General features: G+C 39.2%; 1 protein-coding gene across 1 annotated transcript; it reads right to left on the reverse strand.

Annotated features, from left to right (window-relative positions):
* Positions 1-2,136: 2,136 nt before the first annotated feature.
* On the reverse strand, positions 2,137-42,973 carry gria3b (glutamate receptor, ionotropic, AMPA 3b). The gene is made up of 3 exons (XM_036134976.1): positions 42,555-42,973; positions 41,950-42,108; positions 2,137-2,441 (listed from the first exon to the last, which is right to left on the reverse strand). The coding sequence occupies exons 1-3, from the start codon at positions 42,631-42,633 to the stop codon at positions 2,137-2,139; spliced, it is 543 nt and encodes a 180-aa protein (XP_035990869.1). The 5' UTR covers positions 42,634-42,973.
* Positions 42,974-72,089: the final 29,116 nt, after the last annotated feature.

A 72,089-nucleotide genomic window follows, 5' to 3' on the forward strand; every position in this document is an offset into this window, starting at 1 on the left:
AAACGCACATCTCAATCACTTTGGTGTGTAATAATGTTATCTTAAAAGAAATCTGACTAATACAGAAACAGACTTGAGACACTGGTGTTGAATGATCTGACAGTTTCCCTCTTCCTCTTCCTCTGGAGCCTAAAGGAAAATATGCACCCTTGAAGCCGTTTTCCCCGCTGTCCTACTCCTCTTCTTTGGCCAGCCGTCAGTGTCCACGATGCCAGGGGAGACTGCACTACCTGATAAGTGGAGGTAGAGGCTCTCTGACACATCTGTCTGCTTGATGAGCCAAGTGTCAAAGCCCCCCAAAGTGCTGGATGAAGTGCATCAATAAACGACTTTAATCCCCTCCTGGGGCCAATGTCCTCCCACTAATAAGGGATCGTTTACACCGCTGGCTGTAAGCAGAGAGGTAAAAGTGGCTTGGCATGCGCCTCAGCACGCGGATGTGCTCTACGCTGGGAATTGTCTGTACACAGGTAACAGGCTGTAAATCACAGGCGCCTGCTGTTGCCTTAATTGCCGGACTGAATTGGCGTTTGTTCCTGTTCTTTTTTGTTTTACCGCTTTTCGTTGCCCCCTCTTGCCCTTTTGCTTTTCAAAAGAGCATGATCATTCGTCATCGCTAGCCCGCCATATTTCCAATACTTCCTCCAATTTTGAATTTAGCCATTGTCCTCTGATATGACAGCAACTCTGTCCCAGACAGCTTTGGATGCTACATAAAGTAAAATAAAATAAAAAAACAGGAGCACAGGGGCCGAGCGGTATCGGTTGTTCTGAAGGACATGTGGGTTGCTAGCATCCGCAGGGGAGATCCAATGAGTGTCCTAGTCAGAGTGACCCTAATTAACCACGTATTATCTACAGGCTGTGCAGAGGATTAAGGCCCTCAGCTGTGGACCGTACAGGCCTGGAGACCCAGAGAAAGAGGACTCTGCATGGAAACCCACTTCATATTCTGCCTCAAACCTGAATTTGGATAGCGGTGGGGACGTGAGACTGAACCTTAAGAGATCCCAGCAAGAAGGCAGAATGCAGACGAGAAAGGTGACTGCAGCTATATAGTGCTTTAAAAAAATATTTTCCCCCTCCTTTTGCTGTATTTGCTTTTTGTCGCACCTAAATATTTCAAATCATTAAACATCTTTTCATATAAACTGAGGATAACACAAGGAAATACAAAAATGGGTTTAAAACTGTATTCATTTGAATAAAATCAGCAATCCCAAACCAACCCTATGTAAAAAAAGTGATCCCTCCTCATCATTTTTTACAAACCTTATTTTTGGAAAGCTAAGTTCAGGTTGTATTGGAGGTTATTTTATTGTGATATTAAAAGTTGTTTAAGGATCTGAAACATTTGGGACAAAACAAGCGTATAAAGAAGAAATCTGCAGGGGATAAATACTTTTCCACAGCCCTGAATCTGCAGGTCAGGGCTTTTCAATGCCAACCGAATAAAGCCGCCACAATTTACAATGCACAGTCCGTGAGGAAAACACAGCTTCCGGCATGCCTACAAAGAGGAGAACATATCGTGACTTTGTCTGTCATCTCCTGGAAATTTCCCTCTCCCCCAGACAAGGTGAACAAATTGAAGTTACTGCAGGAGGAGGGGATTGTTTTTCTACTGAGAGATAATGAGCTCATTTTCCCGTCTGACGTTAGAAATCCAAGGAATTAACACTTTGCTGTGTTGACAGGTTGTCGTATACACGGCATCCACAATGCGAGGCAGTCTGGAGACTACACAGAGCCCCTAGTCGCAGCGACACGACGAGCGGCTCCCGCGGAGAGTCTGATTTCGGCTGGAAACACTTTAGTAGCAGCTGGGACATACCTCATTTCAGATGAGAGACGAGCCAATATCAACAACACGATTAAACAGGAGATTAACTGGCATCAACCAGTCAACTGTTGGATGGATTCAGAGGTTATTGCTCATAAAAGTGCTATTGCTTTTAGAGGGGTGGAGTATTACAAGTGCGATGCTGTGCAAGTGAATGTATTTCATATTTTCATAACAGCAAAATATTCTATTAGGGAGTTATAACAGTTCAAGCATTTACAAGGCTGTCATGGGGTATTAAAGGGCAAATTTAAACCTCCAATATCCTGCTGTGTATCTACTTTACTGAGTTACTACAACATGGTTCCCCGCTGTAATTCACTCCATGGAAGCCCCGGCTCCAGACTCATCGACTTACCTCGATCAGTGTCATAGAGGTAAACAAACTTCTGCCACTTGTAGTGGGAGAGCAGGCTGAGCACGGCGCCCCGGAGGGCCGGCCGCATCTGGATGACAAACTGCACCTCGTTATCGGTGGGGTAACTGGGCGTGACAAAGGAGGTGTGCAGAGCGCCGCAGAACGAGGTCAAGGTGTTCATGGACTTCTTGTCGTAGAATCCGAAGATGGCGTACACCCCACGGGAGAACTGGGAGCAAACTGCAGGGACAGCAGAGTGCAAGAGGACACGAGTCAGCATGTTTTCACTTTTAATACCTTTGGCCTCATCACCTCAGGCTGTAATAGTTCTTTATGAGATGAACACATACCAAACGAAGAAAAGGTTCATATACATGTAAATGGCCCTTTGTGTGCTTTATGACTCATAGACAACATATGAGAGGAATCTAATACACACACTATATAGAAACTATAGATACTGACAACCTTATGCACTGGTAGTTTTCTAATCCCTCTCAAAATAGATGTTTGTGTAAGAATAGACAGTGCCTTGCAAAAGTATCTACACCTCTTGATTTTTTCCACTATTTGTTTTATTCTTGGCACAAACTTTAATGTATTTTATTAAAATTTTATGTGAAAAAGTACAACTTAATTGTGAAGCGGCAGGAAAATTATGCATTTGTATTCAGCCTTCTTTACTCTGAAACCCTGCAGAAAATCCACCATTTAGTAAACAGAGTCCATTTGCATGTAGTTTAATCCCAGTGGTAATAAAGCTGTTTTGCCTCAGAGTATGTTAAAGTAGAGGCTCCCAAAGTTCTCAGCCTGTAACCCCCAAAATAACAGCACCAGAGACCGGTGACTCCTTTTGGACTTTGAGATATTATACGACAATATAGTCCTAAAATCATAAGGTTATGCTTTGGTATCGGTTTCACAATTAAGGTTGCAAATCCGCATCAATTATTATTAGTGTTAAACGATTATGCAAACAGTTGTATAACTTTATTCTCATAATATATTGTGGCTATATTCTCGTTTATGACTGTATTCTCCTAATGTTCTTTATTTTTAATAAAAAAAAAAAAATCTATTACGGTCATTCTAGTTTAAAGAAAATAAATTAATGGCCACTGAGAAATTAATTTCGACAAAAACCTTTTGAGATGAATTTCACATATTTGTTTTCCGATGTCGAAAAGTACTTTTCTATGATTAAAGGAATGAATTTGTTATATTAAAACAAGCATATCTCTGATATTGTCAAGTCAGACATTTTGGATCATCATTTGAATCATCTTACAACCCCCACATAGTGTCTCGTGACTCCCCGGGGAGTACCGACCCCCACTTTGGGAACCCCTTGTGTTAAAGAATATTGGAGTGCAAACAGCATTACGATGACTAAAAAAACACACAGGTCAGGGTTAAGGTTGTGGAGGAAGTTAAAATGGGGTCAGGTTATAAAAAAAGATCTCAACATCTCATGGAGCACTGTTTAATCTGTTTTCTAAAAGTGGTAAAAAAAAATTTAGGGCTCAAATCCTAACACCAAGGCATGACCCCCTAAACCAAATAAGGGAGAACATCAATCAGAGAAGGGGCCAAGAGGCCTTATACAAACCTTGGAGGAGCTGCAGAGATTCACAGTTAGGGTGAGAGAATTTGTCAATGGAATAAAACTATGGGTCATCCTCTTCATTAATAAATGCATACATGAAATGTTAAAGATGGTGCTCTGGTTAGATAAAACCAAGATCTAACATTTGGCCCTCAATGCAAAAATAGTGGCAAAAAGCTAAAGCTTCACATCACTCTAAACATGCTCTTCCCAGTCTGAAATGGAGCTTAAGCGGGATTTCAGTCTGAAGAAACTCTATTGCCTGCCTCCCATCCAATCAGAGACTCATCCACCTTCATCGAAAGCTTATCAGCTTTGAACTGCTCCTCCTCAAAGCCAATCAGCATCCTGGGTTCCTCTTAAAAGAACTCCACATCCTTGTCTCGGCCTTCTGCTCAGCGAGTAAGCGGTGGCTACGCCGTGTCTGGTTTGGACTCTGATGACTGGATTCAACCCACCTCGTCCCCCTTCTCCACCATCGTAGCAAGCTCCGCCTGGCTTTCCTATCCCTATCAGAGTGTAATTCCTCCCGGACTCTTATGGAATTCCCAGTCACTCCTTAAAACGGTCCGGCAGAAGACCGCCATGTTGAGCCTGGTTCTGCCAGAAGTTTATTCCCAAAGGGGAGTTTTTCTTCTCCACAGTCGCTTCATGCTTGCTCATCATGGACAGTTCAGGCAAACCTGTGTTTATCAAGTTGGACGTTTAGCTCAAACAGATCATCATATGGACTAAACAAACTTTGTTTATCTCCACTCCACCACCAGTTTCAGGCCTGTGGGGGAACATCCCTATTCTCATACGCCTGCTTATGCATATTGAAGTATAATTCAGCGTGAATGTTTCCTGCCGAGGTCTGAGCGCCAAAGTCTTAAAATATTGTATCAATAAAATTCTTCTAATTGCCTTTTCTATCCGTGTGAGTTTTTCAGATTGAAATGCTATGATGCACGAAAGCTTTGTGTCGCTGGAACTAAAATAAGGGCATTTTTTTTTATTTCACATTTATGAACTACTTAGTGCTGCTCTATCACGTAAAATGCCGATAACATAAAATGTGTGGCTATAGCAAAATGTGAAAAGGTTTGAGAGTTTTAGTTTGCAAGCATTTTAAAGGTCAGAGTGTCGAAAATAATTTTAGTGATTAGACAAAATTCAGTGTTACAGATGATGTCAAACTGAGTAATATCTGATGGACCATTTCATGACACTTTATGTAGAAAATCCTTCAACATTAGATCACAAGGGCTTAAAGAATGTTGGCTGAAAAGTCCAAAAACTCTAGACAACTGTTTGATGAATAAAACATTTTAGAAAACAGCCTGGAAAGACCGAGCCGTCACTCTAAGAGGAAACATTAAAGCTTGGAAGATTAATATCAGTAAGTAAACCCTGCAAACATAAAAAAAGCATAAAACTTATTGACTCACTTGTAAAAAACAAAATAAAATAGGACAATTTCTTAAAACGCCATGTTTAGCTCTGCAATTTAGTCATAATATGAATGAAGCCCTGGTTTGCTCCAATTAAAATGATAAAAAAGTGAGGTCAACAAACAAGTCTCGCCTGAGGACGTGTCAACTCTTGTTTATCTGTATATGTGTGCAGTCGGATTCAGCGCACCACGTCCACAAAGACAGACCGCAGGATCCCACGGGATCTGTTGATAAGGCTGTAGCTTGTGTGTTGGGAAAGTGGCAGGCAGAGGATAGAAACGTCACAACATTTGGTGAAAGCTTCCAGCTCGAAGCTCCCAGCAGTTATCTCGCTGCTCCCTCATCCAAAGTGAACAAGTCACTGCGGTATTCACAGCAGCTGTGAGCGCTGCTGCTTCCTGTCCTTGCTTCAGTTGGCTCCCTCCAAAAGAGCTGCGAACGAAAACCCTTTTCACCTCCAGTAAAAAAAAAGAAAGAAAAAAGAAAAAGAATCGAACTTTCACTTTCACTATCTTGCAAATAGTGGTTTCAGGCAGCGCCAAGGTAGTCGATATTGCTTCATGTGACAAGTGACATCAAATCCAAAATAGCTTATTACTATACACATGCTAAAAGAGTTTGAAAAAAAGATAACCCTGGATATTTAAAAAAAGACAGCTTGGTTGGTTATTTTAATTTCATAGGCCGAGACAGAAAAAAATCAAATTCAGTTAAATAAATACTTTTTTACTTTGGCAATTGTCTGGGAAAAACTATAACAAACAATCATGGAATTGAACAGCTCAGAAAATGAGCAGCTTCCTTATCAGTAAGAGCCTCTGGCATTTCTTCAGAGACCAAAAAAAAAAAACAACAACAAAAAAAACTGGTTTGTGCATTCATCTTGCACTCTGGTGAGACAGCATAAGCTGTTAGGCTTGAACGGCTTCCATTAAGTCAGAAGCCATTAATGTGTAAACTAATATTAAGAGCTACAGGTGTGTTTTGGTTGCCCGCTCCATCATAAACATATTCTGATTGACTCTCCAGTTTTCCCGCTGGGTAATCAAGCATTCTCGACACTCTTAAACACTTTGAATATTGCAATACAGCAGTTCGGTTGACGGGGGGGATGGCTTTATCCAATCCTATTTGATGGCTGTTTCAAATATTTGTTTCTGATTCCCTGATGGATATTCACTTAGGTTACAGAGTGAATATTTCGTCGACTCTTGTGCCTTAAATACCGGGTGTTAGTAACAGTCACTGATGTGACAATTCTTCCTTCATGCCCTATAATCAGGTAGATGATGTTTTTTGATTCTCTTCCCGTAGGATTTTACTGCCTTTGTGACTGCATGTGGAAGGCCCCTCTGATGTGTAAAGAACAACATGATGGTGCTCAGATATTTGGCTCCTGAGCACAGTTGCTGCGTGAATGAGAGACTCATTCTGGGATTTGTCTCATTTGCTTTAACTCTATGCCATCACTATCTATACTCAGACGGGGACCTCTTCCAAGTTATAGACATCCATTCGCAGTCTCGCTGTCTCTCTCAAACACACAGACACACACAACAAAGCTTCTTGATAAGTGAATCAACAGATGGACAGCAGCATTGTGGGTAAGTGCTGCAGGGTGAGTGAGGCAATCTGCCAAAGTGAATGGGAGCCAATGAGAGTTGCAGCCCTTGTCAAGGCCCAGCTTCCCCTACACTTCCTCTTAATTTAGGCAAGCAGTGACACAGGACCTATCCTAGGGGGCTGGATCCAGCAGCTCCTTTATCTGAGCTAAGCTGTCCTCTGCTTTTAGGGTTAACCTTTGTGCAAACCCAGACGTCGATTCCAAACAGGGCCATGCCGTCCCCTGTTGCAACCCTCTGGTAGTTTTCTGTTGCAGAACCCTTTTGATGCCCATCGTCTTATTCCAGTGGACATAATTTGGTGTCCCAATGGTTCTAGAACTATGCCATCTTGAATAATCTGAGCTCGATAAAGATGGTCTTAAGGAGGTGACATTTCCAGAAGTGGCCTGCTTTTGTTTTGCAGGCACATTCCGGTTATGTTCTCTCCAAATGGCCCGCCTGTACCCTGCAACTCTCCCTTTTTTAACTCTACCCCATACATAACTAACACTAGAAGTAGTAAACAATCCTGTCTTTAGAATCAGCTGCTGCACCTCCACCTTCAGAGTCAACCTTAATGAACATCAATTGTGTCTGCTTATATAGCACCAGGGGGCTTGTTGTTGCAGCAATGTGTATACATTGCGCTATAGGCCCCGTCGGTTATTCTACCACTACATACAATTAATGGGAGTAGTGCTATTGATTTTTAGACGAGTACCTTAAGCATGGTGCAGAAACGTCTTACTCTCTTTCTCTCAATCACAACTGACCAATTTACAGTTAGAAATAAACAAAAGTGCTATCTTTAGGGCTTTGCTGTTTTCTTTAACAAAATAACAAATGTGCAGGGATTGAAATAAAAATGAAAATGTTAACTTCATGAGTTTGTGGCAGCTTTTGATATGGATAATGGCTTTCAGCCCAGGGCAGCATTGCTTGGTTGAGTGCCATGATGCAAAAAAAAGTTATCTGTAATTTTGCCCAGAACTTTTCATATGGTTATTTGCATGTCCAATAAATATGAATGGCCCACCCTCATTTAATTGCACAGCCTCAGGTCTGCAAACAATAATTGCTGTTAACTGCAGGTGGCTGATGACCTTGAAGTTGGTGTCTGAGTGATTTGTCGCTATGTTAGTAGATTGTTTTAGTGTGTGTGCGTGTGTGTGTGTGTGTGTGTGTGTGGGGGGGGGGGGGGGTATATTACGGGACTCTGGAATGTATCTGACAATACCTCTCTTTAACTTTTTCATTATTGAATAAATGTGTTTACTCTGGATATAACTTGAGCATAATTTGAGATTCATGAATCTTATTTACAAAAGAAAAAAAGAGAGCATTTTCAATTCAGGCTGCATAATTTATTGAACATTTGTCAAAATCTCTGTATGCATAGCGCAATACCTGCCTGGACTGCAATAAATGTTAGCTTAATATTAAAGTATCATATATTTAGGCTTCCTGTGCCTCTAATATATTTGGTGACACTTGTTGTTTAATACAGCATAACAAGTTTTTACAGGGTGAAGTACCAGTAAGGTACTTAATAAACTTAATTAATTAATAAACTACAGCTAATTCGTGCCATAACAGCTTTCTTTAGCCATAAGAATCTCTTTCTCCAAAACGTTGTTGTTGATTTTGAAATATTTTACTTTATTTTTTCAGTAGCTGGATATAATACTCATGATCTAGTGTTAATGTTTAATGTGAGCCCAAAGCGGGAAGGCATAAAAACTTAAATTATGTGTGTATTTAACGCAAGTAATTTTATCGCAACCTTGTTTACATTATATTATATTATATTATATTATATTATATTATATTATATTATATTATATTATATTATATTATATTATATTATCACATACCAATAGTGAATATATCAACTAGTAAAATCTTTCAGGAAAAAGAAGGGATTTTTTTTAACTCAAAACTATTGTTATCCATCCATCCATCCATCTATCTATCCATCCATCCAGTTGAGCATGGATAAAACTTAAAAGTATGTTGTGTTGTAAATTCCTCCAAAGAATTAAGCAAAGTAGTCCATCTTTGTCATGTTTAAGGACCTATAAAGTAAAACTGAGAGTTATTTGATTTTTCAGGAGAGATAGTACTGTTTGCTACAGCTCTCTCCTTCTTTCTGCACTAAAGCCTTTGGGCAGGGTTTATGTTGACACCCCAGAGTGAAAAGCATACATGCCTGCAGAACAACAACAATCTGATCTCATTTGTAGTGATGTGAATCCTTTCTTGTTTTTTAAGAATGTAACTTGTGTGGAGCAAATCACAAACAGCATTGCTAAGTTTGGTTTATCTGATTTACAGCGTTCTTCTGTGACTAATTTCTTAACAAGACTTTTCTGCACCTTGTGTTTAGGAGCTGCTACCTGGTTTCTGATAAAGTCCAGTAGCTAGACCACACAAAAACCTGCAAGACCTTAGATTTTTAAATGGCTCTGGTTTCCCATGAAAAAGAAATTCAAGATTTATCTGTTGTACATCTCTCATGAAACTGATAGTAAATTGTTTATGCTTAATATGGGAGTTAACCTCATGGGTTTGTATCTTTAGCACTATAATTCCCCCAAGCTTGAATCATTAGCTAACTCAGCCAACAGACTGAGATAATGTATTGCTTAATTTATCTTAGCCCTGACAGAAGGTGTGTCGGTCATGATCTATGCTGCTTAACATTATATAAGTCTATGGACACTTGCAGTGGAGGTTAAGTGCTATTTTTTCCACGTAGATCTTTCAGCAATAAAAAGAAGATAGTTGCTGTTTATTAATTTGCCTGTTGTCTCACTGCAAAACAAATCCACCTCTAAAAGTTGATGATGTTATAAGCCCACTAATTACATATGCACACTATATATATATATATATATATATATATATATATATATATATATATATATATATATATATATATATATATATATATATATATATATATAGTGTGCATATGTATTTAGTGGTCTTATAACATCATCCAGTGTTGGTCCTTGGGAAAGACCATTACGGTTAACTGCCTACCTAATATGATGAGAGTGCATAAACAGAGAACCATAACAGGTCAGATTCAAGAACAGTGGACTCGAGAAGACAATTATTGGAATGCTAGTACTCCAGTAATCCTAGTCAACGAGGCTACATGAAAAGACTATGGTAAACATAGACTAACAGCAAAACAGCTTGCAAATGGCAGCTGCTTTCAGAACTAGAGATCCAATAGATAGTTTTACAACTAGAGCAAGGGAGAATTAAGACACACAGTCAGATAGGGGAAGTTAACATTGCCCCCCCCTCCCCCACCCCCCTCAAGATTGGGTACCAATCCCCAATGATGCAAGAACAACTGAATGCTAGAACATCTGCCCTAAGAGATAAGATAATGGCTAAATTAAGAGCCTGTCAACCCTTACATCGACTTGTGAAGCTAAGTGAAGTGCCTCCACAGGATCTCCTAACTGAGGTGAATACAGCACTAAGCACAATCCCTACTGTGACCATCACAGACCAGTGAGCTGATATATAGTACAGCACTAGTGGTCCTTGAGATGCTTGGCAAAGGTAACATTAAGAGCAGCCATAATGGACAATGCCCACCATGGAAGCGAAGGTTGGAAACCAAAATCAAGGCAACGTGGAAAGGCAAGGCAATTTTTTTTATATAGCTCTTTTCAGTTACAAGACGATTCAAAGTAAGCCAATTGTCAGAACTTCATAAGAGTGCATCCAGAAAGGGAATCCCCCAGAAATGCAAACAGATGCCCATACCTGAGGACCTAGAAACTGCCAAACAAAGACTCCAAGCCTTGGCTGCCAGGCTGAAGAGATACACAAAGGAGATAGAAGCCAGAAGAATAAACAGGATGTTCTCCATGGAGCCAGCTAAAGTGTACTCCTAATGGCAGGGTAATAACACACAAGCCAACTCACCAAGGAAAAAACAATACTGGAAAGGGAGGTGGGAGAAAGAAGCATCACATAACAACGATGCACTGTGGCTAATAAATCTAGGAGCAGACAACACTAATCTCCCTGAACAAAGTCCAGTGAACATCACAGTGGCTGAAGATCTCAGGTATGAAGAACTGGACAGCACCAGGCCTGGATATGCATGCCTACTGGTTGAAGAAGCTGACTTCTCTCCATGAATGCTTAGCAGCACTAATGAACCAACTGCTGACAAATGGGACCCACCCTGAATGGCTGACTAAGGGTAGAACAGTCCTGATAATGAAAGACCCACAGAAGGGACGTCCCCTACCAACTATCGGCCAATAACCTGTCTCTCACAACATAAAAGCTCCTCTCAGGCATTATAGCGGCTAAGATAACTAGGCACATGGATTAACGCATGATAGAGGCCCAGAAAGCCATAGGTAAAAACACCAGAAGAGTGAAACATCAGCTGCTGGTTGACAGAACAGTCACCCCAGACTGCTAAAGCAGACAAACAAACCTGTGCACTGCATGGATTGATTACAAGAAAGTCTATGATTCAATGCAACACACATAGATCCCGGAATGCCTGAAGCTGTACAAGGTCAACAGCACTCTGAAAGCCTGCACGGCAAACTCCATGAGGCTGTGGAAAACCACCCTTGAGGTCAACTTCAAGCCAATTGCACAAATCTCCATCAAATTTGGAATATACCAAGGACATGCTCTGTCCCCTTTGCTGTTCTGCATAGGCCTGAACTCCCTCAGCCAAGAAATCAGCAAGTCTGGCTAAGGATACCAACTCAGAAATGGGGCCACTATGAGTCACCTCCTGTACATGGATGACATCAAGCTTTACGCTAAGAGTGAGCGAGCCATTGACTCGCTGATCCACACCACCAGGATCTACAGCAGGGACATCAGAATGTCATTCGGGCTGGAGATATGTGGCCAGATAGTGACAACAAGAGGGAAGGTAATCCACACAGAGGGGATTGCACTCCCAGAAGGGAGAATAGCAGATGTTGAAGAGAGCTATATGTACCTTGGAATACCACAAGCAACTGGCAACCACAAAGAGGCCACAAGGAAAGCAGCAACAGCCAAATACCTGCAGCGAGTAAAGCAAGTTCTGAGAAGTCAGCTCAATGGCAAGAACAAGGTCTGGGCAATCAACAGCTATGCCTAGCCATCAATCAGATTCCCATCAATCAGATTCCATGCAGGGATAAGAAGTTGGCCAAAGGAGGAATTCCAGACCACTGATGTTGGGATACGAAAGCTACTCACCATGCATGGTGGATTCCACCCCAAATTCAATATCTACCGGCTATAAACGGAGCACAAAGAAGGAGGCGGAGGCCTAGTGAGCATCAGAGTGACCATTGAAGATGAAACATCCAAGCTCTAACAATGTATCAGTGAATGTCTCAGACAAGGGAAGCTGGAAGACAAGGAACTGAAGGAACCATTGTGGAAGGAAAAACCCCTGCATGGGATGTACCACCGACAGATAGCTGAAGTGGCTCATATGACCCCAATCCTACCAATGGTTAGACAAGGCTGAACTGAAGGACAGCACTGAAGCACTGATCATGGCAGCACAGGAGCAGGCCTTGAGCACCAGGGCAAAAGAGGCCCAGATCTAAAATACTAGGCAAGACTCCTGGTGCAGGCTATGCAAGATGCCCCAGAAACCATCCAGCATCTCACAGCAGTGTGTAAGATACTAGCAGGGAAGGAATACATGGAACGCCATAATCTAGTGGCTGGTATAATGTACAGAAACATCTGTTCAGAATACCAACTAGGTCAAATGGAAGTCACTTCCTAAGGTGGTGGAGAATGACAGAGCTAAGATCCTGTGAGACTTCCAGATATAGACAGACAAAATGGTAGTGGCCAACCAACCGGACATTGTGATCATTTATAAGCTGTAGAAGGCAGCCGTTGTGATTGATGTGGCCATCCCAAGTGATGGAAGCATCAGGAGAAAAGAGCACGAGATACTGGAGAAATACCAAGGGCTCAGGGAAGAACTAGAGAGAGCCTGAAGATGAAGACAACAGTGGTGCCCGTGGTCATCGGAGCACTTGGGGCAGTAACCCCATTGTGGAGAACTGGCTCCAACAGATGCATCAGACGTCTCAGTCCAGAAGAGCACAATCTTAGGAATGGCTAAGATCCTAAGAAGATCCCTCAAGCTCCCAGGGCTCTGGTAGAGGACCTGAGCTTGAGAAATGGAGAGCCACCCACCTTACTCTGTATGAGGGGTTCAGGTTTTTTATACTCTAGTTGTAACGTTATAAATAGTGGATCGTTTTGAAGGATATGGACACTCTTGCAACATAATTTCAATCTTGACACTTTCTCTTTAAGATATCAGAGATACAAGGGGCTTGTACTGTACTGTATATATGTGCTTCTCATGGAATTCTTAAAAATGTTTAAATAATCTATTGTAATTGAAAATCTATATTTTTTGATAAAGTAATGCAGCCACTTGTAGCAATTCCACAGGTCACCATCTTTTTTAAAACAAAGACAATCCAGTAACTATTATTGGAAAAGCAATGTTAAATACAGTAATGGCATTTTAATCAAAATTCTTAACATTTTTAAATCTTGAAAATAAAATACACCCTTCATGGGCACATTGTGGTAGAACACACACAATATGATTGAATGTATATACAGATACATTTACTGTGTAATTTTGCAGTATTACTTTTACCAGCAACAGTGATACTAATCTCGATTAAATACTGAAAAATGTGATCTAATCAGCGATTAATCTTATTTAAGCTGGTGGGCTTAATTAAAAAAAAACAGCTGCAAGGAAATAATGATGACCAATTTGCTTTTACTCAGTGCTAGTGGAAAAAGATAGATAGATAAAGTGCTGGCTATTAAATCACTGAATACATGTTAAAAAAAGGTCACTTTTCATTAGGTGGAAAATTGTGCTTGTGTTATCATTGTACCTGTTGTGTTGTTGCAGTCATTTGCTACATCACTTATTTGCTATTTATATGAATTTATGTGAAGACAATGAAAAGTATGACTGGAATAGTTCAGAAACTGATTTCACTGATATAAAAACAAGCTGCTTTGGGTAACCCATAATCATATTTTAGGCAAATAAAGCCATGGAAATATTAGGGATCCCCCTAATGCAGCTACAATGTTCAAAGACAAATGTACACCGTTTGTCTTTTTTTTTTTACAGAGTTGTCCTCCTATGCTGCACTGACCCTCCTTCTTCCATCACTTCAGTGTTTCTCTCCTCTCCTGTCTTCTAGCCTGGCCTCCCAATATGACCTCTTATTTTTTCTCTCCTGTCTTTTTGCCATCTGGTCATCCCCCAAAGCACACATCCTCTTCAGGCATGGCAGTCCTCTCCACCTGAGTGCCCCTCGCTTCCCTCCCTCTCTCAGATTGTTTCCCTCATAATATCTCTCAGCTCCATCAGTGGAGCGCAGAGTCAAGCCGGACCTAGGCAGAAACAAAAGAGCGAGAGGCGCAGTGTGGTGGTGCAGAGGTGCTGTACAGAAATGCCCCGGCCACAGTTTCATTTCTTAGCAATTAAATAGAAATGAAATAAATGTTACGCTCCAGCTGGAAATAAAGGCAGCTGAGCTGCTCTCCAACTCTGAAGAAGTTAGGCATCAGCTAATATGATTCAGGGAGCCTCACCTGGAATTTCAATAAGGCTAATTTTATTTAGGTCGGACAACCATGTGCATGCAGACAAAGTCATTACAGAGGCTTGTATTTGACTGAGTTGTAAATAACACACAACGCATCTCTCTCATCTGCTCCTTTTTTCCTTTCCCCTTAATCCCATTTTTTTTCTTTCTTTCTCTGCAGCTAAGTGTGGCTCTCTCCCCTCCTCCTCCTGCTGCAGGGAACCATGCATCCCATCTCCAGTTCACTGGTCAAACACACAGTGTGCCGCCCTCATTCCCTTCTATAATCAGGACACTCGGCAGCGTTCGGGGATATTACATTTCCAATGCATCACTTGAGATGGCTGGCCTGGTATGCTAGTTCAGAGGGAAATGTGCTGTCTTCTAGCCACCCTGAACTTGTTTATAAAACAGATAATACATGAAAATGATATTGATTCTAAAAATATATATATGTATAACTTGTAGAATCATGGTATACAGACCACGGTGCTCTTTCTGGGCACAGGAAAGGCTTTGGGATTGCAGCCAGGAATGCTAAACTTCAATGATGATTGGATCACTTTAGTTGTTTTTCTCACCTCTGTCACAAAATCTTCATCCTCACTTTCCCGCTTTGGCTCAGCGGCTTCCTTTCTCACTTTTCCTCCCTTTTCTGCCTATGTCTCAGTTTCTTTCTCCCTCTGGTCCCCCTCGCTGCTCTTGCGGGTTTCTCCCACTCCCCCCCACTACTCCCATCTAACTCGCCTACATCAGGGCCCGCCATTCCTGCTCAGAACTGAAGAAGGAACGCTGTCACAAGGAGATATCTTGTAAGTGCCCAAGGGAATTGCATCAGCTCTTGTCATACAGAGACGTGAAGTGCTTCAAACTGTTAACTCAAATGGCAGACCCAGATTCAAGAAGTACTCAACAGCAATGGGGCCGTGAGACGATAAAGGCAAGCTGTTCCTAGTCCCGCTAAATCGACTTATCTTATCTACTAAAACATTGAATTATCTGCATGGTCAAATCACACTAGCACAAAGGCAAAAACTCGAATGTTCACACTAAGTAATAGCTTAGTTTTTGTTACCATAACAATTTGTTATTATGCTGACATTTACACACATATCACTATATGAGTCCATAAAAATGCCTTTGGAAAAATTTGAATGTCACACAACAGTATAATTTAATAACTACTATCAATATTGAGTTCTATGTTTGATATTAATATTCATCTATTTTACCTACAAAGTAAAATATTTCAAGCAGATAGTATTAGAGGGGAGAAAACAAACTGCCTGGCCTAAAATATAGATTCATACCCAACTATAACTGGGTGGTTCTGGTGGTTCCAGCATCATGCTGTGGGGATTTGTTTCTTCAGGATGGATAGGAATACGAGTTGGAATTGATGGAAAGATGGATGGTGCTAAATATAGGAAATTAAAACATGTTTATGATGTCATGCACTAAATCTGGGTGACCAGGACCTTTGAAAGAGCTCTTTTAACTGTTGGCATATTATGCTTATTAATACATATTCATTCCTTGTTTTACACCTGACACACCTGGAGTATTTGTTGAAACTACTGTTTTAGTCCATGCTGCTTGCCTGACCAAGGACCACGGGGCAATTAGAGCTCCACAAACCTAACAAGTTTAGGTTGCAAATGAACTATCGTAACCCAGCTCATAGTATTGCCACTTCAGGTGATAGTGACTAATAATTACATCTTATAGATGTTTTATAAACATATCTGAGGCAATTTTTTCTTACAGTATGGCACCATTTTTACTTGTCAATCAACTTTATTGATTTAAATAAAATTAATAATAAATCTCAACTCCCAATAGTTATTTAATAAACATTGAGAATTTTTAGATTTCTCCCTCAAAGATGGCACCGTAGCTTACTGCTATCCTTTCAAGGTTAAGTAGTGCATTACAAAGTTCAGAGTAATTTTTTTATAATATAATATATAGTGATTTTCTACTCACACTAACTACACAGAGGACTTTTACGGGATAGACACATTCACAACATGTGTACACATGGTACACTTACTGGTAGGACACTTCGGGTTAAGTGGTGGAGTTAAGATCAGGAAGGAGGCTGGAATTGAACACATTCTACATTTTATCTCAAATCCAAAGAACTGTGTTTAGGTCATTTGTGTTGTCTTTCCTCCTTTACACACTGACAATTAATTGCTAGAAAACAGTGTCCTATGGATTTTTTTTGCCAGTAAACATAAAATCAAAGCAAGCAGCTGTTCTGCCGGTGATCACATCTAAAATTCACTTTGTTTTCCACGGAAGCTCTGACTCCGTAAAAGCAAACTCTGGATTTGACATCTGCCCCATGTTCAAGCTGCCAGGTTGTGAATTCCCAGTGTGCCTTGGTGCCTCATCTGCTGTTTGGGTTTGGAAAACAAGTACAAGCAAGTCACAGGTGTATCCACATCTGTGTCTGCATCTTTATGCATATATGCGAGTTCTTACCTGGTGACTGTATATTGGACAATAGAGCCTGGCCGGGTAATGCTTTCTTGCTGAGGTTTGTTTAGCCAGAATACAACAGGGACTAGTTACTATCATCGTAATCGAAAGGAGCTTCCAATTTACTTAAAGCAACCTTTACATAATTTTATGTCAGTTGTTGCAAAATTATTTTCTCATCAAAGACATATTAAATAGATCTTTATATAAAAAAACATAACCCTTCAGTTTAACAATGAAGGCTAAATCAATGTGTGAACTAATTAGTTGTAAACACCCAACACAATCTCCTCTTTGCATAACCTATTAATGGAAATAGTAAAAAGCTGACAGCCAGAGGAGTTTTGAGACTGGCTTCTGTTATGTTTATTTTTAAAGAAATCTGCAAATCCATTTTTCACTTGAGGTCTGGATGAATGAAGAAAACAAGATATGTCTAATTACCATCTACAAGTAGGATGAGAATAAAATGTAACTTGAGGAACAGAATTAATTATATAAAAATAAAACCCGTTCAGTTTTTAACATTCTTTGGGTTTACATTAAATTAAATTAAATTAAATTAAATTAAAACAGCAAAGATCATTGTAAAGATTATTATTCAATATTTCACACAAATTGTTCTCTTATAAATATTAATATTATAAGTATCAAAAATAATTTTGAATAAGAATTCACTAACAAGATTCTAATGGTCTCTCGGGCCAAAGTTTCACTTGTTTTCTATCTTTCTTTCACCACATAAAAAATAAAACATAAAGCATAACTCACAATCTCATACAAGAGTCCAGGATGCTTTTATGATTGAACTTAACAAAACTATCATCTGCTGTTCCACCAATTTCCAAAATAAATTATGTGGAATAAATGCTGCATTTATTTAAATTATTGTGGTCCAATAAGCAATCCACTCAGTAAATGGTTAATGCTTGAATAAATAATAAAAAAAAAACATACACTTCTACTATCTTTTGATGTGTATAATTAAATTATAGATGCCCAACAAATCCAAAGTTTTGCCCACTTTGTGCAAAGAAAGAAAAATAAATCTGTTCCATGAATGTGAAATACACATTTGGGACTAAGATTGAAAGGCCAAAAGTTTGGACTCACCTTCTCATTCAATGCTTTGTCTTTTTTTTTTTTTCATTACAACCTCTGGGAGCTCCTTCATGACATTTCAGGTGACTAAACTTATGAAGCTCACCGAGAAAAGGCCAAGAGTGGCCAAGACATGTTGAGGTATTTCACAAATTGTGTTTGATCCATACTTCTATATACCTTTGAGTTATCAGTTTGATGTCTCTGCAAAGTAGAAAGTCATAAAAATAAGGAAAAGCCACTGCATGACAAAGGTGAGTCTAAACTCTCTACTGGTAGAGTATATCTCAACCATAATATTTCATTTCCTAATATCTTTCCTGCTGTGTGTCTCATAGTCCTTCAGCCATCAGCTTCCTCGCCTCTCCCTCTGCCATATTGCTGATCCAGTCAGGTTCTTGTTGCTGCTGAGCAATCCTCAAGGGACTCGGTGACTCAAGCCCATCTCTGTCAGAAAGGTGTTATTACCTTCATGGTCTTACAGTAACAGCCAGCAAACACTGCATGACACACAGACATATACACAGAATAAAGCAAGGAAGATGTTTGAACAAGGGTGTAGCTCAAACATTGAGAACACTAGCCCCTCCTGAAGGGATGCAGCAGTCAGACTGGTTGATCTGCAGAATGAGCCGTTTGATAAGACCCCACTGATACATTCTGCATGCCCCTATTCTCTGCATGCCATCTCCTTGACACATGCAATTAAGGACTATCTGTGTGAGCAGATAACAGACCTAACCCCTTTGGCCCTCGCTTCACCTCCGCCATGACACACAGCGAGATCCCATCCTATTACACAGTGCAAATAACAAGCTCTTCTTGAGCGGGCTCATGCAGTCCACCGTTTGCTGCAATGCAGGGGAAAAGACGAGCGCTCCACACAACTTGTCTCATCCTTTCAAAGTTGTTCACTCTGGTCACCTTGTCATCAACATTTACACTGAGAACAGGGGCTAAACACTGACCTTTCCGGTTTTAGCACTGTGCATTTTTAAGGAGGATTCAGCAGAGTATGAAACATGTAAGGCTTATGATAGTCTGTAATTGGATTTCCCGGAAAGCTGGTGACAAAGTCCCTCACACACCACTAATCCTCCCAATCACCACTGCAGGCATAGAGCGTGCTCTTCTTTTTAGATGAATGTGGAAGAAGTGTAGAGAATGGTCCATGAAGGGAGGGAGAGTGCAGGGATCTGCGGACGAGGACGCGGGGGATATGGATTGCAGCACGACTGCTTAAGGGCAGAAAGTCCTGGGTGTCACAGGAGTCAGTCTAATCACCTCCTATGAGGTGAGAGAGAGATGATCAGAGGAAGCAGAGCGCCGAGGTCCACGAGAAAAGGGTAGAAGAGAGGCAGAGTTCAGCGTGTCACCCTAAAACAGCAAACATTCAAACTGTTGCTGTCAGAAGTGATGCTGGCCTCTGCCATCACAGCAAGCGGGGCAGATAAGCTGTGCTGAATCATAAGAGACAGTTCACCTTAAGGCGGCCTTTGAGAAAAAGGAGATGCAAGGGGAAGCAAATCTCAGCCCCATCATAGAGATTAAAGCAACAGTTTAACAAGATGACACCGAATTATTTGATTCGACTATAAGACTGTTGATCACGTCTGAGCAAGGTTCATGCTGATATATTTTCGGTGTAATGTTCTGCCCTCACCAGACTTGTTTTGAATCCAGTTCATTCAACAACAAGAATAGCTGGCAGTTAAAAACATCAGCTGTCGCTGCTCCAAATTTAAATGATAAGGAAAAAAAAATCCCACAACAGTAAACTTTGGGAGAATGTACAGCAATTGAAATGCTACGTTCAATTTCTTCCACTACTTAATATGTGTGTGCTAATTGCATATTTTGCCCCAGTTAAAACTCCTGTTTTTTATCTATTTTTTACAGCTGCAGGACAAATCAATGCATTCAGTCTAAATTTAATTCAACCTTAGACTTTTTATATTATAAAACTGATTTCAGATTTCTACATCTACACTATCACATGACAGAAATACATTTTGCCCATTACGACTGCACTGTTTGAGTTAACCATTCGAGTAAAGCTATGTAGGGATTTTATAATGGAAGTTATACACACAGCTTTTTACATCCAGGCCCTTATTTGGCTACTTGTGTCACTGTGACAGGTTTCACGTCGGCTTCTTATGCGGTGAGCTTTTTTTCTGGGTTCACATCTCCTATAGACGGTATTGATGTCCCCAACATATAAAGTTTCAGGGTTACAGTTAAACTCAAAATGATTCATACCACAGCAGATTTGGGTTCAAAGTAATATTTTAATTTTATAACCATGAACTGAAGAGGGAGCTACAGACTAACCCAGGGCTCACACCGACTACGGTGCGGGTTGCGGTCCTGATCCAGTTCCGGTTTGCCGCAAACCCCCACTCACACTGCTCCTAGGGAAACTGCGGCCAGCTGCGGCTCCGGTTGGGGAAAGGCCGCTTGTGAGAACAGAAGTTCACTCGGTCCTTTCTGATGCTGTCCCTCATAACAGATTGAAAACAGCTATGGTTTTTGTTTTCTAGGGTAAAACTTGTTATCCAAGTGCATAAATATCCTATTTCATCCTCTACAATTCCTTCTGTTTCCCCATGTTTGTGGGTTGCCATTTTGTTTGCACTAGTCAAATTAGTGTAAGTTGGTGCAGTGATTATATTCTGAAATTGACTGGAACTTTATCCTGCCTAGCGCCCAATGTTTCCTGTTTGGCTCGTGAAATCCAGGAGCTTGAACCAGGGACCACACCGGCGTCCGGTTAAACTTCCTTTTTGAACGATGTTTTGCAGCACCTGCTGGTCAGCTGTTAATAAGGGTCTAACTGTGGTAATGCCAAGATTTCAGCTGATTATTGAGAAGGGCATAAATATTCTTTGAAATGCATTTTTTTTCATTTAAATGTAAATAAAAGCTGATCTTTTTATTTTCAGAATTGATACTCCTCTAACATTGTTTTGTCTCACTAGATATGTATGCCTCATTTAATATCAGAAATAAATGTCTTGGTTGAATTAAAGTCATTTAAATCCTGCCAGTAGTCATGAATCATTTTGGGAGCCCTGTACTCTCTATTGATAGACTGTGTGCCACACTGCTGCGAATAAATCTCAATTTCTAGTGGTCCACATTTCAGGACAACACGTGATCCTGAGTCAAATGCTCATTCAACATATTTTTCCACTCAGTAATGGATGTAACTTAAAATGTTAAATAAAACTAAGTATTCTCACCTTTATAATAAACAGATTTTAAAAAATTACTTTAAAAAGTACTAATAGGACAAATTCATACTCAATTACAGCAATATAAATACATCAATTATTTTACACTTTTGATTAAAAGGAATGTTGACCAACACGTTTTTAAATGATCCGTATCAGAGTCCCTTAGCTGGTGTACAGTCTGTTTTTTTTTTCTGCTGCATCAGTAATAGTTGTTTTGCCAAATGTTTGTGTAGCCACATTTTTTACATCTTTCTTTTTTAACATTTATGGCTTGCTTTCATGTGCACAACTTGCAAGACTGGCAGGCATTGCTTTTTTTGATCTGATGAACATGGGTGTGTCCTTACTAATGAGTCTGTCCTTACTTACTACTAAGAGACTCTATTGGCTGCTGCAGCTTTCTGTCTGTTATTTCACCTACACCACCAAGACAACTTTTAAGTCCATCACAAAATGTGCCATCTGAAAACTTGCACAAGACTTAAGCACGTCATATTTTGTAACCTCAACATTAAAAATAGTAACGACCGCAGGACTTTGTCAGACGGCGAGCGTTGTGGTTTGTTGCTCAAGCACAAAGGTGTGCCAGACTTATTATTTTAATCTCACGCTCAAAAGCTGGAGAGGGTGATTAGGGAAAGGAGACGTGTGGAAGTGCTTATCACTCGGTAAATAATCAGAGGGCTGTCATAGCAGCAGTTGCTGTTCCAAAAGTATTTCAGACATTACTCGATGATGGTCATAGGCTGCCCTTGGTCTTGATGGTGCTATTATGCATTAAACCAGGGGTCTGCAACTCCAGACTGCAAGTGTCACTGCTATAAGTCTTGGATACCTCCATGCTTGAACAAACCTGAAACAAAAAAATCTGAATTAAATCCTTGGCATGTAAACAAGTCTTGTAAAACCCTGGCCATTAACCATTCATGTAATTGAAGGACAGTGGCACTCGAGGATTGGAGTTGCAGAACCCCCCTATTTAAAGAAATCAGCTCATCAGTTAATGGGTAACTAACCCTTTTAACTGTTTTGTTGCTACTATGAAGTATGCCTTAACTTCCCAACAAATGCAATGAATCATCTGCACAGTGACATCACAGCAGGAATATGTATGTACCGATCCTGCCACAAAGAACATCCATAGATAGAAAGAAAAGACACAAGGTATGTCACTGAGCAATTTTCAGCCTAAATCCTGGTGACAGGGTTGCATTTTAAAACAGCAACCTTACAGGACCATTGTCTCCAAGCCATTTGTCTTTCCGTGATGAATAACAGAAAAAGTCAAAGAGGATGGTAGATGGGATCACATGTTTAACCTTGAAGGTATCACTTAAACATTTCCCTTTTTTTCTGTCTCAGCCTCAGTGCAGGCATAGTTAAGTATGTAGAGTCCGACATCACTTTCAATCTTATTAGAGCCCTCGCTCACATGGTATGCTGTCCCTGAATGATAATGCTGGAGATGGGAGGAGAGAGATTGAAATGGAAAACAGAGGACTTACAGTACATGGCCCTCTGACAAAGTGACTGAAATATAATCTCTTCATATTTCGCCTCCTCCGATAGCAAACTCTTAAAATAGATCTTTAATTCTGCTTGTTAGGGCTTCTTAAATAAATGACTCATAGTACAATCAATGTTAATGTCTTTTGCTTTCAACTATCTTTATAAAGTAAGACATATAACGCAATAAGATATGATAGTATTTTGCTTGATTAAAAATGGAAATAACTAATTATAAGTTACTAATGTCTGATTAATCTTAATGCTAATCACCAACTCTGTCAAGCCCCAAGATGTAGCCTAAGAGGATTATTTTTTTTCTTTCTTTTTTAACTTCCACTAACTTTAAATGAAACCATTGCTTTATCAGAACCTTCTTTTTCAAACTAAAATTACTGCATGGTTCGGTAGAAGTACAGTACCTGGATTTTAGTTGAACTGAGCAGCTCATAGAAATGCTAACAAGAAACAAAGACATGATTAGGAGTTTATGGTACAGACATTTTTGAGTTGTGGAATATGTTACTTTAATTGGTTTTATCAATTTGTTTAACAATTTTAATGGTACGGCATTAAGTGCGGTTTTATTCTAAAGCCCTGATAGAGTTTTAAGTTACTACCAAAGGATTTAATTTCTTGTCAGAAGTCTCACTCTACCTTGTAGGGGGATACAAACATGAAGAAATTAAGCACAATTTGTTAAACATCAGATCCTGTCACTTACAGTTGAAACATATAGTAATTTACAGTGCATTAAATTGTACAACCCTTTTTATTCCACTGTCTGAAATTAAATTAAACTAACATTTTCAAGGTTTAGGTCACAAATAGAATTGGGAAAATTATTAATAGTCTCATTTAATTCCAGGAAGTGAGAAAAAAAGTAATGCGTATTTCAATACTGTGTAAATATTTCATTTCAACTGATTAAAATTATTCTAAAATATTTATTAGAATGTATTAGTTATTGGAAAGACACATGTTTTATTACTGAAACAAACTGAATTGAACTACTGTTAGGTTCCTCTATATAATCTGTCAGCTAAACTGATATATTTAAAGGTTATTTACTGTGATTTTTACATTTGTCACTTCGCCTCGTAACAAATTTAGTCACCAACTTGAATTTTACAAAAACTTCTAGACATATGTTTCTTTAATGTTCATGAAATCACTTAACTTTGTGGGTGTTTATTACAGATACAATTATTTTATTATTAAGTAATGCATATTTAATTTATACTTGCATAATAAAACTGTGTCATTATAGATGTTTCGTTTAGGTTTTGTTTGTATTTCCAGCTATTGCTTTGAAAAGATTACAGATTATTTTGATAGTTCAGAAGGGATAAGTCAGTAGGTATAGGATACACAAAGAGACAAATTTGAAGGTTCAAATCACTTTAAAAGAAATTGTGGTTTTACTCAAAATAAATAATGTGTTTTGTCATTTTTGCAGTCGCCTTGGTTTTATCCTATACATGTGCTTGTCTAACCCAAGGCCTTTTGTCAACATGCACATGGACTGACTAGGTTTGCTGAACTATTGAGTCTATTTTTAGAAATGCAGCTGTGCACTTACAGACTGCTGAGACGTGTTAGGATACCAATATAACTGATGACTTAAAGAGACAACTGAACACCCTTTCCAGGGGCATTTGTAGTACGTAACTTTAAGGAAGGTGGAAAATCACTTGCTTTCAGAGCTCATTATAGACTTTGGATGTAAAAACACACTGGCTGCTAAACAACTGCTTAAGTCATCTCATGGAACAAGAGTGTTCATATGTTGTAAATATTTAATTCAGCTACAGGGAGTCCCAAGGCTAAAAAGCATTACTTAGACACAAAGCCCTGACATTGGAAGTGAAATGTTCACTGACTTTTTATAAACTTTGGCCACTAGAGAGTGATCTTCAATCTAAGTTTATAAAAGACACAAAGCCAGATTAGATGTTTGAGCAATGCACAAGACTCTTCTTGAGTCGTCCACCATTTATTCATACTTTCCTTCTCAGCGATCAAATGTTCTTGTTAGATGATTTTGATCAATAGTTCTTTGGGCTTTCAGATGCCTCATCACACTACTGGGTATCTGCCTTGTGTTCCAGTCCTGTTTCATCACCAGTAATACCGTGTTGCCACAGATTTTTTTGGCATGTTAAAACACTCTGTGACGTGAGCATCACAGCTTTGAAAAGTCATAAATCCCCTCTCTAACAGTTGTTATAAAATCACCTCAAATTGTTTCCCTTCCGGACCAAGCCGAGCTGCCTGAGAGGAAACGACATCCATTTGTGACTTCAAAGTATTAAGCTGTGTTTGAAATACTATAAAGATGGAGCAGAATTGATTGTATAGACCCTCCCATAATAATTCAATTTCAACTTAATATTCCATTAAATGAGTTTCATTTCTTTATGTTTAGACCCATATAAAAGCAGTTAGAAGACAAACAAGGAGGCAGCTGCTTAAATTTGCTTCTAAGTTTTTGTTTTTAATTTGGCTTTAAATAAATGTAATAAAGTAATAATATATTACAGTCACTTAACTCTGCTTTACGAAACGTTTAGGGTTTAATAAGCTTCGAGCTGTGTATTCTTTTAAATGGGATATTAAGCACTTGTTAATTGTTACAACGATACAACTTGTTCTTATTTGGCAAAAATTGAAAAAGGTTTCTTACTTTTGTATCCTCTGAAGGTTGATACATTTTTAAGATCCTTGGTAAGGTCTTTGCATGATTTATTTGATATTTTTTACAAAGGTTTTTGAGATACTGACCATCTGTTGTACAGAGCTTTTTTATGCCTTAAATGGCAATGAATGAACATAAAACAAAATAAAAAAGTTGATTGTGGAAGCGGAACACAAAAAACAGGAGGGGTTTAAAACGTTTGTACATCCATCTAGGCATTTTTCTTTCTTTCTCTTAATGACTGTTCTCACCACAATGAGTGAGACAGCAGTCCTTATCAGTCATCACACACGAGGGCACGCGCTTTTATATATTTTTTTAAAAACAGAAAGAACAAGAAAGTAATTATGGTTCTCATTTAAGCAGACTTTGAGTTTTGCAGTGATTAAGATTATTGTGAGGGGGTTAGTATGTACATATCATTTCAGTGCTTACTTTCCTGTCACATGATTTGTTTTGATGCTATTCAAAATTTGGATCAACCACTGAAACATATTGTGCACTACTTGGAGACTGAGAAATTCAAAGTGATACTTTTGGTTTCTTTATGTTAGACCACTACAATGTGTTTCTACAGAAAGTATGCACCAAATTTGCTGAGGTGTTTCACCTTATTTCTGGCAGTGTTGCTTAAAGCTATAGTTGGTAATCCTGTTCAGAAACACTTGTCGTTGTACTGGATAAAATGGTCCTTCTGTCCTGACAGTAGTCAAAACATCATATATTCAGAAAAAGGAGGTTAAACAATTGATCTCTGTGAGAGCTGTAGGCCTGTAAAACCAATCCCTGCCATTCAGACTAAAGGGCGGGTATTTGTCAAGTTTTGGTCCTGCTCTCACCCCCATTGTCCCTCGAGTTCCAGGGGTAACACTTTATCTATTGATGGTCCCACATGCCAATCATTCTGATGTGCACGTAATGCCAGTGTGCACATCACAATGATGTACGTTCCTTGTTAGTTTCTGCTTGCTGGCTGTGCATGTGCATTTCTAGTGTTTATACATGCGGTTAGCTTAGCAGTTAGGTTACTGGTTAGCTTCAGTGTTAGCCATTCATCGTAGATCCTTTACTCTCTCTGTATACTTTGAACATGGCTGACAGTCGCAAGAAGCAAACCTCGTACATGTTTATGAGAAGAAGAAAAAGAAGAAGAACAAGAACAAGAACAAAAAGAACAAGAAGAAGAACAAGAAGAAGAAGAAGGCTTCAGTAGAAAGAAATAAGACCAGATTAGATTTGGGAGACTATGCCTTTATAGAAAGACACCTAGTGGTGAAAATCAGAAAAACACAAACACAATGCCTTTCATGGAGACCCGCCATTTACCCAGCGGTCCTGCAGCTGTGCAAATCTACTGAATTTTTCTTACACAGGATATATGATGTTGTATTCTGTTTTATTTCTGGTCCGCTTATCTTACTGGCTTCGATGTTTGCAGGATGCAGCACCTTTTTGCCAAGATAAAATACCAAATGCTGCGCTCTGTTTTGGGAACCCTGGGAACTTTCATATGATTGGCTTGGGTACCAGGAAGTAAACACGGGATTACACACTGCACTGAAGTAGTTCCAGACTGTACCTCTAGATTTGACAGGAGAAAACCTTGACTAAGACATTGTTGATGGAGAGGACTGATTGTTCATAGGGAATGTTACTTCCATCCCAGGTGACAAATGAGAATGATTTAGGTTCATTTTACAGTAAACATCCTACTTATAGCTCCTTTAAGGGTTGACTATGTTACCAAATTCTGGTAAGATAACAATCATTGTAGTAAAGAAGTCTGTTTTGGTAGCTAACTAAGTGGTGTATTTTCGAAGTAGCTGGGATGCAATTTATCTATTATAAATGTATTTTTTGTGGGTGTCTATAATTACCACACATGAGGCTTTGGCTGCAACTGACCAGAAAATAAACACTTAATAAACGCTTAATAAAAAGAAGATTAACAGCACTGCCGAGTGCTGATCAGGTTTGATTTTAGATTTGAGAAGTTAATATTGTAGTTTTATTTTATTATTCGGAATAATTCATCAGCGTATGCCATCACCCGCTTTCAATACCTGACCGTATTCTCAAAATACAACTGAAAGTTGAAACTTAAGAATTGTCAAATGCACTACTTGCAATGAATTGCTCCTCAAGGGATTAATAATGTTTTTGTCTCATTCTGATTTACTAAAGGCCAATTTAAAATTGTAGAAAATAAATGAATTGCATTGTCTTATTAGCTTCTTCATCTGTAGCAGTTGAATTGATAAAGCTACTTAATAAGTTTGTGTAATCAGCTGTAATTTATTTGCGTTATCCTCCCAATCTTTGAAAGATGAAGGTGCAGCTAGGATTATATTATCCCATTTAAAGTGAAAAAGTTGATATTCATATTGAAACAAGCAGCCTTTAATTTTGAATATATTTACTCAGTGAGGAACAAATGTCCCAGGTTAAGAAAGAATTGTTTTTATCAAAATAACAAGTGGCACAATTGCTGTTTGTACTTTGTACGACACCCTTTTACCGTTAGGACAAAAGGGAGATGTCAAAATTGAGCTTCAGAATCAAAAGCTACTTTTTGTGTTTCAGATCCCTAATACAGGCCACTTAATCCCTTTATCTTGCCGACATGCCTCTCTCCATCACCATTCCACTCCTTTGTAAACATAACTAAGCTACTGAACTCGTTTGTGCTGCTTTTCATTATTTTCTAGCGCTGTTAGGGTTGCAAAGGCCACTAACATGTTAGAAAAGCTTTCTATGAAGGCCTTTGGAATGGATTCGCTCCAAGTGGCTTTTTATTTCTCCACTGACTGCAGCTCTGTCGTGAGTCCAGATGAGGTTCTCCTCTCCATTCTGCACAACATGTCAAAGAATCTAAAGCCATAATCGGACAAAGACTTAAAAAATAAAACTAAAGGATTAAATGGTTGAATATGAGCATGATAGACCACTTCAATATTTCATCGCAACAGTCATGCATGGACACGCAAACATGAACATTGGCCTGAGAGCCTCCACCCACAGGTTTTACGTAGCCATGTGTGAAATGACAAGAGTCACACAACTGCAATCTTTCTGTATTAAATTTCAGAGGGGGAAACGGAGTTGTGTAATGGTTCAAAAAGCACATCGTGTTCACTTAATTTTTTCCTGATGGGGGCAATGAGCACTAAAGACAGGATCACAGCAGTGAGACGTGTTGAAAGAAAGGCTGCGCACATTTTACGTCATCTCAATAAAGCTGATGGGCAGGGATGACAAGATTCTTCTCGGTGAGCAAGCACCAAGACAAGTCGAAACAAAAATGGAGCTTTACAGTCCCCTGCAACAGATTCTAAGCATATTACTCATGGCTGTTTGGATACCGTCCTACTCTTTACAGCATTCATGCAGAATTGATTAAATCCATGCATCTTTTGTGAATCACTGAGCAATCTGAAATGAATTAACCCAACTATACTGATTTCGAAGGCTCGAGTTCTCCTCCCTCTCACCGTAGAATATCATAGTCTCTCTATCATTAGCAGTTTACAACAACAGAACCCCCTTTGACAACACCGAAGCCTATATTTTTTCAGCTGCAGCCTCAGTTGCAGTAATCACATGAATTTAGCCTCATTGCTTTGGATTATGCCTTTTATTAAAGAACTTTTTTTTTCAATATCAGCCAGAGAGGCCACAACTGTCTTATTTGCATCTTTATATTACTGCAAGGAATATGCTAATTTTTCCTCTCTCTTTCTCTTCCCCGCCTCTGTAGTAGAGTGCCCATCCGCTAGCTTCACAAGGTTATGATGCTTCAGTGGCCCGGCGACTGCGAACTGTCACAAGGAATCACTTATGATGGAGCCCTTGTTTCTGCACAGACATGCCGCTTTGGCAGGGGCTTAGCCAGCGACTGGCTCTCTCGAAACAGGCCAGAAACGTGCAGATCAATCTGCTCAGCCGGCAGATGGAGAGCTGGAAGCCCCCATCGCACTGTGATCCAATATTTACAAGTTGAAGAACTACATCGTGACACTCCCAGTTGGTGCTTTGTATTCATCACAACACAGCTGCCTTCGTTTTGACTGTCTTTAGCACAAAAGGCAAAGCACAGAAAGGCAAAGAAAATCGATACGCTGAGGATGTATAGGCCGAAAAGATTTGAACGTTGTTTTTTTTTTTTTATATATATATATTTGGTAGAAAGAAAAAAAGCTGGTCGACCTTGCTTAGGACAATGCAGTCTGCAGCCTCCCACTGAGGAAGACAATATGATTTTTTTTTCTTTGGCGCTCAGTGAAGTCAGAGCAATGCAGTAACCTCTAATGAAGCACAATGCGGATGTATTATTCTGGCTCAAGTAAAGGATTACTGATTCAGTGATTACGGGTATTGTAGCAGAGCCTACCATAGGACCAGTGTGACTGCAATGAATTCAGGAATATAGTTTTGTATGAGCTTTGTAGAGAAGAGCTTACACTAGTAACTGCCCAATAAGATATTCTTAACATATGACAGTAAAAAAATACCACAATTGACCAGTAACATGGTTTTAAAACAAACAACACATTTAAATCAATAATAACAATTTAAAACAATAATGTATACCATGATCTAATTGTATATATCTAATTATATTTCAGGTGAGAGAAACAACTATTCCTTTGGCTACAAAAATAATTTATCACGCTTATAGAATAATACTATACATAACATTCAACTGTTTTTTGATTTAAAAAAAAAAGACTTAAGCAAAACTAGAATACCCAACATTTTGTAGTTTCCTAGGGCTCAGGATGTAGAATATTACACCACGTTACTGTTTTGCTCTTTATAGGGTAGGGTGGGTTTAGGGTGGGGGTGTTTTCGGCTAGCATACATGCAGCAGGTAGTAACGTAGGAGGAAGGGGCAGAGCTGGACAAAACATACTGCAGCATAATGCACTTTGTCACGAAGCTCAAATAATCTTAAACTGATCTTTTGAAAATGGCATTACATGCACTGTACTCCATGGTGTCCACATTTGCCGGATCTTAATCCAGCAGAGCACCTTAAGGGTGTGTTGTAGCGAGGGACTGATATCATGGATATGCAGCCAAAAATTCTGCAGCAATTATGTAAAGGGAATCATGTCCTTATGGGCCAATGGCTAGTGATCACTAGTGATGTTTCCAACACTTTCCTGAGTAAGAAATGCACCAGTTCAGAAGTTAAAAAAGAGACTAGAAAGGTGTACTTAGTAAAGTGACCCGTAAGTGTATATCAATATGCAGTACAAGGTGAGTTGGTGCGCAGATAGAAGAAAGGCAGTAATGGGTAAAAACGCTGATGTGAAAGAGTCAGGTTTTTAAAAATGCTCTGCTTTCATTCTCTTTGTACTTTAGTGCCATTTCAAACCTAGTGTGTGAGGCTAAATGACATTTTAAAACAAGAAATATTCTCATCCGCAGGAACGTGGCCAACTTTCCTTGAGAGGTTTTCCCTCAGTGAGAAAACAAAATGGAAAGCAGGCATCACACGCAGTCGGACAGCCGGGACGGCGAGATGAATGGTTTAAAAAAGCTGTTTGGTCCTCCGTTTGCTTCGCTTTAAAAACACAACAAGTGGCGCTTGTTTCTTATCAGAAGCAGCTTTTTCCTTGCACAGAGACCAGCAGCAAAGGTGTTTAATGCGGCGCAATGATTTTGTGTCTCTCTGTGGCCGTGTGGCCCCCACGTAGGGTTTATTCAGTGCTTTTTCATATAGTCGGCTTGATGCTCTTCTTCATCACAAGGCTGTGTTGATATCATCTTCAATAAGGGAACACAGACTTATCCTGTCATTGTTGACTTATAGTTCAGAACCCACCTCGTTATGTGCAGTGTGCAGATGTGCAGAGCAAAGATGGGCTGTCATGTTACATCACGTCGGCTGGCAAAAAAGGGAACTTCATGTACACTTGGCAATAAAGCTCAAATATGCATGCTTGTTCAGCATATCATACCTCACCTTGTTAAATTCACTTTATTATTCCCAAAATGAAGCACAAATATCTTTGCAAACTGTTTGTCCCGAGATATTCAAGTCATCTTTTTTTTATTAACATAGTGTATATTATGTCAAAAGGCCCTAATTTCTATGGTGCAGTGTCTGCCATAGTTATTGGCACCACTAGTGTAGATGTATAAACTGCCTTAGATTAAATTAATATTTTCATACTGAAAATTTTGTAAACTCCAACCCTCAATTTAACAACATTTATTCAGTGGGGAAATAATCTGTCATGAAGTATAGTGTTGCAGCAAGACCAAAGAGCTGACCAGAACTTGAAAGCAGCATGATAGTATGAATAATGACAATTTATTGAGATGAATAATAAAGCGCACAGACAAGACAGGCAATAACAAAAACCAGAAGTAATGGGAGCATAACAGAAGACCTGACAATGAGTATGAATGAGCTAGCTGGATATATAGAGGAAGGGACAGAGAGGAAGGCAGGTGGAGCAATTAGAGCAGGTGAAAGGTGTAATGGTAATTGGGCTGAGTGAAAGAGGGAGTAATGATCTGACAGGGACAGGAGGAGAGCCATGGTGAATGAAGAAATATGACAAAATAAACTCACTAACTGAACCGAACCAAATGTAACCAGGTGGGGTTTGCTGTTGAAACCTTTAAAGTCTTTGTGTTCTTTGATAAAATGAGACTAAGAATGAGCTGAAGTGAACACAGCAGATGGGTCCATTGTGAAACAAAGAATGATAATGTGGGTGAATTGTCAATGGCCCTTCTCCCTCTATGTTCCAAGCTTGAGAAAAGTTATTGTACAACATATTAACAGTAGCAGTACCCACAATTGTGCCTCTTGGATTTTGTAAAAAAAACTATTATTTGTTTTGTTTTTTTCCTGACTGAATATTTGTACCAAAATTAATGGTTTAACTGTTCAACATTTTAAGTGTGAGATTATGTTGCAACAATAAAGGATGCATTTATTTTAATTGTTTTCAAAACTGTTTCACCAGGGGTGGGAACAATTTTGACTATCTTTGACTTGTCAAGATATTTCATAATAATGATTCCATCGTAATCCTGTTTAATCTTAATTGAAATTCTAAGGCATTTACCTCATAAAACTGAGCAGGAAGGAAATCAATGGGAAAGAATCACTCATACGTAGCTGACATGCCTAAATACATCTTTAAAAGGAAAAGATATGAAGCTACTCACTGCTCTGTAAAATCAGTAATTTCTCCCTACATCGTTTACCATTCATACTTCATAGCTGCGGAAAATAGCCAAATGCCCTGTGAGATACATGGAGCAGTTGAGCCAATCGCAACAGCAAGAGAGAGATTTTTATTTTTTTTTAACCACACAACATCTGCCAGTATCACCAAGTCCAAGACAAATAACTCCCCGACAGCAGCACTTCTCCTCAGGTTGGGTTCAAGAGCATCTTTGATATTCTGATTAAAAATTAATTGTGTTGAATCTGCCTCGCAGTGTGTGCTGAGTTTTGTATTTTGAATCTCATTACTGCTTCAGTTATGCGCCTCACGTAAAAATAAAAATAAAAAGATACAGACGAGGGCATCTCATGGCCAGTAAATTAGGTCAGAAATAATGTTCCTTTTGGAGGTTTGGTCTTTGGGGTGCTTCCAGCCTTTTATCTACGGAGCTCAAAGACAAAAAAAATAAATCTTTGCCTCATGTGACCACCATAAACTGTAAGCATGATTGAGAAACATATGGCTAATTTAGAAAAGGATATTAAGACTTTATGAATCCGAAATCCTGTGAGTTACGTGGCTTTGCTGTAAATATATAGTTTGTGCCAGCCGTGCTGTTTGTGATGGATTGGAGACCTGTCCAGGGGTAACGACCGCTGGAGATAGGCACCGGCCCCTCCTATAACCCTGCACGGACAAGCAGGTACAGAACATAGATATAGGAGTAGATAATCTGACAGGTACAAATACAACTTCCACAAGCTGCATTCATGATTCTGCTAACTTAGCAGAGGTAATCATAATCGGAATCTGCATCGGAGAGAGACACCGTCTGTTTATTTGATCCTTTGCTCCCTGAAAGCCGTTGTCAGTTATGTGCTGACATCGTGCTATTCTCTCAGGCTTTGCAGCTCCCAGAGCATGTAACCCCATCCCAGCTCGTTTCTGTACCACTCATTTGACTAAGACCCATATCAAGCCACCTCAAGAGGCCTCTGGGTTCGCCTGGCCTGCTGTCCTCAAAATCACTTCATTACTGTGCTGTTCATCACTGAGGAACTGTGTTTGGGTCAGGGTCTTTTCTGTTTCAAATACACTCTTCCTAATTTTGTGTGCAGTGTGAAGTTTCCCCTGACGTACCGCATTTCTGTTGGCCACCCTTTCATAAAAGCTATGGTTTGTGGAGTCTATGACTATCACTTTTGCCTTTGTCAAGTTCCAACCCCTGAGCTGTGGATCTATGCAACTCCTCCAATTTGTTTTAAGCAGACAATGAAATTTGCTCCTGTTAAAATATGAGAGAGACAAATGAGTATGTTTATCTGACTGCGTGGCTCTGTGCATGTGGATGTGCACTTGCCTGAGCCTGAACACGCGAGTGCATCATGGCCATACACAAACCTCCATCTGTGCCTCCAACACAGCTGGACTGTGATGGCATGTCCCAGTACAACCCCCCACCGCCTGGAGAAATCTCTCTCTTAAACACAGGCATGCACTCACCCAAACACATACTCTGAGCTGCTTTGGAGAAAAAAAAAGACTCCAATTAGATTCCCTTTCTTCTTTCTTTCAGTTGCTGCAGTCTCTACCTCTACCCTCCCACTCCTCGGTTTGCCTCTTTTCTTTCCCCGCGTTTGCCCTCATCACACCTTTCAAGCTGAGCTATGCAGCCTCCAACAACCAAAAACTGTGGCGTGCTTACAATCACCTGAGGAGCCTCTTCAGATGACAGCCTGTCCCTGTCAGTGCTTGCAGGCCATGCACTGCAAAAACATGCCTCCCTGTCATTTCATTTCCAATCCCCTCCCAAGGAACCAAAACAACAGCATCTCCAAAAGCTTCCCTAAACAATGCATGCAAACATTTGGTAAGGGCCCTTTGGTCTGTGCTTCCTAGCATATGCCATTTGCCACCTGTGCTATGCCAAAGTATAAACCGCCACATTACATACAAGAGTCTGTTTGTGTTTCTGGGCAGCATGAGGAGAGCCAGCACTTTGTCTGGGCACAAATATTGATACAAATCATAATCGTATGGTCTCTGAGTCTAAACAACGAGTGGCGTTATGAAAGCAATTCTTAAATCAAAAATCTGAAATTTGGTAACTAACTGCCTGGAATTTGTCGTCACGACCAACCTGCAAAACATAAGCACCAGGTAAGCTAAACATAACTAGGACTAGGAGAATATCCGAGGAACCCACTGACCAATCCCAACATCTGGCGGTTAAAGAGCTGGTCATTTCGGAAACCTAAGTTAAAACAGGGAGTAGCTGCAGCAGCAGCAGAAACATATGGCTCTTCTTCAACATTGAACCGTCACTAACGTCAGAAATGTGTAATTTGCTAAAAGTCTGTTCTTAAATGTGTTTCAGCATTTTCAGTGGAGTACCTAAAGCAGTTTATACCATAAACCGTCTATGGGTTGTTTAATTTCTCGAGTTACTTTATCACCAGCCATTACCATGGAAATCTGTCTCCAATAAATCTATATGCATGTGTTGAATAAATGACAATGGGGACTAAAAATCTAAGAGAGCAAGACGAAATGGAAGATAGGAACAGATTATGACAAAAGCCAAGAAAGAAAAAAGTCATGAAAACAACAAAGGTGTGGGATTCTTTCAAGACAAAAAGCAGCAAAGCAGCACAGTGTAAATCGCATAATTTAAACGTTATTATAGCAGGTAGAATGCGGTTTACGTATCCATTTGCATTTCATTTGACAGCAATGTTAGCATAAAACTGTTAAGTTCAGTTATCAGGTCAAGGAAACAAAGTACAATACAGGAACCCTCAAAAAAATGTCACAAGTAACAAACTGAACATTAACCTAGCAGGTCAAAGTATTTACTGCGAGTTAAGTTGAAAAGAAATAAGAAATGCCTGTAGGACAAGCTAAAGCTGGTAAAGCTAGAAACAAAAAACATACGCACACGGCTGATTCATTATGCTACTGAAACAGCTTGCTGTAAAGAACCCTAATTAAGATACACGCACATCAAGGTGTTATAAAACGCTAAAACCCTAATTTATTGTTCTGAAACTGTCTTAAATCTGCCAAAATCGATCGCGGACGCCTGATTCTGTCAGCCATGTTGTTCCTCTTTATCTACCCCAACGTATCAACTGAAAAGTGTATTGGTCTTATAGGTATGAACAGCACAACATTTTGCTCATATTATATTTAAGTTGCAAAATCGTTTTATTTCCAAAAGTCCTATTTATATGGGCTTTTCGCATAAACAATATAAAGCTGCTTGAAAATTCAGCAGCCAGCATAACTGCCTCAGATGCTTCACTGTTCAGTTTTCTCTTATTGTTTTTCATATTGTTTTCTTCCTTCGGTATTTCTTTACTCAAATAAATTTGAATGCATTTATACATTTATCATGCTGGCAGCTAAAATCGAGTTAACAGCCAGTTGGCTCGCATAAAAGGATGGAAAACAGCTGATCTGCCTAAGCCCATAGGTAGCTAAATTTATCTCCAGCACTATAGCTCATTGATAAACACATACATGTGTACAAAAGCCAGAGAACTAACCTTCCAGAGCCTCTGATGGATCATAGCCAACAAATTACATGTGTATTATCTGTTACAGTCATTCGGGTTTGTTTTTGTTCTTGCGTCCAACAACAAAGAAAATCCAAACTGTGGGAATGGGACCGTTTTTTTTTTTCCCCACAGTCAGCGTTAGCGAGAAAAGGTGGACGAACACAGCAGCCAAGAAAGCAAGCGCTTTTGCCAGGGTTTAAGGACCTCGAGGATTCAATAAAAGAGGGTAGGCAGATGTAAAAAGGCTGGCGGAGGGGACACAGACCATTAGCTTAATGACAGAATGAGGAATAGAGAGATAAGATTCAAAAGCCAAGGAGTGCAAAATTTCCTTTTAACAAGAATCAAGGCAAGTGATATCATAAATAGCGCAGCAAAAGATGTGCGGAGGATTGATGTGTTGGGTTTTTTTTTTTTTTTTTGCCTCAGGTAAAGGAAGTAAAGAAGAAGGGTAAACAGGTAAGAAAGGATGCCGGTGTCATTAAGTTGGTGAAGCCATGACTATCAGCAATATTAATGCTGTCTGCTCTGCTTTTCCTCAAATGTGGACTCTTTGCTTTGAAGTACTTTTGAGTTCTCTGCGAGCGCACCTGACTTCTAGCTTCCGCAGCTATTATGGAGCCGGAGCTGGTAATTACACATTTCACATTTTCTTATGTTACTTCAAAGCAACAACAGTCTTGTCACCAAAGGACATACCAGGCTGCCGCGGTACAAAGGAAAGCCTCAGGGATTACTGAAGCCACGGATTGTTGTTCTGAAGTCACTAATTTCATTAATAGTGCAGAGCTTTAAACTTATTTAAAATACATTTAAATGATGTGAAAATAAGCTTATATTCAATGCAAGGATTTTCAAGTTTAATGTTTGGACGCAAAATAAACTCTATTTGAATAGGAACGTTTTAATGCTTTCATATGGTCTCTTAGAATTAAGAGTTTAAGACGGTATAAAATAAATGAGGGTTCTATTGTTATTCCCTTAAATATGAATAAAAGGTAACCTTCTCAAAACCTTTTCACGTCATAAAGTAGACGTCAGCAACTGCTGACAAAGGCCTGAGTCATTCACAGGAGCCAATCCGTGGCAAACTTTGGATGTCCTGTAAATTATTGTGACAGTTTGCAGAACAAACAAAACACAAAAGAGACAAACATAAAACCCTGAGCAAAAGAGGTCCTCACTCACTGAAAAGCAAAAGCCCGTAAGGTATGGCAGTCAGCAGATCCCTGTTGACTATATTTGAAAATACATTCTATGGCGCTTGTGAACTCTTGGGAACTCAACATGAGCTGCCTTCAGTTTGCAGTCTCAGCCAACAGGAATATCAGGGTAACTTTACAAAAAAAAAAAAACAATTACACCATAGAGTACACAAATCACATAAACAAGTATAAACTGGTCATCGATAATGCTTTGGCCACTGACAAGTGAATTGAACAATACTGACACCTATTACTCAGTGGGATATACACAATATCGCTAAAGGTTTTCCCTATCTGCTTTCACATACTAAGTTGAAGGACGTCCTCCTCTTAATAAGGTTTAAGATGATGTTGACCCTCGCTTTGTGATTTGCGGAGGTTTTTCCACAAGATTTCAGACTGCACTCATAGATATTTCTCACCATCCTTTCTTCATTTGCGAAGGTTAGACATGGATGTTGGATAAGAATGGCCAATCTTGCAATTTCCCACCTAATTAATCCCAACAGTGTTCTAAGATCTTGAGCTCTGTGGAGGCCAGTTAGGTTGTCCACACCAAAATATGCTCATCCATGTCTGTATGGACTTTGCTTTGTGCACTGGAATAAGAATAGGCAATCTGCAAACTGCTTCCACAAAGTTGGGGGGCATAAAAAAATCCAAAATGTCTTAGTATGCTAAGGCTTTGAGAGTTCCCCTCCCTAGAACTATAAGGGGCTAAAGCCAACTCCTGAAAAACATCATCAGACGATGCCACCCCCACCCCCCTTTAATAAGGGTAAATTGGGATGGCTATATGATGGTCAGATTATCTAAAAAACTGTAGCTTGTATGAGATGTTACCAGTCCACAGTGTTTAATGTCTTTCAGTCTTTTCTAGTTTACAACTAATGCACAGCAGGAAGAAAGGCTTACCCTTTTGGTCCAGTTATGCAGCATTGCAGCTCAAATGCTGAAGAAGTTCTGACGGAAAGTTGTCAGAATACACAATGCATTTCAATTTGTTGGGTGTGGGCTTGCATTGCAGCAGGTGCTCATGCTGGTCATAAAGTAAGGCCTGATCAGAGTATGTCCGCACAAATTAGGAACAACCTATGCTTCAATGAAAGGTAGTATCTCAATCCATCTAGTAAAACACATTTTATATCTTCATTAAGCTTACCGGTTCTCAAGCCTTTATTTATGTTATTTCTGTTAATGATGATTTATTGTAAACACATTCATTTCTTTGACGATTATAATACTGCATTGGACCAATACAAATATTTTTAATGCAGAAATGTGAGCTTAATAAAAAAAAATGCTTAGTACCTAAAAAAAATGCTTAAAACGGGGTCTCATAGGAACACATTCTAATCTATTAAATATAACCATGTATAATGTCTGTCAGACACTCCCCATCAGGAACAACAAATGATCTGGAAAGTATCGTGCAGGTTCCCTACATTTTAGCGATAAAACTCAGCCCATTACATCCTCACTTGGGATGCCCTGGCATGTTGCCTGCAGATCCTTAGGGTTCCATTTTGAGGTAAAAATACCATAGGTTCTGTAAATTCAAGCACATCTTTTGGATGCTCTTTTAGATTTTGCAGATTATTAGGCCACATGACTAGGCAGTAATCTTGATAAGCTTTTAATGCCACCTAAAAATCGCAATAGCATATGTCTTATAACGTATATCTAGCCTTAACAACATTTGGCTGCGGTTATGGCACATTGTATTTTGGCTGTTTTAGTGGTAATGGCATAGATAAACATAGAAGGTCCACAATGAGCATAGAAGAATGTCAGCATTAAAAAGACATTAAAGACTTTTGTAAGTAAGATATTTGCCTTTGACTTCTAATTGGATGTTTAGATTTCCTCTGTGTTCTGATATTTTTAGAGGCAGTCATAAGGGGTGTGGGTCCTTTTAGCACTTGGCCATTTTGAACTTCTGCAGTTTTGTTATTTTCATATCTAACAGTCTGATATTTTGTACGAACCAAGCTTCAGTTCATACCCACCTAAGGAATATTTCATCCCAACTTTAGTAACATCCAGTGATTTAAAGTCATTTCCTATAATCTTTTCATACTCTACTGTAAGGAAGTGTGATTTATGTCACTCCAATAAATAGCATCTATCAGCAGGAGGTTGCTCCCAGCAGTCATTATCACTCATATTTTATAAGAGTCGACTGGAGCAAATGAGGATCTGATGACAAACCAAGGGGAATTGCGTGTAAAATAAAGTATTCCTGAAATAATATTTGATTTAATTGAACTATATGGGAGATTTCAGCATTTTTATGATTATTTATCCCCACAAGGCACCAAAATGTTAATATTGAAATATTCGGTACATGAGTATGAAATAGTTTCTGTCCAGGTATAAAATGAAACTGAGACGAAATGGAGCACAACGCATCAAAGCTTTGGGTTGACCAAGTGATCATGTGGTTGCCCAACTCTGGGTTTTTTGTCACATTCTCTGACCAACTCATGAACAGTTTCTGCTGTTGGCTGGTCAGATTATCCTGCTGGAGGAGGCTTTTCTATAACTGTGCATGCGTGGTGTGCAACAGTGTTTAAGTATGTAGAGCACTGTATTGTAAGGAGAACAGCAATGGCATTGTCAAATGGTTGCTGAGTGTCAAGGAGGATCTGTGCAGACCTTTTATTCATAAGCGCGCAAACCCACCAAGGGTAGTTTTTCTTTTCCAATCTGCAAAGCAGCAGCCAATGTATTACCATTTGATTCTCACATTAAGCTTTTTCATGATTTTCTCAAGTTTACTGTGGTCCTAAAAACATTACAACAGACTTTTGTTAAGGGCAACTAGAAACAGCACCATTACTCCTTCAGGGTGAACATCCTTTTGCTAAAACTCTGCCTGCCTTAGTTTTTAATTAGATTCTGATATCAGCCCTTTTCTCCTATCCTTGCCTCTCCTCTTCAACATGCGTGAAATTGAACGGCATTATCTATTATTTATTCACCCTCATTTGCTTATTGTTTCTCGTGGATGCCTCCGTTAAGCCACTTGCTGCTCTGCTGCCTGCGATATGATGCTCTGCTTCAGCTGCCTCACTGTTCAGGCCCACCTCCTCTGCAGGTCTGAGTCCAACTCATTTGCTGGCGTTGGTTGGGGAGCTATGGATTTTTTTCCCCTTTCACCCAATGACAGCACGGTGAGGTGCTATGAGAGCTGAGTGCTAATGAGCTGACTCTGCAATGCCGGGGAAGACGCTCTCTAACACAGAGGGGGCGAGAGGGGGGGGGCTTCATAGGACAGAGGAGAGATGCTCCAGCAGACAGGGGAAGTCAAGGGGCCATTATGATCATGCCATGCAGGGGGTTAGAAGGACACAGCTGTACCAGCCAGCCAGACGGAGCTGTGGGCCAACAAAGTTAGGTATTTCACCAAATGGGATTCATTGTTTATGTTAAACAGTGAAAATACATATTTGTCCTAATTTCTCTTCCATGTTTCAGCTTTTTTCCCCCCAAGAAATAGACATCAAATAAGGACACACAGGGATGTTTTTTTTTTTTTACATCTATCACTCTGGTATTATCATTAACACACACACACATACAAACACACAAACAAGAAAGTCCAATCAGCTAATGTTTTCTTAAATAAATTATGGAATTATGGACATTACTAAACAAACAGCATTTTCTCCCGACCGGATAACTTCATCAAGAGGACACCATCTTTACTAAGTGTGAGGGAAGCAGCTGCAGTTTTTTTTTTTTTTTTTTTTTTAAAAGCGTGACATGACTCACCGCCCAGGACGTCATGTATCAGGGCCAGCATAAGTGTTTAAATAAATTGCACATGTTAATGTTTCAGGCTATTGAAGATGGTGTCTGATTCGAGATTACAATGCAGCACTAATCTAAAGAGCTACCATACTGGACTTCTAAGGGATCTGAATGGGAATTGAGCATCTCTAGTCCAAAATCTAAAACGCTTGGACCGGTCAAACTGCTTATTCACAACTGAACAACATTTTTTTAAACCAAAGTTTGAGATTTATGAAACCTTTACTCTATTTGTCTGTGAAAAATAAAAAACGGAGATTCTTACTTTTCTCAACATTACTCTGAATCCAGTATTGTGTACTGTTCATGGAAACTGGAAGGAGGGCTGCATTCATGTAAGAACTGCCACAATTAGTGATGCAATTTTGCAATGTGGAATACGTGTAGAGGCAAAAGTGTTTTAAATGCATTTGTTTTTTTTTAACCATTTGATACCAAGATGTTTGCATTTAACAAAAGCTAACTAAAGTATTTGCTCAAGTTTGTTTTGTTTTTTTCCCCCACACCAAGACTTTCTAAATCCGAGTGGATAAGATGGGAGTCTGTCTCCATGCGCTTAGCTGCAGCCACCATTAAATAAAAATGTTTTTTTGGCGGACCCCAGAAGTACGCCGGGCACTCCGGACGTGGCTGACAAAGAAGCACACTTACATGCATGGGTGACAGAGAAGCTGTTGGACGACTCGAGATTGTCGACGTTGTAGTTGAGGTGGAAAGGTTTCTCTGTGGTGTTTTGATTGGTGTTGTAGAGTTGGACAGCAAATCTGAACGCGCTGTGCTCCTGCACCGTGGATCGCATGAACAGTCCCCCTTTGAAGAGACGCAAACCAAAATCAGACAACTCTCACGGTCTTATGCACAGTCGGTGATCAGCTTACCCTCATTCTTTAGTTGAATGAGACTCAGTACGTACAAATAAAGTGTTTGTAATTTAAAGACTAAGTCATGCATTACTGATCGCGCCGGTCTGGAACTCTTCGAAATTGAGAGTGCGGACAAATTCCTATTTTCACCACCTTAAAAAAAATCCTCCTTTAACCATTTCTTACAGGTTATTCAAGAGCTGCAGCTTCATTTTCGTCTTTTTTCTAAAACCAGCTGCTTTAAAAATGCAGCACTGCCTGTGGAAAATCAAGTTAGTCGGCGTCATTGCGCAGAGCTCCGCATGCAGTTTCCAGCACAAAACTGCAACCATGCATTATATTTGCATTGCACAAACAGCAATTAGCAGCCGCCAAACAGAGCGGGACACTTACCGATGTTAATCTGATTCGGAAATCCGGCCAAGGACTGGTCAAAGAGCCACAGCAAAAAGAAAGCTACGCGTTGTGCCATTTTCTCCGACCTGATCTGTTCAACTCCTTAAAAGGCTCCGTCTAAGCAGATTCATATGTTCGGGATGGACGCCGGGAGTTATTTGAAATCCAGAGGGTAGATGATGGTGGCTCACAGTACACCAATTCATTCATTGAGGTGCAGCCCAGCTGCACAAGATTTTTTTGCAACTAAGAAAGAGAGGCAGAGAAAGAGACGGAGAGGGAGGGATGGTGGGGGAAGATGAAGCCGATCTGAACTCTGATTGGACCCGTCGCAGCAGGCCAGCGTTGGTCAAACTTGATCTGACGTTAAATAATAATTTAAAAAAAGCCTCTGCATGCTAGATTACGACACCTCGGGATGAGCGCGGCACTTGTCAATATTAGCCCTTCGCTGACCGAGTAAAAAAAAAAAAAAAAAAAAGCACCGCCATCTCAGGCGGCCGATGATTCTGACTTGGCTCGCCGCTTCCAGCTGTGACTGCATTGTCAGGATGCACAGAGAGGCGGCATTTGCTCTTTAAGAGGTGAACATGTGTAGTGTTCTTTTGTTTTGTTGTTGTTTTTTACTTAGGGCGATCCATTGAACTACATTCTCAAAGTTTGGGTTACACCAGAAGATAAAATACGTCGGGGCTCAGACAATCTCGAGATATAAGTAAAATCAGTAAGTGATTAAGGCAATAGAAAGGATGCGATTAAACTAACAATGCAAATAAGTAAACCAATCTACTCACAATCTTTGCTTTGAAGGAAAGCGAGAGGACCCAGTGAGCGTGGAGCTGTCCATGGTCTGACACTAAGTCCGAAGAGAATCAAGCTCATTTTTAACACAGCTATAAAAACAGATTAGAACAGAGACCGTAACTGATAGATTATTTGCAAAACAGTATTTTATCGCATTTAATTTGATTCTCATTTCATTTTAAACATTCCCCCTATAATAGATCATGTGGGTTTGTCTGTCAACATCACCAAAATGTTTAAAATACATGACACTTAGATAAGAGTTTAGATAACCATATCACATGACATCATGTTCCCTTTGGTCAATTAAATAATTGTTATACAGTTCAAATCTTTCATGACATTTTATTTATTCACAGTCATAGCAGAAAATTCTCTTTCACATTCTTGTCATGTGTCACAACCACGGACTTTAATTTACGTGGGAGTGGTGGCCTAACCGGGTGTTTGCGTCCTGGGGAGGCCCCAAAAGTCGGCGGTTTGAAACTGTCACTGTGGGTCCCTGGGCAAGACCCTTGACCACAGATGGCTCCCTGTGCGCCACTCAACGTCAGCAGCACACTGCTCTATAAGGGTTGGGTTCATTGCAGAGACAACCTTTCTCCTCTTTGGGACTAAAAAGGGAATATATATATATATATATATATATATATATATATATATATATATATATATATATATATATATAACGGGAATCAAGAATCTTTTATTGTCACAGTGGCAACATTTCTAAGTTCCAAAGGATAAGGACTGAATATCATTCATTGAATTATATGAATTACTGTGTTGTTGCCCTCACAGCTTTTGCAAAGAAGCTGTGTCTGAGTCTGTTTGTTTTGGATTTAATATTCCTGAAATGTTTACCTGATGGAAGAAGGGCAAACAGTGCATTACCCAGGTGGGTAGGATTAATGGCAATGGGTGTGGCCGTTCTCTGGACTCATGCTGAATTAACCGAGTCCAGTTATTGCAGATAACATCCCCAAATCTCCTGTGCTGTCCTTCCCACATGTGCTTCTTCCTCTCCTTCACTGGGCAGCTCCATACCACACAGTTATGATGAAACATAAAACACTTTCTATAGTAGCAATGTAAAAGTTTTTAAACAGCTCAGTGGAAAGTCCAGTCTGTCTCAGTTTTCTGAGGAAGAAGAGCCATTGTTGGGTCTCCTTCACCAGGTGTTCACAGACCAGGAGAGGCCAGACAAGATGTGAATGCCCAGGAACATAATGCTGTCCACATGCTCCACTACCTCCCATTGTATGCAGAGTGGAGCATTCAGTCCTCCTGGACATACTGTAATCTGTTATTACCTCTTTGGTTTTGTTGGTGTTCAGGACCAGGTTGTTCCTGGAGAACCACCTCTTTGTAGTGGAATGAGTGGTTATAAGATTCACAACAGTGATGTTGTCCGCAAACTTCACCATCTTGTGTTGCAGGAGGATCCTCTTGAAGCACTTCATGATGATGGGGGTCAGAGCAACAGGGAGGTAGTCATTGAGGTAGGTGATGGTAGTATTCTTGGGGAGAGGCAGAATTATTGATGATTTCAGGCAGGTGGGGACTACTGACAGCTGCAGGAAGAGGTCGAAGATGTCCAGAAAAAACCCTGCTAGTTGGTCAGCACAAGATTTCAATGTCTGACCTGAAACCATGTCTGGACCTGCAGCCTTGTTGGTTTTGACCTTCTTTAAGGAGGAGGTCACTTGGTGCAGCTGCAGGATGAGAGGCTGATGCTGCACCTCTGGCTGGGGAAGATGTTCAGGCTCCATGCTGCTTAGGGAATTGAAGCATGCGAAGAAGCTGTTTAAGGCATCAGGGAGGGCTGGGTCTTTGCTGGGCTGCTGGTTGCTGTGCCTGTTGTGTGAGATGGTCCTGATACCTCTCCACTGTGTTGTTGTTGCTGAGGTGGTCATCTATGTGCTTTTTCTACCTGTGCTTTTTCAATTCACTTCTAGCCCTGCTTTAGGCCAGTTTCTCTCCCAATCTGAACAGCACAGATGATGTGTAACTTTTTAAGTCAGCATCCTCTTTAAACACTTCCCAGTTTGTATGTTCAAAGCAGTCCTCTAAAGCTGAGCAGGTCTCCTCAGTCCGAACCTGAATGGTTTTGATCACAGGTCTGGTTCTGCAGATCAGTGGTTTGTAGGCAGGGATCAGGTCCACAGAGATGTGATATGATGCTCCAAAGTGAGAAGCTGCAGCAGCTTTATACACAGCTGGGATATTGCAGTAAACTTGATCTAATATATTATTGTCTCTGGTCAAGAACTTAATGAATCTATGGAACTTAGGGAACACAGCATTATTAAAGTCTCTACCAACAATCACAGCTGCCTCAGGATTGCTGTTATTTGACTGGTGGTATAGCTTTTTAGCTCCTCTAGGGCTAGCTTAGCATTAGCTTTCAGCTGGATGTATGCTGCAATGATGATAACAGAGCTGAACTCTGTAAGAAGTTTAAATGGGATGCACTCAATTGCTAGATATTCCCAATCAGGGGAACAGAAGGTTCAGATCGCTTTTGCAGCTGTGCACCAGGTGCTGTGAATTTATGTTGCAAGGCGTCAACTGTTTCTTCTCTCTGCAGCTGTCGTTCGGTCCGATCTGAACAAAGAGGGTCTCCTAGCTGGCTCGTGGTATCAGACAGATTTCCACCCAACCACGTCTCTGTAAAGATCGCTACACAGTTGTCCATTTTACGTGCAGTGATTCTTAACTGGATCTCTTCAAGTTGAATGCTGTGGGATCTTACATTGGCCAGGAGTAGGCTCGGCAGCGCTTGTTTCTGCGGGTTAGCCTTTAGCTTGGTGCGCGGTTTTCCCTTTGTGTGCATGCCGGTGTCTGGGCCTCAGAGATATACATATGTATATGTATATATACATATGTATATAACATATGTATATATACATATGTTGTGTATATTCATGGGGATTTTAAATGATTGTCACAAAGTAGAGTGTAATTGTGAAGTGGAAGTAAAATCATACAGGGTTCTGTATTTACTTTAAAAAATTTGTGGTATACATTCTGATTCAGTCCTCCTGAGTCAATACTTTGTGAAACCCCATTTTGTTGCAATCTCAGCTGTAAATCAGCTGTTTAAGATAGTACTTAAGAAAAGAGCATGGTCCATCACTGATGGGTCTGGTGGATTTATTCAGATGATCGAGTATTGTACAACTAAAATGATGTAGCACAAATTAGTTTGATTGATAAAGATGATTGTTCATCACTTTGCCATTTCAAACCAGAATAACATAAGGGGTCTGTCATTTGAACGAGAGCTTTTAATCATCCAAGGCAATGAGGTAATTATGTGACATGACTTAGTCATCAGACGGTGGAGATTTCCTGTCCTAGTAGGGGTTCAAAGTTGGTGAGTTTTTAGAAATTATTACATCCCTGGGGTTTAATAAACTGTGAGATTGCATTGATTTTTCTTGTCACATGAACATCTGTGTCAAAGTTAAGTTATGTTGGCTGCTTGAATTTGATGATTGAAAACTTTATGCCAATGTCAGTGCATATTTTTTGGATATCTTCACACCATGACATCATACAACTAGCTTAAGTGGGCAAAATGAGCTGCTTATAAAGGTAATGCAAAATAAAGGCAAATTGAAAACATGGACTATGTTGGTTATTTATCACAATTAAGGATAATGAAAAAAGAGGGGGGGATGATTCCCCACCAAAGGCACCTAAATAGTTGAGATAAGGTCTCTGCATAATTGATTTGATATTGTGGTGATTTCACTGTAATATTAGTAATTAGGGCATTTTTGGCCATGCCGTGTTATAGTTACTATGGGAGCTCAGCCTCTGCAGGAACTCCATTAGCTCACAAGAGCAAAATCTCATAGATATGATCTACATGATGACAAACCATTATGTAATCTGCATTTTTTGGTATTTAAAACACAAAAATGGGTGTTACTTTGAAACAGGCTTAGTAAAAAGACTAAAGATTGGACTAGGGGAGGTTGCCTTTGTATCTGAGGATGACGATGATTCACAGCCTGTAGCTCAGAGGCTCACCAGCAAGAATTATTCATTTGCTCTCTCTGATCGCCTCCTAACACAACACGATAAAGTCTTCATCTTTGCCTGTTAGAGGGGACATGAATGAATAAGTCTGAGGCTAGTGCAACATTTACTGAATAAATGACAGTCCCTGGCTCTATTGGTAGTCTCGAGGCAATGAGTGCCATTATTTTTAGGCTGGATTCAATCATGATTACTGGACAATTATTTTGTCATCTTGACATTACAATCCTATAGTTTTTCATAACCACAGAATGATCTTGACAAATGTGGGATATAATAATATATTTTGAGGAAGATTCTGTCATTTTCCCTTGGGGGACTGAGCATATTTGAAAATCACAGACTTATAAGTGCCTTTAATTATGTAAAAGACATCACATTAGCAATCCCTAAAATAAGTTTGGAAGATGATAAAAGCAGACCTGTTAGTACTTGTTGGATACTTGTATGATTTTTTTCTGTGCACTTACACATACATTAGTTTTATTAATTGCTAAGTAGATGAAGCAATAGGGTACAGTATTAACCTTCAACCGGTTTATTTGTGACATTTAGAGAAAGAGCCAGTATATTGTTACTGTATATCTTGTAAAGAAGGTGACAGACTTTGTTTTCTTAACTTCCCAGATATTTTTTTATGTTTTTCGCTGTTTGTTGCTTCTTCAAATATTGTTTGTGTCATTCTTGATGTTGAACCTGGGCTGGGCCATCCAGCCTGTAAATACACTTTGATCTAATATATTTCACTGTAGCACTGGATGCATGTTTACGATCGTTGTTATGCTGGAAGGTGAACAATACCTTTTATGTTGCAGCATTCATTCACTCATCCATTCCTACCAGTTTCCTTATTCATGCTGAATAAAAGCATCCCTGCAGTATGATGCTGCCACTGACTTTTCTCACTATAAGGTAAGTGTTTTTTTTATGTCTTTGTCAAATTTCGGTTTTATCTGACTAGAGAATCTTCTTCCTCACCTTTGCTTGCATCCCCTTTAAAGTTTGACTTTGTTTGGTTTGCTTTGAACAATGGCTTTCTGTTTAATCAGTAAAATTATATAATAAACCTCTTAGGCCCTCACAGAACAGCTTCATTCATATTTAGTTTTAATTCCAGTGGACTCTGCTTGATAAATAAGCAGCTTCTGATGGTAGTTGCAGTACTAATTGCAGATAGTGAAGGGCTATCTGACTAAATTGACTCTGTGTTACTGTTTCTCTGTGAGACATTGGAATGACCATGTGTGGATAATGGTCCCTTAAAAATAAACTTGCCTTGTATAAGAAGGGACTGAAAACATATGCCGGCCACACTTTTCAGATTTTCATTTGTGGGAAAAAAAAGGAAGCTATATATATTTTTTCTTCCACTTGACATATATTCGCTTCTGTGCTTAGCTTACCACACAAAAAAAGTCCAGTATACTCCATTGAATGTCGAGGTTTTTATTTGACCAAATATGAAAAAGCTCCAGGGTCTTGTAAGTCCAAGCATGACATGAGACATGACTCAAGGAATGAACCAGTGTTACATCCACACAAAAGAGATTATATTTCAAATAGCATCTTTAAGCACTTTTCACAGGTAGACTGTGACAAAAAGCTATAGATTGCGCAACCTAACCAGCTAGAAACGGTGTTTTTTTTTCTCTAACAAGAGGATTTCCAGAGAACTATTTGTCAACAATGTGTTAGAATTTCAATCAGAAATGATAAAAAGGTAAAAAGAACCAATGCCCTTGAAGCAACTTGTACGAGCTTGCAAAAAAGCAGGACTGAGAAGACCACGGAAGAAGATTACAGAAGAAAGTCAGATTACTGGAATTACATCGTAATAAAAATAATTGAGATGAGGCTCTATAGATTTAATATCAGATTTTTCTACATGTAAAAATGCTTATGTCATTCAAACAGGTTATGTGATTCACATTTTTGTGTACTTTTTCAGTTTATTAACTGGGTTATTTTTGAAAGCTCTTGATGGATTTGACACAGCATCTCACACCTGCACTTGTGTCACATTGGTTTACAAGGCCATCTGTGTGGGGGGGAACTGTGCATCTGCAGGACATTTTCTGAACCTCTGCATGCTCCTCGCTGTCAAGTCAAAAGAAGCAGCTGGCAACTCCATGTGAACTGGAGACAGCACATGGTTGTACACATCCTCCCCACAAGAATGGTGGGAGGCTGCTCAGCAGGCCCTGCAAAACGTGGGGATGCGACTGTTAGAAGTGGGAGAAAAACATGCTGTTTTAGCCAGGCAAATAATGAAGAAAGAAAGCATGTCATAGAGGTGCAAAATATTATTTTCTGGGATCAAAATAAAACAACGCAGACTTGTAAAGCAAGAAGGTGAAGCAGGGTTGTGTCCTAAAAATGACTCACTGTGGTACATGTGCTAAAACCCTTTTCACAAATGACAACAGGCTTGGCAGGTGACGTGCAAACACTGAGCCAGGTGTTTTATTTATTTTTTTGCATCATGTACAGATTAACTCGAGGTTTTAAATTAATAAAACGAAATGCATGATGACAGCACGCTTTGAAACTGACAGTTATTATTTTGATTCAGTAGGATTAATTTTCCGCAAAAACTGCTTTTCATTTCAGCCGAAACTGCTTTTCAAGTAAAGATTTAAAAGCTTAACAGCTGGCAAATTTGATATTTGCCAGTTTTGTTCTCTTTGATCCAGCCACGTCATGTCATATTTCATTTCCCTTTTCCTCACATATGACTCGACTCACCTTTCAGTCATGTTTTTTTTTTTTTTTTTTCTCTCGCCCCTTTAGAGTTCTGCCTCACATTAATTCTGTCCTGTTTAGGAACTAATTTCAGTAATCATAGAAATGGGTTCCTTTGGTGAAAGACACGTAATGAGAGGGGCTGAATTAGTATTGTAGGAAGGATGCAGTTAAACAAGCATTATGCAGCTCAAACTCAATGATATTTGGAGAGCGGTTCCAAGAGCCCATCAGTCTCAGCCAGATGTTGGAGGCTGATAAGAGAGTCTGCTCTCAAGGAGCTCTTCTTTATTCTGTCAGTGCCTCATTCAATGAGAGAAACTGTGGGTAGGCAGAGGCCTAGGGAGCTACAGATGCACTCTGCATTGTGGCGGAGTTGCACTGATGTAAAGCAACAAAGGATCTGGCTGAACAAAAGATGTAAGAAATTGTAGAACATTAAATTATTATTTTATCAACAATGTGGCAGGACATTCTGACAGAGAACAGAAATTATATGCTCTTATTCAACTGACTATTATTCCCTATCTAAATACTAATGAATACATAGATCATGGGCTTTTTGTTGGTATGAACTATCATCACCTGGGTTAACAGAGCTGATTTTATCAGATACAGAGATTGACAGGTCTAATCCCAGAACCACAGGACTGCAGCGGTGAGCTTGCTGTGTGGCAGGAATCGTCACCACATCGGTTCAAAGCTGTAAGATTGCAGAACAGTGTGCCACCCTCCTCCCATCTCAAACACAAATATGTACAGAACAAAGCATGTTTAAACACTATTACACATATTTACAATGTTTGTGCCTGTACAAGCTAAATGACCGCTCATATAGTTATACTGTCATTGCATGTGTGCACATAGAAGCACCAACTCAGAGGGTTATAAGCAGGTTACTGCTGATATGATTAGTTTTCCAAACAAAATGAATTCTATGGGCAAAATAAACTCAACAGAAATTACAGCAAGGCCAATTTAGGGCTGTTGTTCAACCAATTACAGTAAATACTGGAAGAATAACTTTCACCACACAATTCAAGGTACTTTCTAATAGGTTGTCAGAAATATACTCATTCTAAAAACACTGTCCACTGGTCCCGAATAACCAGGGGTGGGGGTTTATTTACTGTTCCTGGTTCTTAGTAACGCCTATCTTAAAAACTAATAAACCCTACCATTGCAATAACCCACCAGTAGATGAAATTAAAGGTCTGCCTCATGGCTAAAACTAATTTATGAAATAAACAATTAAATAACTGAACTATCTTTGAAGCAATGGCTCATGTGAGTTTTGAACTGCACTTTAACTTCTTTTAGAAAATAGCTGTGCAGCAGTGTTTATGTTAACTTGTACCTAGACATAAATACACTTGATAGTAAGATAATCCTGTTGTCCCTTAGATAAATCTAAACAAGAAATCTAAATAAATGTCAGAGAACTCCTTTATTTATATATATATATATATATATATATATATATATATATATATATATATATATATATATATATATATATATATATATAAATTAATGAGTAGTAATTGAATTGCTGCTATAATGTGGTGGCTGCAGAGGACCAATGAATTATTGAACTTTGAGTTTTTGAGTTAACAGCCCTGAGTGCGATTGTTTATTCTAAATTTTGACAGAATAAATGGATGACCAATCTTAAATCTGCTTTTTTCAGTTTATATGAGCCATAAGTAAATGGTAGTGTACTTTTTTTCATTCAATGTGTTTGGAGCAGTGATAGTTGTAAAGACTACCAGCTGCTGGAAGAAAGGATCTGCATTCCCTTGTGCGTTTAGGGTGCATCGGTCTATCACGGAACACGCTGTCCAGCTTTGTAATGAATTCATGCATGGGGTGAGAGACACTGTCCAACAGTGATGTTGTTTGCTGGAGTTCGTCCTATCACCTGCACTGGGTTGAGGGACATCCCAGGACTGAGCTCGCCTTCCTGATAAACTTATCGAACTGTTTTCTCTCAGCTGCTGCTCCAGCAAATTACACCATAGAAGATGGCTGATGCCATCACAGAGTTAAGAAAGGTCTTCGGGGGCGGCTCCTGCTCCCTAAAAGATCTCTGTCTCGTCAGAGGGTAGAGTCTGCTCTGACCCTTCCTGTAAAGGCCATCAGTGTTGTGACTCCAGTCCAGTTTATTGTTCAGGTGAACACCCAGGTACTTATAGGAGTTCAATATTTCAATGTCTGTTCACCGGTGAAGGTATGGTGGGTCTGTGTCTGCAGAAATCCACCGCCAGCTCCTCACTTTTCCCCATGTTGATCACGAGGTGGTTCTGCTGCCACCATTCCCCAAAATCCTGTGTCCACTGTCTGTATTCAGAGTTCATTCTGGTAAAATCGTCTGAAAACCTCTGAAAGTAGCAGCCACATGAGCCGATGGAGAAGTCCGCAATGTGAACAGGAACGGTGCCAGCACAGTTCCTCGCAAACTGTAACAGATCCAACAAAGACCTCACATGATCCCTAAAATCAGATGGAGGTTGATTACTCAGGGCTTTGTATGTAAGGATAAGGGTTTCATATTCCATTCTGGATTTAAAAAGGCACCAGTGAAGAGAAGCTAAAATTGCACAATGCCTGCTGCTGCTTTTTGGTACAATAATAGGCTTTCTGCTGACTTGTTTGGGATTCCTGATATTCAGAAATTAGTCAGGCTAACAACCTTTACATTTTTAATATATACATTTAAGGTAAATAAGGACAATGACTAGCCGAGCACAAATAGCAATGGGAAAAAACAGATGTTTATGGTTATCCATTGTTTAGAAGGAGCGCATAGCTAAGCATTTTACATTGCACTAGTGCACATAGATATTTAGATTACAAGAAGCGTCTGACGAAACATGTGATGTATATTCATCCACCCTAACATATTTCACACTGCAAAGGAAAAAAAAGATTAAAAAAGGTAAATGGAACACTAATGGACACCAGAATGGCGAAGAAACGCAGAGAAAAACTGTCTGTCACTGATTTGAGTCCGGTCCCTTTGAACCAGTAATTTCAAAACACAAAAAGGGAATAACAAAGGTTGAGCAAGTTATATTGCAAAAGAAAAAGAGAAAAAGGGTTCAAAACTAAAAAATAAAAAATAAAAAAAAAGTGGCAGCACGACCACTTACAGTTTTTTTTTCCTCAATGTGTCACTATATCTGAGATGTAGGAAATGTGCCTATTTAATTTACTTTGTATGGTTGAAAAGAAGGAAGGAAAAAGAAGGAAAAGAAGGAAAACAGATAACAAAAAAGGTTTAGAAAAAACACTAATAGTTAATAACCTCTTCAAGTAATAATTAAAGTGCCTTGTGTGACCTGTTTTAACGACTGATGTCTCAGCTATTTTGCATGTTAAGACAAGTCTGCTAATCTAAACAAGCCTTAAATATCATATTTGTCAATAGATTTTAATTCAACAGTAAATATTGAAAATTAGGTAATTTAAACTGCTCAACTTGAACATAACTCTATCATAAGGATTTGTTTAGGATAAGAAGTGAGCGTGAGAACTGCATGCAAATCACAACAATAACCACAGGCAAAAATATAATAAAAGGGAAATATTTATCTTTGAATAACAGACATACATGTTTTTTAGGCACACTGAGTATGTGGTATTAGCTTAATGGCACTCAATCATGTTTCCATTTCCAACAAACAAGGACCCATAAACGCAGAATTCGAGGTCAAGCATTTTAAAAGAAGCAACCCACTGAAGCCTGCAGCACATGATAAATGACAAACATTCTCTAGACCGTCTATGTTGTACATCTTAAAAGGAAGAATTAAATGAAACATTAATTTACTGAGGTAATTAATATTGCATGTCATTTAATGGTCGGGGAATAAAGTGGTCAGACGGTAGAGAATATGTTTTTGTTAATGTTTTGCTGCTTTATCTGCAGTGAAGCCTCTGCTGTTTGTTAATCCCACACAAAATGCAGTGCTTCACTTATCCTATTGTTAACCAGTTGTACTGTACCTGCAATTAAATTTGCTAATTCGGAGGAGTTTAGCTAATTATGTCCAACCAAATGGTGCAGTTTTTAAAAATGCAAGTAATGCCCCAGTATGATTTAATAGTTTGGGAAGCCATAATACAGGACTCAGGGAAGTGCACTCTGTCAATCAATATGAAAATGGATTTGCAAAACAATGTTATGTCAGCTCTTCCTGAGCGTTCATTTGACAGATAAAACTGTAATCAAGCCAGTGCAGTGCATGTAAAAAACACAGGTGAGCAGAGCAGGTCAAAATGACCCAACTGTTTACTTTTTTTGTTTTTCATCTGAATGAAAATAACCCAGCAGTGACTCAAATGTAGCATTTCTCACCAATGATTCTTAAAAGTGCCAACGCCAGGCACAAATAAAAGTGAAGCGCTTTTTAAGAATCATCTCCTCTCCCAGGAATGTGAATTTTTATGCAAAATTCCACCATTTTGAGGCATATTTGACTGTTTTCATGCATTGTGCTGTCAGTGGCTATGGTGGGTGGTATTGGAAATAAGAAGCAGTGCTGACTTTGGCATACCAGTGCTGCTATAATTAGAATGTCTGCAAGGCCTATAAACATAACCTGTGGGGTAACAAGGCCTTCAAAACTATCTCTGCGTGGTGTGATTCCGCAGTGGCCGAGCTGAAGCTGGAGGCCAGACTCTGAAAGGTTACCACTTCTAAAGACTCATGCAAGATAATCTTTGTTGAAGAAGAAACTGCAGAAACTTAAAACAGCATTACCAAAATGGTTGAAACTCTTTCTAAAACAAAAACAGCCCACAGTGCCTTGCAAAATAATTTATACACCTAAAACTTTTCACATTTTTTTTCATGAAAACCAGCCAGAGGTATTTATTTCATGAGGATTTACACAATATAACAAAAGATATCTATGCTGGTAAAGATTCTCAGTCATCCTGGTCATGATTATTCCAAAAAAAAGTTAAAAAACAAAACAACTGGACTTTTTTTCGAAGTTTGAAGACGTTTCACTTCTCATCCAGAAAGCTTTCTCAATTCAAATGTCTGGAGTAGTGTGGAGTGCCAAGCTTTATATTATCGCCCAAAAAGGCGTTGTTATGGCTTGGATAACATGCAAATTATGCCGAATCTGGTCCAACCCACCCAAAATATGTATATTTTACTGTAGTAAATAAAGCTCAAGTTGTGAAAGCTGCTTACTTTTTATACCTCTCTCAAATTGAGCTTTTTATACTATTTGAAGCCAGGTTGCAGCATGGATGAACCTGAGAGGAGAGACAAGGGGATTAGCCGAGGAGAACTAGGAACCATGGACCGACTTGGAGCTTGTATCTTGTCAGCTACCACTCTGGGTGAGCTAATGCTCTGAAGACTTCCATCCCTCTCCAGCCACCTTAAACGCTCGTCCTAACTGGCATGGATAAGAAACACCTTTGACTGGTGTCCACCGGTCACACCCTGCTGGAGAAAGGTAAGAATACACACGCCACACTTCAATTCAATTCAATTCAATTTTATTTATATAGCGCCAAATCATGAAACATGTCATCTCAAGGCACTTTACAAAGTCAAGTTCAATCATAATATACAGATTGGGTCAGATTATACAGATTGGTCAAAAATGTCCTATATAAGGAAACCAGTTGATTGCATCAAAGTCCCGACAAGCAGCATTCACTCCTGGGGAACCGTAGAGCCACAGGAAGAGTCATCTGCATTGTACATGGCTTTGCTGCAATCCCTCATACTGAGCAAGCATGAAGGGACAGCGGAAAGAAAAACTCCCAATTAACGGGAAGGAAAAACCTCCGGCAGAACCGGGCTCAGTATGAACGGTCATCTGCCTCGACCGACTGGGGGTTACAGAAGACAGAGCAGAGACACAACAAGAGAAACAAAAAAGCACAGAAGCACACATTGATCTAGTAATCTGTTCTACATTAGATGGTAGTAGCGGGTGAGTCGTCTTCTCTGGATGATGTCACAGTTAACAGAACGCCAGACCAGGTGTACCTACTATGAAGAGAAAAGAGAGAGAGAACAGAAAGTTAAAGCAGAAATGACAACACATAATGCATAATTGAAGAACAGTAGAACTCAATAGAGTGAGAAAATTAGATCCTGATATACTCCAGTAGCCTAAGCCTATAGCAGTAAAACTATAAAGGTAGCTGAGAGTAACATGAGCCACTCTAGTTATAATTTTTGTCAAAAAGAAAAGTTTTAAGCCTAGTCTTAAAAGTAGACAGGGTGTCTGCCTCACGGACCAAAACTGGGAGTTGGTTCCACAGGAGAGGAGCCTGATAGCTAAAGGATCTGCCTCCCATTCTACTTTTAGAGACTCTAGGAACCACCAGTTCCACTGCACAGAGCCATAAACCTGACCCTCTCCATCCAGTGACGTGGGTTGAACGACTGCAGGGGAGACAAAGCTGTTTTTATTCAACTAGGAAGACAAGACGATAGTGGCGGTCTGCGGTCTGCCTGAATTACAGGGTGAACGTAATGGCGTCACAATGTTGCCACTTCTGCGGGCTGCAATCGCACAGCAGGCGACAATCCAGAAAAAACATTAGTGCAATGGGGCTATCTAGTGACGCTTTCACTTGACTGCCACTCCGGTCTCCTCACTCACTCTCCTGCAGGCTTGGTTCTTTCTGGACTTGTCTCTGTAGTAATAACTGGTTGAGTCATGTAACTCAGGCTGATCTTCAGGGTGACCGCAGACCGCCAGTGTCAGTTTTTCTTCCATGTTGAATGAAAACAGCTTCGTCTCCACTGCAGTCCTTCACCCCACGTCACAGCCACATCCTGTTCCTGATTGGTTGTTGCGACAACACAGATAAGACACAGAAGTTCAGATTTTTCAACTCCACAACTGTCCCTTGGAGTCCATCACAGGTGTCATGTCACTCTGGCTTCGTTTTAATTGCCAAAATCATGCCTTTTGCATCACTTTATGTTGAATTGTGTCGCATCTCTCCAGTTTTGCACCTGTAGGGACATGATGTAAATCTGTCGCTCGAGCTGCCACATTCATATTTGGTGTGAACGCACCTTAAGAACAACCTTACATTAGTTTACCTGCTGAATAGTTGTTTGACATTTTTTCCTCCTTTGAATGGGACAAGGAAATGCCATATCAGGTCCAAAATAAGATAATGATTCGGTGAATCCATATCAGGGCCATTGTTATTTATATTTTGCATCCTCTTATTGTCTTATTAATCTTATTTTGTTTTTTTATGAAAGTCTTATCATTTTAACTTGATTTTGTATGGTGTAAACAGAATATTCGTTATTTTGTCATTTAACTTCCTGTATTTATTTTTTTACAGAGGTATAAGTTAGGAAAATGGGAACACTATCCCAGTTTTAAATGATGGGAAAGGATAATCATTTGTGATTATGTCAAATATATATTCACAAAATACCATAATGTTCTTTATGTTCTTCATGATAACATAACTACGGTGGCCCTGAGGTGCAAAGCGCTACAACTTTAAGGAAAGCACTCCAACATTAATGAAAGCGCTACAACAATACGGAAAGCACTCCAACTTTAAGGAAAGCACTCCAACATTAACAAAATCACTTCAACATTAACGAAAGCGCTACAACATTAACGAAAGCGCTGCAACATTAAGGAAAGCGCTACAACATTTAGGAAAGCGCTACAACATTTAGGAAAGCGCTACAACATTAACAAACCGGAAGAGGTACGTCCCAGTGGGAGACCTAAGAAATCGCTGATTGGACTACAGCTCGTTTTTACTTTTGAACCGAAAGTTATTCTGGCTTTAATGTGTTTTTAAAAACCATGAATGTTCTCGGTGATCCAAACCGTAAGATGCAGTATAAAACGCCACTTAGTCTGTTTATAAGTTTCGCTTTTATTAATTATGCTTTTTTTTTTTTTTACTACGTGCGCTGTGTTTCTGTACCTCAACGCTCTGGTCTGCTCCTCTCCCCTCCCTCCCCTCGGACCCAGGGGCTTTTATCAGCGGCAGCATTATCACTACGTTTAATGTCTTTCCACTCCTACCAAAATGTCCTAATTAAAATCAATAGGAGAGTCCGTAGCTGTGTTTCATGCCATTTTCTTTTTAACGACACAGAACCAGTGGCGCTTCGGTGGGCGTGCTGCCTTGGCTTGAATTCAGGTGCGCAAAATTACGTTACATATAATTTAGGTGTGCACTTTTAAGGGTCATTTCAACAAGCTTGTAACATCGGAGCTTCAGTTCAGACCCAATATTCATTCTCTTCCCTCTAAAGGAGCCCTATACAGTCTTTATTTATGCTTTTCCCCCACTGTTATCCCTCGCGCGCAACGCACCAGGGTAAAATAGAGCAGCTGCGGATCATGCGTAAAGACGCCCAACAACCCCCCCGCCCCCCCAGAAGCAGATTGTATGTTATCGTAGTTGATAATGAAACTACAGCTTATCATTAATCTATCCATGTTGGTCTCATTTGTGAATGAGGCGGAGTTTGATCAAGCCTAAAAGGTCCAACATTTTCCCCTCAGCTGTAACCCTTAAAGCATGCAGGGCTGCGTCGTTCACGCTGCGTCTTTACGCATGATCCGCAGCTGCTCTATTTTACCCTGGTGCGCGAGGGATAACAGTGGGGGGAAAGCATAAATAAAGACTGTATAGGGGTCCTTTAGAGGGAAGAGAATGAATATTGGGTCTGAACTGAAGCTCCTGATGTTACAAGCTTGTTGAAATGACCCTTAAAAGTGCACACCTAAATTATATGTAACGTAATTTTGCGCACCTGAATTCAAGCCAAGGCAGCACGCCCACCGAAGCGCCTCTGGTTCTGTGTCGTTAAAAAGAAAATAGCATTAAACACAGCTACGGACTCTCCTATTGATTTTAATTAGGACATTTTGGTAGGAGTGGAAAGACATTAAACGTAGTGATAATGCTGCCGCTGATAAAAGCCCCTGGGTCCGAGGGGAGAGGAGCAGACCAGAGCGTTGAGGTACAGAAACACAGCGCACGTAGTAAAAAAAAAAAAAAAGCATAATTAATAAAAGCGAAACTTATAAACAGACTAAGTGGCGTTTTATACTGCATCTTACGGTTTGGATCACCGAGAACATTCATGGTTTTTAAAAACACAGTAAAGCCAGAATAACTTTCGGTTCAAAAGTAAAAACGAGCTGTAGTCCAATCAGCGATTTCTTAGGTCTCCCACTGGGACGTACCTCTTCCGGTTTGTTAATGTTGTAGCGCTTTCCTAAATGTTGTAGCGCTTTCGTTATTGTTGGAGTGCTTTCGTTATTGTTGGAGTGCTTTTGTTAATGTTGTAATATTTTTGTTAATGTTGGACTGCTTTCCTTATTGTTGTAGCGCTTTCCTAAATGTTGTAGCGCTTTCCTTATTGTTGTAGCGCTTTCATTAATGTTGTAGCGCTTTCCTTATTGTTGTAGCGCTTTCCTTATTGTTGTAGCGCTTTGCACCTCAGGGCCACCGTACATAACAGCACAGCAATGCTTTGAATGATAGAATAAAGAACATAATTTTTACCACCATTTGGACATTCTTGAGAAAATAGTTGACAGATTAAGTTATGGGTTGCCAAGTTTACCTGAGGATATCTTAACTCTGCCTATGTTAAGGCATCCTGGATTTCAAGAAGACACTAAGCTCAGTCCACTGAAGGAAAAATCAAGAAGACGACGCGGACAAGCATTGTTATTCCATATGTGGCTGGAGTATCAAAGAAACCAGGAAGGATATTTTCCAAGCATAATATTCAACAGCCTTTTAAAACCCAACAACACTCTGACAGAGACCGGTTCATCCTGGTGTTAAAACACCAAAATAAAAGCTATGCAGTGGAGGACATGCAGTCCGGTGCAGCAAGGAATATTCAGACCTCTACATTGTAGAAACTAAACAGCTGCTGCACCAACAGATGGCCCAGTACAGACGAGTAAACCCAAAGAGGCAAGCCCCGACAGTTCATTTATATCCCAAGGACAAGGAACAGTCGTCTGAAGACAGCAATGTCTCCATTTTGGACAGGTGGGTTGAGAAATGACTTAAAGGAGCCTCTATGTTAAAACATGGAAAACCAACAGTAAACATGGGAGGTGGCCTCAGATTTAATATTTCTACACTTACTCTGAAGCCCTGAACTGTCTCCCCAGGAGACAAGCATTTTATACCTAGAGACATGGGGCCAAAGATATTCACATGGTATTGGATTGTTAGGTAACAATGACCTAAACCTGGAACTCAACAGACTTTTCCTAATTACTCCATTTGTGACCTTAATGGGACCTTAAAGTATGTTACTTCCAACCATGTTCAGAACTGAAAGAAATGGAAGAATTGAAATAACACTTTTGGATGAGAGGCAAAATATCTTCAGGAAACAAAAGAGGAACCCGGCTACCTTATACTTAACCATTCAGGAAAATCATGTGCTGAATGACTGAGAATCTACACCAGCATGTTTGGTCTGTCTTCTTTTACTCTGCATGTTTAAAATCGTGTGCAAGCCGAGAAGTTTTTGAATGCACAGGCTCTCCGTTTTTTTTTTCAGTTGATTAATTAAATTAAATAACCAATCACAGATTATTCATATAGCACATTTCAACAATCCAGATGGTGCTCTAAGTGCTTTAAATGTCAAGAGTAACAGAACAAGTTGGGACAAAATACAAAATAATAAAATACTTAGTATCATGATTAAAAGATTTAAAAACAAAACAAGATTTTGAAAACAAATATGTATAAAAATAAGAAGATATTCAGATTAAAACCTAAACAATAACTTTGCACCAAATACCAGTCTATGGAGATGTGTTTTCAGCTGTGTTCCAAAAACTTGTAGCTCAGTGATGGATCACAGTTCTTGACGTCGACAGGAACGGGAAAATAAATGTAAAACGCCCTGTCTGAAGATATCGTAATTTCCATAAGACATTAAAAAAACTATAGTAGACACCTTGTGTCAAAAGTTAATTTATGACCCTTGATTTATGACACCTGTCAACCCCCCCCCCCCACCGGAAGTCCCGCCCCCTTCCGGAACCCCCCTCCTGACACCCCCCCCCCCCTCCTTCCTGACCCCTCCCCATTTTATGACACCTGTCCCACTTCCTTCCTTCCTTCCTTCCTGACCCCCTCCCCATTTTATGACACCTGTCACCCCTATGTGAACCCCTTGCGGACCCCCCTTCCTGACCCCCCACCTTACACGCACACACACACACACACACACACACACACACACACACACACACACACATTACTTCAAGTATTTATTTGCCTATTTATTTAATTATTCTTTTCTATATTTAATTCTTTAATGCATATGGATATGGTCAAGAAATGTGTTTTTTGTGGGGTTACTTATAACCAAATGTGTAACTTTAGTTGTATGAACCTTCAGACTTATACTCTGCGTTTGCAGGGTAGGTAACTTTGCTCTTTAGCATTACAACTTGTCTCTTGACACTGAAGGGCTGTGGTTGATGACAATAAACAGATTATACACATAAATCTGTAGCTCATACAGAACAACGGAAAAGAAAAAGGAGGCAAAATAAAATAAAAAATACCATCTCCATGCATGCTCCACTCTTGTTCTGCCAATAACCACACAACGGCAAGATAGGGTTTCTCCTCAATTCTTTCTCCCTCTAAGCAAACGGTACATTTACAGACACGCTCAGTAACTCTGCTGAGAACGTAATATTCCCCGTCATTCTAATAGTCAACTGAACGTGAGCTACAGCCGGGCTGTTTTGTGAGGAGTTTGTTAAAACAAAACTCCGATGCGTTTTATTTGTGACGTCGCATCTTAACCGGCATAAGGGTGGGGGGAAAATAAATGTAAGATCAAGGCTTATTCAATCAGACAAGTTTAGAGGCTGCAAAGGGAGGCTCCCATCCCCTGCTGGGCTAGGTGTCCCCCGATGAGACAGGCGACAGCATGATGCAGCAGAATGCCCCTTTTTGCAATCCACAAGCAATGGTGAGGGGTAAATAATAAGATCAAAGCTTTTCAGGCGAGTTTTAGGGTTTTACGAGGTGCTAGCAAAGACGTTTTTTCTCCCCCGATTGCTTACAGTGAAAAAATAAGGCTCTTTCCTGTTACTATTCTGCTACATAGTGACTTATAAGGACATACACTACCCTGCTTTCCGACAAAAGTTTTCCAGTTTTTGTTACATAACACCCACAGGCTTCAATGTATTATATGTTGATTTTATATATTTGATCAAACCAGAGTAATTCAGAATTGTGAGGTTGAAGAGAAATTATACAGTTTTGGCCTTTTTACGAATGAAAATCTGAAATGAATGTGCTTGCCACGTCCACGAGGGAATAATTTATAGAATCCCCTTCTGGTGTGATTAGAGCTGGAGGTCTTATGGATCTATAAAACTTTACAAATCTAGCTCAAACTAAGAAAAGACCGATTTCTTTTACAATTTTCATCCATTCAACAAATCGACGAAGACAAATTGGATTTTATGTGATAGACTAGCAGTGCATAATTGTCAAGCGAAAGAAAGATTCTAGTATATCGTAGTAAATACATAGTTTTAAAATAGCTTTAAAAATTAAAGTCTTAAAAGTGGTATGTGAATTTGAATTCAGTTGACCTTTACTCTAATACCCCCCCTAAATAAAACCCAGGGAAACCATATCAGCAGTAAATAAAGTCACTTCACAAAGCCTCAGAGGTTTGATAGAGAACCTTAATAAAAACAGGCAACGTTCTGAAGACGAAGGAACACAGCGGATAGGTCAGGGATGAAGTTATCGACACATTTAGACAGAAAAGCCATTGTTGAAAGACAAATAGAGGAAGTCCCATTTAAACTTTATCGCTAGCCATGTAGGGCAGACAGAAAACATGGAAGAAGATGTTTTGGCCTTCATGACCAGTCTAACATAGGTAAAACCACTCTACCATTGCTCTACCAGTATGCTCAGGGTCTAGCCTCAAGTCTTTTGTCAGATTTTCTTCAAGGATTGCGCTGCATTTAGCTTAATCAAAGCCCCCTTTTTTTGACTCTGACCAGTTTCCCTGTATCTAGTGAATATAGCATCCCTAAAGAATAAAAGCAACCAACACCACCACTTTACAACCTTTGGCCTGCAGTGTGGATACAACTAAATTGTGTTTTATTAGCAAAGTGCAACATTTTCGGAATACAAAATCTCTAAAACCATCATCAGATTATAAATCAACCAGCTGCTTGGGAGTCAGGGTAGAAAAAAAAAAACAAAAAAAAAAACCTAATCTGAGATACCATCACAAACTGAAAACGTAACTGTTCTGGGACTTAGACAGGAATTGTGTGCTATGGTCAGAAGAGACCAAGCTTTAGCTCTTTTTTTTTTTGTTTTGTTGTTTTTTTTTGTTTTGTTGTTGTTGTTGTTTTTAGGCAGAGGATTCCGGCATTTCTGTTTTAGAGAATGGTTTCTAAATCGGTCTTGCTGAATAAAAGCATATAAAGTCTGCTTTTACCATCCTTAAAGCAAACAGTCAGCTCTATCGCGATAACATGTTAAAGTTCCTTGCGTTTCATTAAAAATAAACAAAAGTAAATTGTAACAATATGGCTCTAATTCACCCATGACTAATTTAACTTATTACCCACTACGTTTCTAAATATTGCCCTCTTTTTCTCAGGATTCCAAAATGTGTATAATCAATAAATCAGTTTTTCTCACTAATCTCTTACTCTGTATCTTAAATGCAGTAATAATGTAAGAAACAAAAACAACTAAAACAAAAGCCTGAAATATTTCTACAAAGGAGCAGCTAAAATGTCAGACCATTATTCTTCTGGTTGGTTTCATGCTGTTATTTTTAATAGCTCACCTTCATTTATATATTTCGGTAAACCCATAGCCTCTTATGGAACAAAATGGATTTAACTATAGGATGTAAGAATGTATAGACATGTTTAGCTTGATTTCTATATGTTATGCTGCTGCTGCCGCTGCGGCTCAATATTTCCCCACGTGTCAGATCAATCAAGTACATCTTGTCTGATTTATGTTTGGTAGATTTATTTTGTGCTTGGATGACATCGAAATGATCTTTTCCTCAATTCTAAACCACAAAAAGACGTAAGACACGGGGGGGGAGCCGAAATTTCCCATCATGCATTGCTCCTCATGAGGCTCTTCAAACCTTTTAAAAACTGATCTAAAACTATCGATAAAACATGGTTTACTTGATAATACATTAGAAAACACCCATATGAAAGAGTTATTGCGTGGTTTTAATGGGTTATTTTAGCTTTTTTGAACTTTTTATGTTTAATTCTATCTGAGACCGTCACTCAGACTCAAGTAGCGTGGGATAGAGCCTCCATTTTCCTGCTGTAAGCCATGCACTTTTGTCAATGTAAAAATCTTGTAAGGCTTTGTCCTTTATATTGAGGTGACTATGACGTGCAAGCCAACTATAGTGAAATCAAGGCAGGCATAATTAATTGTAAATTAAGGTATGCTCTCATTTCTCTGCATTCTGTGATAGTCTTTGTAACGGAGACAAACGTCAAGAGACTGTCGGCGGTTAGACTTTATTTCAATGTACTTGTAATATTTGTGACTGCTGTACGCATGTCGGCTAAAGTTATTGGGTACATGAAATGATGAACACATACATGTCTTTAAGTGTAGTTCAAAAAGTTCTGAGTATTGTGAAAATTTGTAAAAGCTATATGATATTCTTTCAGGAATTCCAATATAGTTACTATCCACAGTCGTATTGTATGTCGGGTTCTTAATGCTAATTTTGGACCGGGTTTTTTTATCATCAAGGATTTGCGGATTTTATCAAAGCGGTTGAATGCAAACTCTTTAAAACAGCGGCGTTCACCATGGGTTGCAGGGTCTAGTTGTGTTTGGAAACAAAATGAAACATCCAACCACCACAAAACTCCCCCTCGAGTTCAGGGTTTTAGAGGATTTGCAGCACTGGCTTGGCTGTTAGTCTGTTGTTCCGCAGCTGCCGTTGATTTCCAAGCAAAATCCAACAATTTTGTGTTTGACTAAAAGTCTAGCATTTAAGGGGTTGATAGTATTGTTACCATGACTGTAAATTGTTGCTGGGCCATTAGTTCAGTCAGCTGTTAAATGCCTTCTAAACGGGTTTTAATGTCATACCTTGAACTTGATCAGTTGGTCTTTAATGAGCTTCTTCTGGTAAATTTTCCTCTGCTTTCTTTTATCTTCTGGTAGCTTTATTGTGTATAGATTAACCACGGTAAGTGAAGTTAATCCTTCTATATGTTACATGACTTTGAAGCATGAGATACTTGAGACTCATTTAGGAGCCAGCAACCCAATATGTGGGGAAAAAAAAAAAGAAAAACCGCAGTGTGCAGGTTGTGACAGGTTGCTGTATCTCACTGTTAGCCCAAACCCAGCATAAAACCTGCCCAATTAAAAAAAGCCCAAATCTCAAACTCTCTCGTGTTAAAAGCACTGAACGATTAAACACCAGATCATGCCAATGGCACACAACTGCGCTGAAGTGATGAAAAAACTTCATGATAAAATAAAAATAAAAAAAGAAATCATGATATATCAACAGGAATTTTTTTTTTATCAATAGCTTCCCAACAGGAGTAGTAAATCTTAACCTTATATAAATGTAATTTCTCTTACAGAGCTCAACCAAACATTTCTCTTTCACATAGCCATGAAATATTTTTAAGTTGATCAGTAGAACTCGACTCCTCTTGGGGCGTTAACAACGACCAATTATTCTTTTTTGTTTTATTATAACAATCAATATTATTCATTATAACTATTATTCGTTGATGAGGTCAAATTCGGCAGATTCGACTCATTTCAAAAATAAATTGACCGGTAAAATGAGTGCAAGGAGATGGCATTTTATTAAATTGGTTTTAGTTTTCTTCCAGACATTGACAACTATTTTAAGCAATTTTTGTTACAGCTCATTGTGTTCAAAGGAAGCCTGATTGGATGGAAACCTGCCTAATTCGGCAACATTGACTACGCGATTGCTTTTTGTTTGTTTTATTTTTTAGATTTTGAGAATTTCTTTCTCAGCAGTGTAAAAGTAGTCACAGAACCGCTGTTCAGCCAGAAGCCTACAAAATGGTTTTTTTTTTTGTTAAAAAAAAAAAAAAAAAAAGTGTTTCCCCCTAAACAAAATGATTATTGACAAACGGCTCTGGCGGCTCATATGGTTAATATAGAAGGGGAACTGCATCGGGTCACCCCAACAGTGGCTAAGTCAAGGAAGAAGCTCTGTCATTAGCCTTCAAAATAAAAGCTCAGGACTCACTGAAGAGGATTTTTGACATCTTGATAGGTCTGAGAAACTGTAGTCATTACTTTGAATGTACAGCGTCTTCCAAAGTATTCACACATTTCCAGCTATTTCACATTTTGTCAAACAACAAAAAATGCAATCCTCCTACTAAAACATTTCGAGCTAGACTGTTTGGCGAATGACAGTGAAGACCTGTTTTCATGTTTTGCCACATATTCACGACTGAATTTCCCCACTGTGGGACGGTACAGGTGTTTCTATTCTGTTAAAACCTGGTCAGAGTGATATGAAAAAGGTAGTATTTACCATGCTTTATTTGTACCTTATGTGATAAATGTACCATTGTCATTATATTATCTTTTGTTGACAAAAAACTAAGTTTAACTTTAGCCCTGCAGTACACTAAAGAATCTATTTATATAAATAGAATAAAATCTATTCTAATCACAAGAAGAAAAAAAATCCAGAATGTAATGTACAAGTGAAACTTCATAATTTTTGTGACTATTCTTACTACAGAGGCCTCTGCACTGTATTGATGTTAAGTCAACCAGAAAAGGCTGAACTTTTAACATTTTGATCCTAGAACTTTTTAGCTGTAGTTTTATCCTTGTTTATTTAAAGCAAATTATTTACCGATAAGCATTTTTTTATTTCTATTACTCATTCAATAAGCTTAAGTAATTATGTGAATATTCTGCACAATGTGTTACTCAATTAATTGTCTGAATAATGATTAGAATAATCATTTATTAAAATAATAGTTTATGAGAGCCCTACTTAGGACATGTACAGGTAACGTCCGCGGTCATTAATGTCTCCTAAACATTTTAAAGGCTAAAAAAGATAACGGTCTCAACAGAAAAGTTTAACCCGGTTTATGCTCGTCGTTTTTATTATGGCTCTCATGCCCCTCTGTCCGACCAAAAGCTCCCGCTCCATGCACCGGGGAAACGTTCTGGCTAAGCAGGGCTTACTTCATGGACATAAAAAAAAAAAAAGAAAAAAAAAAAAAAGTAGTACGGTAAGTCGGTTTTGGCTGATAGGGTATCACTCAGAGAAACAATCTTTCCCCTTGGTAACTCTGGAGAAGTTGCAATAATCTGTAGCTCAGGTGTCTTGGTAGGTTGAGGGGTTGTGCGCTTAACTGTGCCAAAGGGGGATTTTTTTTTCCAAAATATTGCTTTTTCACCATTAAAACACAGCTGAACAGTATAGTGTTGTACCAGACAGGTAAAAGTTAAGTGACCAGTGTAAGAAGAACATGATTTCTAATTGTGATGGCAGAAGTATCCAGTCAGTAGTCAGAAGTCGAATGTCTGATTTTTATAGATAGAGGAGAGGAGTCGACTGGGGTAATTTAAATTTCTGATCCTGACATCTTCAAGGGGTCTTTATTTGGAGGTTTCCCGGGCACATCCTACTGTTATCAGTCAAGTACACTGCAAATCTGACCTTTATGACATATTACATATTGAAAGAAAAGTCTTGAGTCCTATTTAAAAACTGGGACTCTGGCCAGATCAGACTAACGCTGAAAATACTGGTGGGCTGGAAAACTAACGTTGCACCCTGTACGCACCATCCCCACTATGAAATAGAGCTTCAACAGAAATTTGTACTGGCAGGACAATGACTCTAAACATCCTGCCAGAGCTACAACGGTATAGTTTAGATCAAAGCATAATGTAACGAAGAGGTCTTTATTACTGGGACTGTTGTTATAAAAGTAACCAGTATTGCACTTTAGGAGTACTTTTGCACTTTATTTAGCACAGCATATTTGAGCATAATTTTGCACACATATAACCATTTGCACACACGAAGTTTTAACTCTTTATTGAATAACTATTGGATATTTTAATAATTAGCATGTAGCCTTTTGTTTCAGGCTCTCCACAGCTGCTCCTCGTTAGGAAATGGGGTGGATGTCTGTGGAAAGAGAAGAATTGTTAAATTGGAGCTAAGGTCTACTGTTCAAAAACTTAAGCAAATAGTGGTGTAAAATCTGTGGGAAGTGTGAATATAAACAAAAGTGTTAGGATTTAGTGACTTACCTGTTTTTCTGTGTCCTCTCCAGGGTGTTTGGACAAATACTTCCCCAGGGGTCCAGATACCATTTATAGGTTCCGGGAGAGACCATGGGAAAAGCAGGGGGGAACTTTGGCACATTTGTTTTAAGGGGTTTTAGGTGTGGGTCCAAAATATTAAATATTTATAAAAATAGGTGGGAATGTGTATATGTGTATTTGTATTATGTAAATATTGTATTTTATAGGTAAAATCTGTAGTGAATTGTCTGGTGCAGAATGATTTAGCCCTTAATCAGCTAAGGGTATTTAAGGATGTGATTGTGTCCGTGAACCAGGTTGGTTGTTGGTTTTAACGTTGAATGGTGCTGCCAACAAATAAACGTGTTATTGCTTCAACATGCTTCTGCTTCATCATCATCATCCCAGCTGAAACTCCAGCCTCAAAAAGGCCACGAACCAATGCATAATAATGTGCTAAAATAATTTGTTAGAATAGCCGAGTCAAAGTCTATATCTAAATTCAGTCGTGAATATGTGGCAAAACATGAAAACAGGTCTTCACTGTCATTCGCCAAACAGTCTAGCTCGAAATGTTTTAGTAGGAGGATTGCATTTTTTGTTGTTTGACAAAATGTGAAATAGCTGGAAATGTGTGAATACTTTGGAAGACGCTGTACATTCAAAGTAATGACTACAGTTTCTCAGACCTATCAAGATGTCAAAAATCCTCTTCAGTGAGTCCTGAGCTTTTATTTTGAAGGCTAATGACAGAGCTTCTTCCTTGACTTAGCCACTGTTGGGGTGACCCGATGCAGTTCCCCTTCTATATTAACCATATGAGCCGCCAGAGCCGTTTGTCAATAATCATTTTGTTTAGGGGGAAACACTTTTTTTTTTTTTTTTTTTAACAAAAAAAAAAACCATTTTGTAGGCTTCTGGCTGAACAGCGGTTCTGTGACTACTTTTACACTGCTGAGAAAGAAATTCTCAAAATCTAAAAAATAAAACAAACAAAAAGCAATCGCGTAGTCAATGTTGCCGAATTAGGCAGGTTTCCATCCAATCAGGCTTCCTTTGAACACAATGAGCTGTAACAAAAATTGCTTAAAATAGTTGTCAATGTCTGGAAGAAAACTAAAACCAATTTAATAAAATGCCATCTCCTTGCACTCATTTTACCGGTCAATTTATTTTTGAAATGAGTCGAATCTGCCGAATTTGACCTCATCAACGAATAATAGTTATAATGAATAATATTGATTGTTATAATAAAACAAAAAAGAATAATTGGTCGTTGTTAACGCCCCAAGAGGAGTCGAGTTCTACTGATCAACTTAAAAATATTTCATGGCTATGTGAAAGAGAAATGTTTGGTTGAGCTCTGTAAGAGAAATTACATTTATATAAGGTTAAGATTTACTACTCCTGTTGGGAAGCTATTGATAAAAAAAAAATTCCTGTTGATATATCATGATTTCTTTTTTTATTTTTATTTTATCATGAAGTTTTTCATCACTTCAGCGCAGTTGTGTGCCATTGGCATGATCTGGTGTTTAATCGTTCAGTGCTTTTAACACGAGAGAGTTTGAGATTTGGGCTTTTTTTAATTGGGCAGGTTTTATGCTGGGTTTGGGCTAACAGTGAGATACAGCAACCTGTCACAACCTGCACACTGCGGTTTTTTCTTTTTTTTTTTCCCCACATATTGGGTTGCTGGCTCCTAAATGAGTCTCAAGTATCTCATGCTTCAAAGTCATGTAACATATAGAAGGATTAACTTCACTTACCGTGGTTAATCTATACACAATAAAGCTACCAGAAGATAAAAGAAAGCAGAGGAAAATTTACCAGAAGAAGCTCATTAAAGACCAACTGATCAAGTTCAAGGTATGACATTAAAACCCGTTTAGAAGGCATTTAACAGCTGACTGAACTAATGGCCCAGCAACAATTTACAGTCATGGTAACAATACTATCAACCCCTTAAATGCTAGACTTTTAGTCAAACACAAATTGTTGGATTTTGCTTGGAAATCAACGGCAGCTGCGGAACAACAGACTAACAGCCAAGCCAGTGCTGCAAATCCTCTAAAACCCTGAACTCGAGGGGGAGTTTTGTGGTGGTTGGATGTTTCATTTTGTTTCCAAACACAACTAGACCCTGCAACCCATGGTGAACGCCGCTGTTTTTAAAGAGTTTGCATTCAACCGCTTTGATAAAATCCGCAAATCCTTGATGATAAAAAAACCCGGTCCAAAATTAGCATTAAGAACCCGACATACAATACGACTGTGGATAGTAACTATATTGGAATTCCTGAAAGAATATCATATAGCTTTTACAAATTTTCACAATACTCAGAACTTTTTGAACTACACTTAAAGACATGTATGTGTTCATCATTTCATGTACCCAATAACTTTAGCCGACATGCGTACAGCAGTCACAAATATTACAAGTACATTGAAATAAAGTCTAACCGCCGACAGTCTCTTGACGTTTGTCTCCGTTACAAAGACTATCACAGAATGCAGAGAAATGAGAGCATACCTTAATTTACAATTAATTATGCCTGCCTTGATTTCACTATAGTTGGCTTGCACGTCATAGTCACCTCAATATAAAGGACAAAGCCTTACAAGATTTTTACATTGACAAAAGTGCATGGCTTACAGCAGGAAAATGGAGGCTCTATCCCACGCTACTTGAGTCTGAGTGACGGTCTCAGATAGAATTAAACATAAAAAGTTCAAAAAAGCTAAAATAACCCATTAAAACCACGCAATAACTCTTTCATATGGGTGTTTTCTAATGTATTATCAAGTAAACCATGTTTTATCGATAGTTTTAGATCAGTTTTTTAAAAGGTTTGAAGAGCCTCATGAGGAGCAATGCATGATGGGAAATTTCGGCTCCCCCCCCGTGTCTTACGTCTTTTTGTGGTTTAGAATTGAGGAAAAGATCATTTCGATGTCATCCAAGCACAAAATAAATCTACCAAACATAAATCAGACAAGATGTACTTGATTGATCTGACACGTGGGGAAATATTGAGCCGCAGCGGCAGCAGCAGCATAACATATAGAAATCAAGCTAAACATGTCTATACATTCTTACATCCTATAGTTAAATCCATTTTGTTCCATAAGAGGCTATGGGTTTACCGAAATATATAAATGAAGGTGAGCTATTAAAAATAACAGCATGAAACCAACCAGAAGAATAATGGTCTGACATTTTAGCTGCTCCTTTGTAGAAATATTTCAGGCTTTTGTTTTAGTTGTTTTTGTTTCTTACATTATTACTGCATTAAGATACAGAGTAAGAGATTAGTGAGAAAAACTGATTTATTGATTATACACATTTTGGAATCCTGAGAAAAAGAGGGCAATATTTAGAAACGTAGTGGGTAATAAGTTAAATTAGTCATGGGTGAATTAGAGCCATATTGTTACAATTTACTTTTGTTTATTTTTAATGAAACGCAAGGAACTTTAACATGTTATCGCGATAGAGCTGACTGTTTGCTTTAAGGATGGTTAAAAGCAGACTTTATATGCTTTTATTCAGCAAGACCGATTTAGAAACCATTCTCT

Source organism: Fundulus heteroclitus, unplaced genomic scaffold (genome assembly GCF_011125445.2).
Source record: "Fundulus heteroclitus isolate FHET01 unplaced genomic scaffold, MU-UCD_Fhet_4.1 scaffold_97, whole genome shotgun sequence".
In the NCBI taxonomy this organism is placed as follows: Eukaryota; Metazoa; Chordata; class Actinopteri; order Cyprinodontiformes; family Fundulidae; genus Fundulus; species Fundulus heteroclitus.

Excerpts from the sequence above, each read along its gene's own strand:
- gria3b (XM_036134976.1), bottom strand. The coding sequence starts at position 42,633 with ATGGCACAACGCGTAGCTTTCTTTTTGCTGTGGCTCTTTGACCAGTCC. Across the intron at positions 42,109-42,554 it reads TCCGAATCAGATTAACATCG|GGGGACTGTTCATGCGATCC; the intron begins GTAAGTGTCCCG and ends GTCTCTTCAAAG. Across the intron at positions 2,442-41,949 it reads CTTCTCTGTCACCCATGCAT|TTTGCTCCCAGTTCTCCCGT; the intron begins GTAAGTGTGCTT and ends CTGTCCCTGCAG.